Source organism: Salvelinus namaycush, chromosome 4 (genome assembly GCF_016432855.1).
Source record: "Salvelinus namaycush isolate Seneca chromosome 4, SaNama_1.0, whole genome shotgun sequence".
In the NCBI taxonomy this organism is placed as follows: domain Eukaryota; kingdom Metazoa; phylum Chordata; class Actinopteri; order Salmoniformes; family Salmonidae; genus Salvelinus; species Salvelinus namaycush.
In genome coordinates, this window is record NC_052310.1 from 77,688,660 (window position 1) to 77,760,748 (window position 72,089).

Genomic DNA, 72,089 nt, shown 5'->3' on the forward strand with positions numbered 1-72,089 from the left:
GGTGTCCTGGCTAAATTCACAATCTGGCCTTCATACCATCATGGCCACTTAATCATCCCCAGTTTCCCGTTGGTTCATTCATCCCCTTCCTCTCCCCTGTAACTATTCCCCAGATCGTTTCTGTAAGAATGTGTTCTTAGTCAACTTACCTGGTAAAATAAGGTTTAAATAAAAATAAATAATTGTACTTTTATAAAATGGTAGGAAGGGAGAGATGGTGGAGTGGGGGTAAAGGAGGGAGAGAGGGGGAAAGAGAATAACTAGAAGAGGGATAAGACCAGGCGTGAGCTGGGGTGAGGCCAGCGGAGGCAAAGTTTAATTGAATGATCTTGTTGATGCCAAACTGGATACGGTGTCACTCATAATGGCCCTTAACCCTGCATGGCATAATCAGTCATTACTTTGTGTAAACTACCTGGTGTAGCACCACCTCCTCCCTCAGGTGGGCAAGCTAATCTCCTCCTGAGCTGATAAAATAGACTTTCTCTCCTCCTATTAGCCAACCTGTTTCTCTGACAGCTGTGGACCAGCCAGTCTCAGCATGTTTGACATCTGTCAGACAGAAAGGGGCACTGGAAGGGTAGAGGAGTAGATGGGTAGAGAGGCCTCCAAATTTAAAGGGGCTTTTAGTGAATGGGGAGGACACTGTCTGTATGGATGGCTGCTTGGCTGGTGGGGGGATTAGCAGAGAGCAGGTAGCCTTTAGCCTGTTTGCTCCTAGAGAGCAAGAAGCTAGTTCTTCCAAGAAGAGGCTGAACATAACACATTTGTCTCATTGGATATGACTCACCCTGTCTCTCTCTTCACTCCTTCACAGCCCCACTATTACTGTTGTTCTCTCCTTCAATTTAAATGGAAATGCTACAACAGAAAATCCCTGTATTAATGGTAGACACCCCCAAGCCCCTCTTTCTTTACCAAAGGAGGCAGAATACCTCCAAGCAAGCAGTTGAGGTGGGCTTGCCTTGCGTGTGAGGGAGGCAATCCATCCTCCTTACAGCCATTCATATGGATAGTGGCTCCATGTTGAGTTTTAAAAGGATAGCTGGGCCAGTGACCTAAATTATTGATGGCCCCCCTGCAGCCCCATGGCTGTGTTCCAACCATTGTGACAAGACTGTTTGGATATTGTGCAATTGCTTTGCAGCTTGAAGTTAATAAGATCAAACACACCTCATATAGCAACCCGCTCTGGAGACAAGAAGGGCTGGGGGGGGGGGGGGTAGAGGGGGGGGGGGGGGGGGCAGGGAGGGAGGGAGGGATTGAGGGGATTGGGAAAGGGGAGGAGGAGGATTGAGAGGGGAATGAGAAAAAAGGGCAAAATTGACAGCAAAGGAAGAGAGGGAGAAAGAGGATGGGGGTTTGGCTTTGTGTGTCTATAGGGCTGACAAGTGTCTAGCTGGGCTCTCATGATCTAAACCTCCAAACCTCACAACAACAGCAGCAGCCTATTAGCCTAACCCACCATAGCCATCAGCCGCCCTGGGAACACTGCAACTACCCACACTGCCTTTCCTCTGCTCCAGCTCCAACATTGATTAGACCAGTCAAACTGTTTCCTCTATGATGACGATGATAACCTGGCAACGTACTCTGATGACATCTGACAGTCCCAGGCCAACTCGGAAATTGCACCATATTCCCCATATATTCCACTAATTTGTCCAGAGTCCACATGGGACTATATATATATACTCTATATAGGGACTCTATAGGGAATATAGGGAACAAGGTGTCATGTTGGATGCACCCAAACCCATTTCCAAGGCCCATATTCTTCCTCTCTCTGTCTGTCTTTCTGTCACCTGTGAGCAACACGTTTATCAGGTTATTAGCCAGTCGTTTAATAATACAGGTGTCTGTGATTCAGCTGGAGGAAACTGGGTGCATGCCAACAGACAGACAAAGCCTTATCGGCTCCACTCCAGCCACCACGTATAAGATCTACAGAAAATACAGAACTGCCAATGGGGGAGGTGTTGCTGTTTATATTCAGAACCACATTCCTGTAAAGCTTAGAGAGGATCTCATGTTAAAAATTGTTGAAGTAATATGGCTACAGGTTCATCTGCCTCATCTAAAGCCCATTCTGGTGGGAAGCTGATATAGACCACCAGGTGCTAACAGTCAGTATCTGGATAACATGTGTGAAATGCTTGATATTGTATGTGATATCAACAGAGATGTGTATTTTCTGGATGATTGAAATATTGAATTGCTTTCATCAACCTTCCCACTCAAGAGAAAGCTTAAAACTGTAACTAGTTCCTGCAACCTGGTTCAGGTTATCAGTCAACCTACCAGGGTAGTTACAAACAGCACAGGAATGAAATCATCAACATGAATTGTTTACATCTTTACTAATGCTGTAGAAATGTGCTTTAAAGCAGTATCCAAATCCATTGAATGTAGTGATCACAATGTAGTAGCCATATCTTGGGAAAGCTTGGAAGGCTGGGTCAAAAGTTTAGAAGAGATCAAACAATACGTTTTGTAGTGATTATTATGTCAAGAATATTTGCTGGTCTGTGGTGTGTGATGAGGAGCAACCAAACGCTGCACTTGACACATTTATGAAATTGCTTATTGCAGTTACTAAAAAGCATGCACCCATTAAGAAAATGGCTGTAAAAACTGTTAAATCCCGCTAGATTGATGAGGAATTGAAAAATGGTATGGTTGAGGGGGATGAGGCAAAAGGTATGGCAAATAAGTCTGGCAGCACAACCGATTGGCAAACATACGGAAAATTGAGAAATCATGTGACTAAACTAAATAAAATAAAAAATAAACTATACTATGAAACAAAAAGAAATGTGTATGTCGTGTGTACAGTACTAATGCATGCGATTTTTCTGTTTACTATTTTGCATGTTTGTTTGACATATTTCACGTGGAAGTGTTATGGAGCGTATAGAACGCCCCTGGTTTGGAACCTAGTTCCAGCATGTCAGCATCCCCGTCAGAACACAGCGAGGTAAACATGGCACCTCTGACATGGTGAATGGGGCCCTGTTAAGACATGGAGGTGTTCCATTCACACACACACACACACACACACACACACACACACACACACACACACACACACACACACACACACACACACACAAACACACAAAAACAGCCCCATAAATAAACAGCCAGAGGTGTATCTTATTAGCCCACACTAGGTACTAGGAAACAGTGTGTCTCTTTCAACAGAGGGTACCAGGGTATGTGCGAGGGGGGCATCAGACCCACCACTAAGCCCAAACCTCCCACGCTGCTCAAGGTCACCCCACAACTACAAACGTCCGTATTTCCACTACCACACACACAGAAGAACACACAGACACAAATGAGCACACCCCAAACACGCACGCATGCGCACACGCCTCCCAACCGTGGTGGATGACACAAAATGGCCTCAGTCTGCACCTCCCAACCGTGGTGGATGACACAAAATGGCCTCAGTCTGCACCTCCCAACCGTGGTGGATGACACAACATGGCCTCAGTCTGCACCTCCCAACCGTGGTGGATGACACAAAATGGTCTCAGTCTGCACTAGAGCTCCTCTGACAATAATGAGATACTCTGACAGTAACTCCATTGTAGAGGAAAGGTACACAACAGGAAAAGTACTATAGGTCAAATTGTGCAATGTCTGAGTGTACTAGGAACAACTATTTACTGTCTGGGTGCACTAGGAAAAACTAGTTACTGTCTGAGAGCACTATGAACAACTATTTACTGTCTGAGAGCACTATGAACAACTATTTACTGTCTGAGAGCACTATGAACAACTAGTTACTGTCTGAGTGCACTATGAACAACTAGTTACTGTCTGAGAGCACTATGAACAAGTATTTACTGTCTGAGAGCACTACGAACAACTAGTTACTGTCTGAGAGCACTATGAACAACTAGTTACTGTCTGAGAGCACTATGAACAACTAGTTACTGTCTGAGTGAACTAGGAACAAGTATTTAATGTCTGAGAGCACTATGAACAACTATTTACTGTCTGAGAGCACTATGAACAACTAGTTACTGTCTGAGAGCACTATGAACAACTAGTTACTGTCTGAGAGCACTATGAACAACTAGTTACTGTCTGAGAGCGCTATGAACAACTAGTTACTGTCTGAGAGCACTACGAACAACTAGTTACTGTCTGAGAGCACTATGAACAACTAGTTACTGTCTGAGAGCACTATGAACAACTAGTTACTGTCTGAGAGCACTATGAACAACTATGTACTGTCTGAGAGCACTATGAACAACTATTTACTGTCTGAGAGCACTATGAACAACTAGTTACTGTCTGAGTGCACTAGGAACAACTATTTACTGTCTGAGTGCACTGGGAACAACTAGTTACTGTCTGGGTGCACTAGGAACAACTAGTTACTGTCTGAGAGCATAATGAACAACTATTTACTGTCTGAGAGCACTATGAACAACTATTTACTGTCTGAGAGCACTATGAACAACTATTTACTGTCTGAGAGCACTATGAACAACTAGTTACTGTCTTAGTGCACTATGAACAACTAGTTACTGTCTGAGTGAACTAGGAACAAGTATTTACTGTCTGAGAGCACTATGAACAACTAGTTACTGTCTGAGAGCACTATGAACAACTAGTTACTGTCTGAGAGCACTATGAACAACTATTTACTGTCCGAGAGCACTATGAACAACTAGTTACTGTCTGAGAGCAATATGAACAACTAGTTACTGTCTGAGAGCGCTATGAACAACTAGTTACTGTCTGAGAGCGCTATGAACAACTAGTTACTGTCTGAGAGCACTATGAACAACTAGTTACTGTTTGAGAGCACTATGAACAACTAGTTACTGTCTGAGAGCACTATGAACACCTAGTTACTGTCTGTGAGCACTATGAACAACTAGTTACTGTCTGAGAGCACTATGAACAACTAGTTACTGTCTGAGAGCACTATGAACAACTAGTTACTGTCTGGGTGCACTAGGAACAACTAGTTACTGTCTGGGTGCACTAGGAACAACTAGTTACTGTCTGAGAGCACTATGAACAACTAGTTACTGTCTGAGAGCGCTATGAACAACTAGTTACTGTCTGAGAGCACTATGAACAACTAGTTACTGTCTGAGAGCACTATGAACAACTAGTTACTGTCTGGGTGCACTAGGAACAACTAGTTACTGTCTGGGTGCACTAGGAACAACTAGTTACTGTCTGAGAGCACTATGAACAAGTATTTACTGTCTGAGAGCACTATGAACAACTAGTTACTGTCTGAGAGCACTATGAACAAGTATTTACTGTGGGTGCACTAGGAAAAACTAGTTTACTGTCTGAGTGAACTTGGAACAAGTATTTACTGTCTGACTGTACTATGAACAACTATTTACTGTCTGAGTACACTAAGAACAAGTATGTACTGTCTGGGTGCACTAGGAACAACTAGTTACTGTCTGAGAGCACTATGAACAAGTATTTACTGTGGGTGCACTAGGAAAAACTAGTTTACTGTCTGAGTGAACTTGGAACAAGTATTTACTGTCTGACTGTACTATGAACAACTATTTACTGTCTGAGTACACTAAGAACAAGTATGTACTATCTGTGTGCACTAGGAACAACTATTTACTGTCTGTGTGCACTAGGAACAACTAGTTACTGTCTGAGTGCACTAGGAACAACTATTTACTGTCTGAGTTCACTATGAACAAGTATTTACTGTCTGAGAGCACTAGGAACAGCTATTTACTGTCTGAGAGCACTATGAACAACTAGTTACTGTCTGAGAGCACTATGAACAACGAATTACTGTCTGAGAGCACTATGAACAACTAGTTACTGTCTGAGAGCACTATGAACAACTAGTTACTGTCTGAGAGCACTATGAACAACTATTTACTGTCTGAGAGCACTATGAACAACTAATTACTGTCTGAGAGCACTATGAACAACTAGTTACTGTCTGAGAGCACTATGAACAACTAGTTACTGTCTGAGAGCACTATGAACAACTATTTACTGTCTGAGAGCACTATGAACAACTAGTTACTGTCTGAGTGCACTAGGAACAACTATTTACTGTCTGAGTGCACTGGGAACAACTAGTTACTGTCTGGGTGCACTAGGAACAACTAGTTACTGTCTGAGAGCATATATGAACAACTATTTACTGTCTGAGAGCACTATGAACAACTATTTACTGTCTGAGAGCACTATGAACAACTATTTACTGTCTGAGAGCACTATGAACAACTAGTTAATGTCTTAGTGCACTATGAACAACTAGTTACTGTCTGAGTGAACTAGGAACAAGAATTTACTGTCTGAGAGCACTATGAACAACTAGTTACTGTCTGAGAGCAATATGAACAACTAGTTACTGTCTGAGTGCACTAGGAACAACTAGTTACTGTCTGAGAGCACTGTGAACAACTAGTTACTGTCTGAGAGCACTATGAACAACTATTTACCTTCTGAGAGCACTATGAACAACTAGTTACTGTCTTAGTGCACTAGGAACAACTATTTACTGTCTGGGTGCACTAGGAACAACTATTTACTGTCTGAGAGCACTATGAACAACTAATTACTGTCTGAGAGCACTATGAAAAACTATTTACTGTCTGAGAGCACTATGAACAACTAGTTACTGTCTGAGAGCACTATGCACAACTAGTTACTGTCTGGGTGCACTAGGAACAACTAGTTACTGTCTGGGTGCACTAGGAACAACTATTTACTGTCTGAGAGCACTATGAACAACTAGTTACTGTCTGAGAGCACTATGCACAACTAGTTACTGTCTGGGTGCACTAGGAACAACTAGTTACTGTCTGAGTGCACTAGGAACAACTAGTTACTGTCTGGGTGCACTAGGAACAACTATTTACTGTCTGAGAGCACTATGAACAACTAGTTACTGTCTGAGAGCACTATGAACAACTAGTTACTGTTTGAGAGCACTATGAACAACTAGTTACTGTCTGAGAGCACTATGAACAACGAATTACTGTCTGAGAGCACTATGAACAACTAGTTACTGTCTGAGAGCACTATGAACAACTAGTTACTGTCTGAGAGCACTATGAACAACTAATTACTGTCTGAGAGCACTATGAACAACTAGTTACTGTCTGAGAGCACTATGAACAACTAGTTACTGTCTGAGAGCACTGTGAACAACTAGTTACTGTCTGAGAGCACTATGAACAACGAATTACTGTCTGAGAGCACTATGAACAACTAGTTACTGTCTGAGAGCACTATGAACAACTATGTACTGTCTGAGAGCACTATGAACAACTATTTACTGTCTGAGAGCACTATGAACAACTAGTTACTGTCTGAGTGCACTAGGAACAACTATTTACTGTCTGAGTGCACTGGGAACAACTAGTTACTGTCTGGGTGCACTAGGAACAACTAGTTACTGTCTGAGAGCATATATGAACAACTATTTACTGTCTGAGAGCACTATGAACAACTATTTACTGTCTGAGAGCACTATGAACAACTATTTACTGTCTGAGAGCACTATGAACAACTAGTTAATGTCTTAGTGCACTATGAACAACTAGTTACTGTCTGAGTGAACTAGGAACAAGAATTTACTGTCTGAGAGCACTATGAACAACTAGTTACTGTCTGAGAGCATTATGAACAACTAGTTACTGTCTGAGAGCAATATGAACAACTAGTTACTGTCTGAGTGCACTAGGAACAACTAGTTACTGTCTGAGAGCACTGTGAACAACTAGTTACTGTCTGAGAGCACTATGAACAACTATTTACCTTCTGAGAGCACTATGAACAACTAGTTACTGTCTTAGTGCACTAGGAACAACTATTTACTGTCTGGGTGCACTAGGAACAACTATTTACTGTCTGAGAGCACTATGAACAACTAGTTACTGTCTGGGTGCACTAGGAACAACTATTTACTGTCTGAGAGCACTATGAACAACTAATTACTGTCTGAGAGCACTATGAAAAACTATTTACTGTCTGAGAGCACTATGAACAACTAGTTACTGTCTGAGAGCACTATGCACAACTAGTTACTGTCTGGGTGCACTAGGAACAACTAGTTACTGTCTGGGTGCACTAGGAACAACTATTTACTGTCTGAGAGCACTATGAACAACTAGTTACTGTCTGAGAGCACTATGCACAACTAGTTACTGTCTGGGTGCACTAGGAACAACTAGTTACTGTCTGAGTGCACTAGGAACAACTAGTTACTGTCTGGGTGCACTAGGAACAACTATTTACTGTCTGAGAGCACTATGAACAACTAGTTACTGTCTGAGAGCACTATGAACAACTAGTTACTGTCTGAGAGCACTATGAACAACTATTTACTGTCTGAGAGCACTATGAACACCTAGTTACTGTCTGAGAGCACTATGAACACCTAGTTACTGTCTGAGTGCGCTATGAACAACTATTTACTGTCTGAGAGCACTATGAACAACTAGTTACTGTCTGAGTGCGCTATGAAAAGGGTATTTACTGTCTGAGTGCACTAGGAACAACTATTTACTGTCTGAGTGCACTAGGAACAACTATTTACTGTCTGAGAGCACTAGGAACAACTATTTACTGTCTGAGTGCAAAAAGAACAACTATTTACTGTCTGAGAGTAACTAAATGTGTAAACAACGATTTACTATCTTACTTATTGGAATTGCTAGACAGCTAAACTAGCACTTTGTGCATTTCATGTGGAGAGAACGACAGATCATTACTTTATTATGTTCTTTTGATGTGCAAAGATTCCATATTCTACATTTCATATTCTTTTCATATTTTCACATTTACATTCAAAAGACGATCTTATAAAGTTAGACAAAGTTTTGGTAAAATATATACTTTATTTCTTCATACAAAGAAATCGTATGAATGTTTAGCATTTCATTATTTAAAACATTTCTTCCAATTTGCTCTTTCACTGTGTAAAATTCATTTGATGTACATGATACCACAAAATACTTGATGTACATGTTCTTTTTCATTTTTAAACATACAGAATCTGCTAAACCTCTAAATATTAACCATTTTATATGCAGACGGGGTGGGAAAGACAAACAACACTAGCATTATATTTTGTAGATCTGTAAAAGGGTTGAATAAAACTCAACCAGAACGGATGAGGCAGCATGGGTCGTGACCATTAGTGCAAGCTTTTGAGATAGCGTTTCATTTCGGACCGATCCTATTTCCTATAAAGTGCACTACTTTTGACCAGAGCCCTGTAGGCCTTGGTCAAAAGTAGTGCACTAAATAAGGAATAGAGTGCCATTTGGGATGCAACTCTACTCTCTTAGTAACATGAATAACACCATAATTCCAATGCATTAGAGGGACTGTAAATGTAACAGAGGGCAACTGCCCCAGTCTCCTTTACTCCAACCGTTACAGGGAGAAAGATTGACATTACTCAGATTCAGAATTTCCTGCTCTATACAAAGGCCATTTTAAATGCTTTCAACAAACATTGCACTATAAGGAGAGAAGGGCAGGTTGAGGCGTTGTCCATATAGGCATGATAATTGAAAACAGGTGTACATTGCTTGTTGGTAAAAGCCACTATGTGAATAAGGGAGCAGTAAAATGCTGGGACAAGCCCTCGTCTCCACTAATACCATCCACTGGTTGGAGATAAACATCAACCTTCAGAACTGCTTCCACACTGTTGAATTGAGATGGAGGTTGGGTATTTGAATTAGACTGGGTGGTTTAGAGGCGCAACATTTTCTTAAAACTTGAAAAAAGTACCATAATGTCACTTCTTTTTTTATATACTTCTCAATGGCCAATAGTCAGTGACAGACACTTTCAACTTTGCATTTGATTGGAGGGAATTTGATGTGTAGTATGTAGGGGAAAGGATGTGCATATTCACTCTTGGTCCCTCCACACTCAGACGTTTTAGGCTTACCACCCAAATGGTCTCCTATTCCCTATGGGCCCTGGTCACACTGTAGGGACTAGGGTGCATATTCAGCAGTCTTACAATCCAAAGAGGATAGGATGGCTTTGAAGTAGCCCCTACCTGCGAGAGTGTGGGCCAGCATAAATAGACTGTTTCTCATATGAAGAAAGTTTTCATATCATCTGTATCAGACATCCTACCTCAACTCATGCCAAGCATTCTCACTGCACCATGAAGACAATGGGTGTCCCAAATGGCACCCTATTCCCTTTATATTTCACTACTTTTGACCAGGGGTCACAAGGCTCTGGTCTAAATTAGTGCACTATATAGGGTAGTGTGCCATTTGGGATGCATTCAAGGACTATACTACAGTCCTCCCCTGATCCAGTGTGTCCTCCCCTCTCAGTCTCTTCAACAAATCAAATGTCACTCAGAACAAATTTGATTGTGTATGACCTTTGAACCCTGGCTCTGAGCCAACAGTGTCTTATAATGGGAGCAAGAGTATAGCGGAGAGGAGACCTGAATCAATGGGCCTCATTTACGTTATTCCATTAGCATCATGTCAACATGGAGCCATATCAATGTGATGCGGTCAGAAATAGGATTTAGACCTTTCGTGGATGGGCCATTCATTAGAACAGGCTATAGGAGAACTAGAAGAGGAAGGCCACACTTTAAGCATGGCTGACACAATGAGCAGCAGTTAGGCCTATTGATCCACCTGTTATTAAGTGAAAGGGACATGAGATTAGCTGGTTAGGCCAATGACAGGGCAGGAGATCAGCTGGTTAGGCCATTGGGATGGTAGGATAATGGGTTGTGGATGGGGGTAACCGGTAATAACTGAAATGACCTAATTTCAATGAAACACAGTGTTTGAATGGATGGAACAGAAACCGATAAGAGTAGATAAGGAGTAATGTGGGGGGAGGGTCTGATGATGGCTTTTGAGGAAGGGTCTGATGATGGCTTTTGAGGAAGGGTCTGATGATGGCTATTGAGGAAGGGTCTGATGATGGCTATTGAGGAAGGGTCTGATGATGGCTATTGAGGACAGGTCTGATGATGGCTATTGAGGACGGGTCTGATGATGGCTTTTGAGGACGGGTCTGATGATGGTTATTGAGGAAGGATCTGATGATGGCTTTTGAGGACGGGTCTGATGATGGCTTTTGAGGACGGGTCTGATGAAGGCTATTGAGGAAGGGTTTGATGATGACTATTGAGGAAGGGTTTGATGATGACTATTGAGGAAGGGTTTGATGTTGACTATTGAGGAAGGGTTTGATGATGACTATTGAGGAAGGGTTTGATGATGGCTATTGAGGAAGGGTTTGATGATGGCTATTGAGGAAGGGTTTGATGATGGCTATTGAGGAAGGGTTTGATGATGGCTATTGAGGAAGGGTTTGATGATGGCTATTGAGGAAGGGTTTGATGATGACTATTGAGGAAGGGTTTGATGATGGCTATTGAGGAAGGGTTTGATGATGGCTATTGATGAAGGGTCTGATGATGGCTATTGAGGAAGGGTTTGATGATGGCTATTGAGGAAGGGTTTGATGATGGCTATTGAGGAAGGGTTTGATGATGGCTATTGAGGAAGGGTTTGATGATGACTATTGAGGAAGGGTTTGATGATGGCTATTGAGGAAGGGTTTGATGATGGCTATTGATGAAGGGTCTGATGATGGCTATTGAGGAAGGGTTTGATGATGGCTATTGAGGAAGGGTTTGATGATGGCTATTGAGGAAGGGTTTGATGATGACTATTGAGGAAGGGTTTGATGATGGCTATTGAGGAAGGGTTTGATGATGGCTATTGATGAAGGGTCTGATGATGGCTATTGAGGAAGGGTTTGATGATGGCTATTGATTATGAATGTTTAAATCAGAATGCACATGAATGGAGTATGTATTACTGTTCAGTCAACACTCTATACCCATAAAACGGGGCCTTAATCAATATCCCTCTATTCTTACTTAAAATATACTGTTGACATGAGGGACCATTAAGTGAGGAGTAAAGAAAAAAACATAAAAGGTGAATGTAAAAAATATAAATCAAAGTGTGGGCCAGATATTATGCATGTACATATATGGTTAGGCAGCTTAGTGAATTAATTGCTTAGAAATAAAAAATAAATTATTATAAAATAGATTTCTGTACATTTTACACACACACATGTACATATATATGCATATACATATATACATACATATATATATACATACATATATATATATATTTGTATATATATATATAGCAACATCTCCCATGTCTTATTTGCCATTCATTGAATTACAGAGAATAAAATAAACAATGTGTTCTCCCAAATTCACATCCATCAATCCCAACCAAAGTTATGTCCCGTCATCTGGTAGAACTTCATGTTGAAAGGCCTGTAGAAGTCCCGTAGCCTCTGCACCACCTCTGGGTGGATGTTGGGGTGGGTCCGCCCTTTGGTTTTGCCCAGGCAGTGGGGCTTGCTGCTGCCCTCAGCCTTCTTGAGGCAGGGGAAGCCCTTGGTCTGGTTGAAGTAGAAGTGTTTGTCTGTGATGATCCTCTTGAGTCCCAGGAAGTCCTGCACCCGTCCCAGCTCTCCGGCCGGGTCGCTGATCAGACGCTCCCCGCTCACGAACAGAATCTGGTCCATGGGGAAGTACTGCAGCCAGTTGTCCAGGTGCTTGGCATAGATACCGATCTGGATGGCGCTCCAGGATGTGTCGATGAGCCCCGTTGTCCTGTTTTTGAAGGTCAGGCTCTCGAAGGTGGGAATGTCTGGGTTCTTGGACAGCGTCTGTGTGTAGTCAGAGATGGCCCTGGTTATGGGGTCCCTCACCACCACGATCAGCTTGGTGTCCCGGGACATGACGGAGATCCGGGCTGGGGCCTCTCTGGTCACAAAGTAGCTGGGGGTCTTCTCCATGGTGATCTGGCCCTCCAGGGTCTTGGGCATCAGCTCCCTGAAGAGAAGGAGGACAGGGTTAAAAAAAAATCTATGACTCATGACTATTACAACTATGAAATATTACATTTTTAAACCAATCAGAGTGAGAGTGAGTGAGAGTGAGAGTGAGAGTGAGAGTGAGAGAGAGAGAGAGAGAGAGAGAGAGAGAGAGAGAGAGAGAGAGAGAGAGAGAGAGAGAGAGAGAGAGAGAGAGAGAGAGAGAGAATAATCTTGCATATAGTCATCAACCAGATGGAGACCAGTGTTCTACAATCAATGAGCCAGTCAGTCAGAGAAGGCCACTTCTTACCTGAGCAATAGCAAACAGAGAAGTGCCCGGTCTCATCCCTCTGTCTATCTATCTGTCTGGCTGTGCCAACTACCCTAATGGTCCACTGAGGCTGGGCTAGGTCGAAATCCACCCTGCCTCTTCAAACCATTAATAGGCAGCAAAGCTTAATCTGCCTTTCACTGACTCAGCTAGAGCCCTCTGTGGCATGCCCATAGTGGAGTGCTGCTTCAACAACAAGCCCTGGAGCTGTCTGAAAGGAGATTTGACTTGTTTCAGACCAGCCAATGTTTCTATCAGGGCCCGGGCCAGCCAGGGTAGCTGTTATAGGGGGAGTGAGATAGACATGTAAAACCTATGAAGTAAAACCTATAAGAACACCACATTTTGAATGAAAAGTGAATGTGCTCTCCACTGCGGTTTCATGTTTCAGAAATGGTAGCCAATCATAGAGAGTGGATTATGGTGAGGCGATAAGAGGGGCTTTGATGGACACCGGGTTACGGATCCCATTTTCCTCACTGGTGGAGAACCCCTGGAGCCTCTGGCAGAAAACCCTGTATGTCTCTGATTTCTACATGTGATCACATGTGTTTCTGATACCCGCTAGCTGGAGGTGAGGTGATCCTGCTATAAACCGGAGATTACAGGAACTAGTACACATGCTTATACATGCTCATTAACACAAACACACACATGCACAAACACACACACACACACACACACACACACACACACACACACACACACACACACACACACACACAGCCTTGATACAACCCTGCAGGACACACAGCCTTGATACAACCCTGCAGGACACACAGCCTTTATACAACCCTGCAGGACACACAGCCTTGATTACAACCCTGCAGGACACACAGCCTTGCTATGACCCTGCAGGACACACAGCCTTGATACAACCCTGCAGGACACACAGCCTTGATTACAACCCTGCAGGACATACAGCCTTTATACAACCCTGCAGGACACACAGCCGTGATACAACCCTGCAGGACACACAGCCTTGATATGACCCTGCAGGACACACAGCCTTGATTACAACCCTGCAGGACACACAGCCTTTATACAACCCTGCAGGACACACAGCCTTGATACATCCCTGCAGGACACACAGCCTTGGTACAACCCTGCAGGACACACAGCCTTGATATGACCCTGCAGGACACACAGCCTTGATACGACCATGCAGGACACACAGCCTTGATATGACCCTGCAGGACACACAGCCTTGATACAACCCTGCAGGACACACAGCCTTTATACAACTCTGCAGGACACACAGCCTTGATATGACCATGCAGGACACACAGCCTTGATATGACCATGCAGGACACACAGCCTTGATACAACCCTGCAGGACACACAGCCTTGATATGACCCTGCAGGACACACAGCCTTGATACAACACTGCAGGACACACAGCCTTGATACAACCCTGCAGGACACACAGCCTTTATACAACCCTGCAGGACACACAGCCTTTATACAACCCTGCAGGAAACACAGCCTTGATACAACCCTGCAGGACACACAGCCTTGATACAACCCTGCAGGACACACAGCCTTTATACAACCCTGCAGGACACACAACCTTTATACAACCCTGCAGGACACACAGCCTTGATTACAACCCTTCAGGACACACATCCTATATACAACCCTGCAGGACACAGCCTTGATTACAACCCTGCAGGACACACAGCCTTGATATGACCCTGCAGGACACACAGCCTTGATATGACCCTGCAGGACACACAACCTTGATACAAACCTGCAGGACACACAGCCTTGATATGACCCTGCAGGACACACAGCCTTGTTTACAACCCTGCAGGACACACAGCCTTGATACAACCCTGCAGGACACACAGCCTTTATACAACCCTGCAGGACACACAGCCTTGATTACAACCCTGCAGGACATACAGCCTTTATACAACACTGCAGGAAACACAGCCTTGATACAACCTTGCAGGACACACAGCCTTGATATGACCCTGCAGGACACACAGCCTTGATTACAACTCTGCAGGACATACAGCCTTTATACAACCCTGCAGGACACACAGCCTTGATATGACCCTGCAGGACACACAGCCTTGATTACAACTCTGCAGGACATACAGCCTTTATACAACCCTGCAGGACACACAGCCTTGATACAACCCTGCAGGACACACAGCCTTGATACAATCCTGCAGGACACATACGCATAAATGCACAATAGAAGCATGATATTATCTTGTTTGAACACCGATCAAGTGCAGCAGTGTGCAGTAACAGCAGCAAATTTTTCTGCTGCAAGAAAAGGTCAACAAGTGAGTCAGAACACCAATGGAAATACAACCCATAATTATCTGTTTATTTTTCCCCCCTCCCCCTATTTACTGTTCATGTCTGGTTGTTGTTGGTTTTTGTCATAGTTTTTTTTTTTTTCATTTGCATTGGCAATGTAAACACGTTTCCCATGCCATTGGATCCCTTTGAATTGAAATCAGATAACCCATGCAGGCAGGCTGTCAGGGTGCATACACTGACAGAGATAAGGGTTCCTGTTAGCCTATTGTCACCTGAGTATCAGACTGTGTTGTTGTGCAGGGGCAGAGTTACACAGCATTATAAAAGGCCCTGAACTGTGTAATCACACTCTGAGTGTTTACACACCCGGGCTGCTGTTAACTTCTTATGGCTGCAGGGGCAGTTCTGAGTAGCTTGGATGAAAGGTGCACAGAGGTGCCCATAGTAAACTGCCTGCTCCTCAGTTCCAGTTGCTAATATATGCATATTATTATTCGTATTGGATAGAAAACACTCTGAAGTTTCTAAAACTGTTTGAATTATGTCTGTGAATATAACATAACTCATATGGCAGGCAAAAACCTGAGAAGTTCCACTTCCTGTTTGGATTATTTCTGAGGTGGCAGATTTTCAACCAAGCTCTCATTGAAATTACAGCGAGATATTGATGAGTTTTCACTTCCTACGGCTTCCACTAGATGTCAACAGTCAATAGAACTTTGTCTGATGACTCTAATGTGAAGGGGAGCCGAAGGAGACAGGAATTAGTCACCACTGCCACGAGCTGACCATGCTTTCACCATGCGCTTTCACATGAGGAGGACCTCCGTTCCACCGCTCATCTGAAGTCAATCTAATTCTCCGGTTGGAACGTTATTCAAGATGTATGTTAACTTCTTGTCAATATGGGGGCGCTGTTTCCACTTTGGAAAAAATCGTGCCCAAATTAAACTGCCTCGTACTCTATTCTAGATCGTACAATATGCATATTATTATTACTATTGGATAGAAAACACTCTCAAGTTTCTAAAACTGTTTGAATTATATCTGTGAGTAAAACAGAAATCATTTAGCAGCAAACTTCCAGATAGGAAGTGAAAAATCTGAAAACGATGCTCTGTTCCAGGGCCTGCCTATTGAATTGCCTTATATTTATGGATATGCATCCACTGCATACGCCTTCCACTAGATGTCAACAGGCAGTGGAAGGTGGAATAGGGTGTCTAGCTTGATCTGAGGTCGAACAAGAGCTCTTGGAATGACGTGGCCAGAATTTCCTTTCTCTACCTAGGCGCAGGAAGCACCTCCATATTGTCTTATGATAAGCGTTCGGTATACACGGCTAATAATCTCCGGCTTTGTTTTTATTTGATACATATTAGAAAAACATCATAAAGTAGGTTTTTTCAACCGAGTTTCATCAGTTTATTCAACGTTTAATGGGACTTTTGGAGTTTTCCGTTCTCTGCGTCGAGAGAAATTGGGAACGTCATCAACATTGGCTAGCCTTGTGGAGCGAATTCGACAGGAGAGAAGGACATTCTAAAACCAAACAACGATTTATTCTTGACCAAGGACTCCTTGTACAAGATTCTGATGGAAGGTCAGCAAAAGTAAGAACAATTTATGATGTTATTTCGTATTTCTGTGGAAAATGTTGAGTCCTATTATCCGCGTTTTGGCGGGCGCTGTCTCGCTATAATGTAAGCTGTTTGTTATGGTAAAGCTATTTTTAAAAATCTAACACGGCGGTTGCATTAAGAACCAGTGTATCTTTCATTTGCTGTCCAACATGTATTTTTTTGTAAAGTTTATGATGAGTTCTTTGGTCAGATTAGGTGAGTGTCCAAACTAGCTCCGGACATTCTGGTGAATCGATGCTACATATTCACATTGTATAACCACGGTTTGCAGCTCTAAATATGCACATTTTCGAACAAAACATAAGTGTATTGTATAACCTGATGTTATAAGACTGTCATCTGATGAAGTTGGTCAAGGTTAGTGATTAATTTTATATCTTTTGCTGGTTTTTGCGAATGCTATCTATGCGGTGAATAAATGCGGTTGTGTGTTTGGCTATTGTGGTAAGCTAATATAATGCTATATTGTGTTTTCGCTGTAAAACACTTAAAAAAATCAGAAATATTGGCTGGATTCACAAGATGTTTATCTTTCATTTGCTGTACACCATGTATTTTTCATAAATGTTTTATGATGAGTATTTAGGTATTTCACGTTGCTCTCTGTAATTATTCTGGCTGCTTTGGTGATATTTTTGATGGTAGCTGCAATGTAAAACTATGATTTATACCTCAAATATGCACATTTTCGAACAAAACATACATTTATTGTATAACATGTTATAAGACTGTCATCTGATGAAGTTGTTTCTTGGTTAGTGACTAATTATATCTCTATTTGGTCGGTTTTGTGATAGCTACCTATGCGGTAGAAAAATTGGGAAAATATGAGTCTTTTGCTATTGTGGTTAGCTAATAGAAATACATATTGTGTTTTCGCTGTAAAACATTTTAAAAATCGGAAACGATGGCTGGATTCACAAGATGTTTATCTTTCATTTGCTGTATTGGACTTGTGATTTCATGAAAATGATATTATATGATATTCCTGTCGCGTTAGGCTAGGCTATGCTAGTCAGCAATTTTGATGAGGAGGATCCCGGATCCGGGAGAGAGAAGCGGTAGTTAATTAACAACATTCTAAAGATTGATTCAGTACATCGTTTGACATGTTTCTACTGACTGTTACGGAACTTTTGGACATTTCGTCACGTTATAGTGGACGCGCTTTGTGACTTTGGAATTGTTTACCAAACACGCTAACCAAAGCTAATTGGACATAAATAACGGATATTATCGAACAAAAAAGCATTTATTGTGGACCTGGGATTCCTAGGACTGCATTCTGATCACCAAAGGTAAGGAAACATTTATCATGTATTTTCTGGTTTCTGTTGACTCCAAAATAGCGGCTAATTTTATAATATTTCTGAGCGCCGTCTCAGATTATTGCATGGGTTGCTTTTTCCGTAAAGTTGTTTTGAAATCTGACACAGCGGTTGCATTAAGGAGAGGTATATCTATAATTCCATGTGTATAACTTGTATTGTCATCTACATTTATGATGAGTATTTCTGTTGAAACGATGTGGCTATGCAAAATCACTTGATGATTTTGGAACTAGTGAATGTAACGCGCCAATGTAAACTCTGATTTTTTTATATAAATATGAACTTTATCAAACAAAACATGCATGTATTGTGTAACATGAAGTCCTATGAGTGTCATCTGATGAAGATAATCAAAGGTTAGTGATTCATTTTATCTCTATTTCTGCTTTTTGTGACTGCTATATTTCGCTGGAAAAATGGCTGTGCTTATTGTGGTTTGGTGGTGACCTAACATAATCGTTTGTAGTGCTTTCGCTGAAAAGCATATTTGAAATCGGACACTTTGGTGGGATTAACAACAAGATTACCTTTAAAATGATATAAGACACATGTATGTTTGAGGAATTTTAATTATGAGATTTCTGTTGTTTGAATTTGGCGCCCTGCACTTTCACTGGCTGTTGCATCAACTGCTTCACTCAGTTGATCTACATGTGTGTTTGTGTGCGGAACAGGATTTTTGGAGCATTGGACACTTTTTGTTAACATGATATCCCCACCAGTCCCACTCCCTTTCACAAGGGGGCAACGTTTTCTTGGTATGTCTTTTCATTTGGCGAAAGCAAGGAATAATTGCTTTCCCTTGCTAGTAGTAGCTAGCTGGCAGCCTGGCTAGCTGGCTTTAGCCTGGCTAAAAACATAGCAAGCTAGCTAGTCTTTTTAGCTTCCCACATTCAGTCCATGTGAAATAATCAGATGTATAATTGTAAAACATATTCATGTACTTGCCGGCTTGAATATTCTCTCTCTAATTCTTTCTTTCTTTCTCTCTCTCGGAGGACCTGAGCCCTAGGACCATGCCTCAGGACTACCTGGCCTGATGACTCCTTGCTGTCCCCAGTCCACCTGGCCGTCCTGCTGCTCCAGTTTCAACTGTTCTGCCTGTGGCTATGGAACCCTGACCTGTTCACCGGACGTGCTACCTGTCCCAGACCTGGTGTTTTCATCTCTCTAGAGACAGCAGGAGCGGTAGAAATACTCTGAATGATCGGCTATGAAAAGCCAACTGACATTTACTCCTGAGGTGCTGACCTGTTGCACCCTCGATTACCACTATGATTATTATTATTTGACCCTGCTGGTCATCTATGAACATTTGAACATCTTGGCCATGTTCTGTTATAATCTCCATCCGGCACAGCCAGAAGAGGTCTTGGCCACCCCTCATAGCCTGGTTCCTCTCTAGGTTTCTTCATAGGTTCTGGCCTTTCTAGCCACCATGCTTCTACAACTGCATTGCTTGCTGTTTGGGGTTTAAGGCTGTGTTTCTGTCCAGCACGTTGAGTTATCAGCTGATGTAAGGGCTTTATAAATACATTTGATTGATATTCATTCCCATATCAGGTAAAAATAGAATATTGTGTTTTGGTCATGGAGAAAATAACACTTGGCTATCTAGCTGGCTACAGCAGGTTCTAATTCATGGACATGTACTTCTGGTTAAGACTACTGCACCTCATGGCTAATTGATGAACATATACTGCTGGCTAAGACTATTGCACCTCATGGCTAAAACTACTGCACCTCATTGCTAAAACTACTGCACCTCATGGCTAAAACTACTGCACCTCATTGCAAAAACAACTGCACCTCATTGCAAAAACAACTGCACCGCACGGCTAAAACTACTGCACCTCATGGCTAAAACTACTGCACCTCAAGGCTAAAACAACTGCCCCTCAAGGCTAAAACAACTGCACCTCATGGCTAAAACTACTGCACCTCATTGCGAAAACAACTGCACCTCATTGCAAAAACAGCTGCACCGCATGGCTAAAACTACTGCACCTCATGGCTAAAACTACTGCACCTCAAGGCTAAAACAACTGCCCCTCAAGGCTAAAACAACTGCCCCTCAAGGCTAAAACTACTGCACCTCAAGGCTAAAACAACTGCCCCTCAAGGCTAAAACAACTGCACCTCATGGCTAAAACTACTGCACCTCATTGCGAAAACTACTACACCTCATTGCTAAAACTACTGCACCTCATTGTGAAAACTACTACACCTCATTGCTAAAACTACTGCACCTCATGGCTAAAACTACTGCACCTCATTGCTAAAACTACTACACCTCATTGCTAAAACTAATGCACCTCATGGCTAAAACTACTGCACCTCATCACCTCATGGCTAAAACGATTGCACCTCATTGCAAAAACAACTGCACCTCATTGCTGAAACTACTGCACCTCATTGCTAAAAGTTCTACACCTCATTGCTAAAATTACTGCACCTTATGGCCAATTAATGGACATGTACTTCTGGCTAAAACTACTATACCTCATTGCTAAAACTACTGCACCTCATGGCTAATTAATGGACATGTACTTCTGGCTAAAACTACTTCACCTCATTGCTAAAACTGCTGCACCTCATTGCTAGAACTACTGCACCTCATTGCTAGAACTACTGCACCTCATTGCTGAAACTACTGCACCTCATTGCTGAAACTACTGCACCTCATTGCTAGAACTACTGCACCTCATTGCTAGAACTACTGCACCTCATGGCTAATTCATGGACATGTACTTCTGGCTAAGACAACTGCACCTCATGGCTAATTCGTGGACATGAACTACTGGCTAAGACTACTGCACCTCATGGCTAATTCATGGACATGTACTACTGGTTAAGACTACTGCACCTCATGGCTAATTCATGGACATGTACTACTGGTTAAGACTACTGCACCTCATGGCTAATTCATGGACATGTACTTCCGGCTAAAACTACTGCAGCTCATTGCTAAAACTACTGCACCTCATTGCTAAAACTGCTGCACCTCATTGCTAAAACTACTGCACCTCATTGCTAAAACTACTGCACCTCATTGCTAGAACTACTGCACCTCATTGCTAGAACTACTGCACCTCATTGCTAGAACTACTGCACCTCATTGCTAGAACTATTGCACCTCATTGCTAGAACTACTGCACCTCATTGCTAGAACTACTGCACCTCATTGCTAGAACTACTGCACCTCATTGCTAAAACTACTGCACCTCATTGCTAGAACTACTGCACCTCATTGCTAGAATTACTGCACCTCATTGCTAGAACTACTGCACCTCATTGCTAGAACTACTGCACCTCATGGCTAATTCATGGACATGAACTACTGGCTGGTCCCTTCAATGAACTACTAGACATGGTGTATAGTGGAAATTCCCTTTCTTAGAGACAGTGCAAGAGAGAGAAGGGGGTGTTGGAGAGAGAGAGCAAAAGAGAGACCTCCTTCCAAATGTATGACCATATTAGAGACACATATTTCCCTCAGATTACACAGACCCACAAAGAATTTGAAAACAAATCAAATGGTGATAAACTCCCATATCTATTGAGTGAACTACCACAGTGTTCCATCACAGCAGCAATATGTGTGACCTGTTGCCACAAGACAAGGGCAACCAGTGAAGAACAAACAGTATTGTAAATACAACCCATATTTATGTTTATTTATTTTGTACTCTAACAATTTGCATATCATTACAAAACTGTCTGTAGATATAATGTGACATTTGCAATGTCTATTCTTTTGGAACTTCTGTGAGTGTAATGTTTACTGTTAATTTTTATTGTTTATTTCACTTTTGTTTATTATCTACTTCACTTGCTTTGGCAATGTTAACATTTGTTTCCCATGCCAATATAGCCCTTGAATTGAAATTGAATTGAGAGAGGGGGCGTTAGAGAGAGGGGGGGGGGGTAGAGAGAGTGATGAAATAAAAGAGACGAAGCCCAGGGGGGTGTGAGGTAACTCGTGAAATGGCAGATATGTGTAGTAGTTTCAACAGAGTATTTCAAGAGCCAGCCATTGATCTAATTCTGAATATAAACTGGGTGGTTCGAGCCTTGAATGCTGATTGGCTGACAGCCGTGTTATATTAGACCATATACCATGGGTATGACAAAACATTTTTTTTTACTGCTCTAATTACATTGGTAACCCGTTTATAATAGCAGTAAGGCACCTCAGGGGTTTGTGGTATATGGCCAATATACCACGGCTAAGGGATGTATCCAGGCCCTCCGCGTTGCTTAGTGCTTAATTAAGAACAGCTCTTAGCCATGGTATATTGGCCATGTACCACACCCCCCCGGGCCTTATTGCTTAATCATATGAGATTGATTGCTGACATATCAGAAGAGAAGAGGGAAGAGAACCAAGGCTCCTTCCAAAAGCTCATTAACTGCCTATTGAAATCGAAAGAGATAGGGGGATGCACTGAATCTCTCTCTGCAAGAGCATGACCGATCTCCCCTAAGTAAGCAGAACCATTATTAGATTGAGAAGAGAGAAGTACAGGCCAGACTGATTATATATATATATACACACACAGGTGAGCCCTTACACATACGCACACGCGCACGCAAACACACTCCAATCCACTATTTCCTCAAGAGCGTTGATCCCACTTAAAGTGTTTATACAGCCTTCTAGAATGTCTTCAAGGAATATAAACCAAAGTCAGCCGTCAAATACAAAGCATTAGTCACTAATTCTCTGTATGATGGTGATACAGCCGGCAACCTTTTTGTCTTATGTAGTGCTAACATGCTGCATAAAGTGCCGAAAACCAAAACAACTCAGAAGAACAGCTCTCATTCTAATGATAATGGGGCCTGGCGATATGAAGGGATAGGAAGAGATATATAGGGATAGGGAGGGATAAGGGAGGGATAGGGAAGGATAAGGGAGGGATAGGGAAGGATAGGAAGGGATAGGGAAGGATATGAAGGGATAGGAAGGGATAGGGAGGGATATGGGAGTAACATGGGAAGGATAGGGAGGGATATGAAAGGGATAGGGAGGGATCCTCCCGATTCCTGCTTACAATCAAAAATTAAAGCAGGAAGCACCCGTGACTAGATCAATAAAAAAGTGGTCAGATGAAGCAGATGCTAAGCTACAGGACTGTTTTGCTAGCACAGAGTGGAATATGTTGCGGGATTCCTCTGATGGCATTGAGGAGTGCACCACATCAGTCATTGGCTTCATCAATAAGTGCATCGATGACGTCGTCTCCACAGTGACCGTACGCACATACCCCAACCAGAAGCCATTGGTTACAGGCAGCATCAGGACTGAGCTAAAGGCTAGAGCTGCGGCTTTCAAGGAGCGGGACTCTAACCCGGAAGCTTATTAGAAATCCCGCTATGCCCTCTGACAGACCATAAAACAGGCAAAGCGTCAATACAGGACTAAGATTGAATTGTACTACACAGGCTCTGACGCTCGTCGGATGTGGCAGGGCTTGCAAACCATTACTGACTACAAAGGGAAGCACAGCCGAGAGCTGCGCAGTGACACGAGCCTACCAGATGAGCTAAACTACTTCTATGCTCGCTTCGAGGCAAACAACACTGAAACATGCATGAGAACACCAGCTGTTCTGGAAGACTGTGTGATCACGCTCTCCGCAGCCGATGTGAGTAAGACCTTTAAACAGGTCAACATTCACACGGCAGCAGGGCCAGACGGATTACCAGGACGTGTACTGCGAGCATGCGCTGACCAACTGGCAAGTGTCTTCACTGACATTTTCAATCTCTCCCTGTCCGAGTCTGTAATACCAACATGTTTTAAGAAGACCACCATAGTGCCTGTGCCCAAGAACACTAAGGTAACCTGCCTAAATGACTACCAACCCGTAGCACTCACGTCATGAGGTGCTTTGAAAGGCTGGTCATGGCTCACATCAACACCATTATTGTCACGACTTCTGCCGAAGTCGTTGCCTCTCCTTGTTCGGGCGGTGCTCGGCGGTCGACGTCACCGGTCTTCTAGCCATCATCGATCCATTTTTCATTTTTCCATTGGTTTTGTCTTGTCTTCCCACACACCTGTTTTCAATCCCATCCAATACCTCTTGTGCATTTAACCCTCTGTTTCCCCTCATGTCTTTGTCAGAGATTGTTTTATGTCAGTGTTGTTTCTTGCTGTATAGGTGCGCGACGGGTCCTCGTACCCATGTTTATTTTATGTATGTACATTTTCGTGTTTGGAGCATGTTAAGTGGACAGATATTAAAAGACTCCATTTACACTCCGTTTGACTCTCCTGCGCCTGACTTCCCTGCCACCTATACACACGACTCTGACAGAATCTCTGACCAAAATATGAAGTCAGCAGGAGGAGACACTTCGCTCATGGAGGTAGAGAAACGCGTCATGGAACAAGCGGAGGAGATTGACAGTCTGAGCGCCGCCATGGATCGCATTGTCCAGAATATGGACCGCTGGGAGAGACAGGGAGTTTTTCCAGCGCCTCCACCACCACAACCGGGATTTCCTTTGAATGCTTTTTCTCCTCCTGAACCTAACAAAATCCATTTATCCCTACCCATGGGATACAATGGAGACTCTGCCAGCTGCCAGGGTTTTCTCCTAAAACTGAACTTGTATCTGGCCACGGTCTCTCCAGTACCATCGGACCGTGAGAAGAGCTGCGCCCTCGTCTCATGCCTCACCGGGAAAGCCCTGGAGTGGGCCAGCGCTGTGTGTAGAGAGGAGGATGCGGCGTTGGATCATTTTGAGGAGTTCATCCGCCATTTCCGGATGGTATTCGACCACCCATCCGAAGGCAGAGCGGCGGGTGAGCTCCTCTATCATCTGAGGCAGGAGACGAGGAGTGCACAGGAGTTTGCTTTGGAGTTTAGGACCTTGGCTGCCGGCGCTGGATGGAGCGACAGGGCCCTGATCGACCATTACCGTTGTAGTCTACGCGAAGACGTCCGTCGGGAGCTGGCCTGTAGAGACACCACCCTCAACTTCGACCAGCTGGTGGACATGTCCATCAGGCTGGACAACATGCTGGCTACTCGTGGACGTCTAGATCGGGGTCTGGTTGTTCCATCCTCCCGCACCCTCTCTCCCGAACCTATGGAATTGGGAGGGATGGTGCGCAGGGAGACCGGAGGGGGTTCCCGCTCGAGCACCATCTATGGTCGCAGAGATCACACTGCTGGTCGGTGCCGGGTTGGTTCCTCTGGGAATAGAGAAGGCAGGCAGGGCACTCTGGCATCACCCCAGGTGAGTAGGCACCATTCTCATCCAGAGCCCTCTGCTGCGCTAATGTTTGTCTCTGTCACTTTTCCGGATTTTTCCCTGCATTCCCAGTATAAGGCGCTAGTAGATTCAGGCGCGGCTGGGAATTTCATTAATAAAAATAAGCTCATAGTTTAGGGATCCCTATTGTTTCTGTGGATATGCCTTTCCCTATTCATGCTTTAGATAGTCGACCAATAGGGTCAGGGTTTATCAGGGAGGTCACCGCACCTTTGTATATGATAACGCAGGAGGGTCACAAGGAGAAGATTAGTCTTTTCCTTATTGATTCCCCTGTGTATTCTGTGGTGCTAGGCCTACCCTGGTTAACTTGTCATAACCCCACTGTTTCTTGGCCACAGAGGGCTCTCACGGGGTGGTCGCGAGAGTGCTCAGGTAGGTGTTTAGGGGTTTCCGTTGGTGCTACTACGGTGGAAAGTCCAGACCAGGTCTCCACCGTGCGCATTCCCCCAGAATATGCCGATTTGGCTCTCGCCTTCTGTAAAAAGAAGGCGACTCAATTACCACCCCATCGACGGGGGGATTGTGCGATAGATCTCCTGGTAGACGCTGCATATCCCAGGAGTCACGTGTATCCCCTGTCGCAAGCGGAGACGGTGGCTATGGATACATATGTCTCTGAATCCCTGCGTCAGGGGTTCATTCAGCCATCCATTTCACCCGTCTCTTCGAGTTTCTTTTTTGTGAAGAAGAAAGATGGCGGTTTACGCCCGTGCATTGATTATCGAGGTCTCAATAAAATCACGGTGAAATATAGTTACCCGTTACCTCTGATAAATACAGTTATTGAGTCAATGCACGGGGCACGCTTCTTCACAAATTTGGATCTCAGGAGTGCGTACAATCTGGGGCGTATTGGGAAGGGTGATAAGTGGAAGACGGCATTTAGCACCACCTCAGGTCATTATGAGTACCTTGTCATGCCATATGGGTTGATGAATGCTCCATCAGTCTTCCAATCATTTGTAGATGAGATCTTCAGGGACCTGCACGGGCAGGGTGTAGTGGTGTATATCGATGATATTCTGATATACTCCGCTACACGCACCGAGCATGTGTCCCTGGTGCGCAGGGTGCTTGGTCGCCTGTTGGAGCATGATCTATATGTCAAGGCTGAGAAATGCTTGTTCTTCCAACAATCCATCTCCTTCCTAGGGCATCGGATTTCCACTTCAGGAGTGGAAATGGAGAGCGACCGCATTACAGCCGTGCGTAATTGGCCGACTCTAACCACGGTAAAGGAGGTGCAGCGTTTTTTAGGGTTTGCCAATTACTACCGGAGGTTTATCTGGGGTTTTGGTCAGGTTGCTGCTCCCATTACCTCACTGCTAAAGGGGGGCCCGGTGCGCTTACAGTGGTCGGCTGAGGCGAACAGGGCTTTTGGACACCTGAAGACTCTGTTTACCTCGGTGCCTGTGTTGGCTCATCCGGATCCCTCTTTGCCATTCATAGTGGAGGTGGACGCATCCGAAGCTGGGATAGGAGCAGTGCTCTCTCAGCGTTCGGGTGTGCCACTGAAGCTTCGCCCCTGTGCTTTCTTTTCGAAGAAGCTCAGCCCGGCGGAGCGAAACTATGATGTGGGGGACCGGGAGCTGTTAGCTGTCGTAAAAGCTTTGAAGGCGTGGAGGCATTGGCTTGAGGGGGCTAAACACCCTTTTCTCATCTGGACTGACCACCGCAATCTGGAGTACATCCGGCAGGCGAAGAGACTGAATCCTCGCCAGGCAAGGTGGGCCATGTTTTTCACTCGTTTTGTGTTTACTCTTACTTACAGACCAGGCTCCCAGAACGTCAAGGCAGACGCATTGTCTCGGCTGTATGACACAGAGGAGCGGTCCATGGATCCCACTCCCATACTCCCAGCTTCGTGTTTGGTGGCGCCAGTAGTGTGGGAGCTGGACGCGGACATTGAGCGGGCGTCACGTGCAGAGCCCTCTCCTCCTGAGTGTCCAGCTGGTCGTCTGTACGTTCCGTCTGCTGTCCGCGACCGATTGATCTATTGGGCTCACACGTCACCCTCCTCTGGTCATCCTGGGATAGGTCGGACGATGCGCTGTCTTGATGGGAGGTACTGGTGGCCCACTTTAGCTAAGGACGTGAGGATTTATGTTTCCTCCTGCTCGGTGTGCGCCCAGTGCAAGGCTCCTAGACACCTGCCCAGAGGTAAGCTTCAACCTTTACCCATTCCTCAACGGCCATGGTCGCACCTGTCGGTGGATTTTTTGACTGATCTTCCACCTTTACAGGGTTACACCACGATCCTGGTCGTTGTGGATCGGTTTTCGAAGTCCTGTCGTCTCCTCCCTTTGCCCGGTCTCCCTACGGCCTTACAAACTGCAGAGGCCCTGTTTACACACGTTTTTCGGCACTATGGGGTGCCTGAGGATATAGTGTCTGATCGGGGTCCCCAGTTCACATCAAGGGTCTGGAAGGCGTTCATGGAACGTCTGGGGATCTCGGTTAGTCTTACCTCAGGTTTTCACCCCGAGAGTAATGGGCAGGTGGAGAGAGTTAACCAGGATGTGGGCGGGTTTCTGTGGTCCTATTGCCAGGACCGGGACCGGTGTGTGGGTCTTGTCTTCCCACACACCTGTTTTCGATCACAATCCATTACCTCTTGTGTATTTAACCCTCTGTTTCCCCTCATGTCTTTGTCAGAGATTGTTTTATGTCAGTGTTGTTTCTTGCTGTATAGGTGCGCGACGGGTCCTCGTACCCATGTTTATTTTATGTATGTACATTTTCGTGTTTGGAGCACGTTAAGTGGACAGATATTAAAAGACTCCATTTACACTCCGTTTGACTCTCCTGCGCCTGACTTCCCTGCCACCTATACACACGACTCTGACAATTATCCCAGAAACCCTAGACCCACTCCAATTTGCATACTGCCCCAACAGATCCACAGATAATGCAATCTCTATTACACTCAACACTGCCCTTTCCCACCTGGACAAAAGGAACACCTATGTGAGAATGTTATTCATATTGACTACAGCTCAGCGTTCAACACCATAGTGCCCTCAAAGCTCATCAATAAGCTAAGGACCCTGAGACTTAACACCTCCCTCTTAAACTGGATCCTGGACTTCCTGACGGGCTGCCCCAAGGTGGTAAGGGTAGGTAACAACACATGCGCCACGCTGATGCTCAACACAGGGGCCCCTCAGGGGTGCTTGCTCAGTCCCCTCCTGTACTCCCTGTTTACTCCTGACTGCACGGCCAGGCACAACTCCAACAGCATCATTAAATTTTCCGATGAAAAAACAGTGGTAGGCCTGATCACCAACAACAACGAGACAGCCTATAGGGAGGAGGACAGAGACCTGACCGTGTGGTGCCAGGATAACAACCTCTCCCTCAACGTGACCAAGACAAAGGAGATGATTGTGGACTACAAGAAAAAAAGAACCGAGCACGCCCCGCTTCTCATCGACGGGGCTGCAGTTGAGCAGGTTGAGAGCTTCAAGTTCCTTGGTGTCCACATCACCAACAAACTAACATGGTCCAAGCACACCAAGACAGTCGTGAAGAGGGCACGACAAAACCTATTCCCCCTCAGGATACTGAAAAGATTTGGCATGGGTCCTCAGATCCTCAAAAGGTTCTACAGCTGCACCATCGATAGCATCCTGATTGGTTGCATCACTGCCTGGTATGGCAACTGCTCGGCCTCCGATCGCAATGCACTACAGAGGGTAGTGCGAACGGTCCAGTACGTCATTGGGCCAAGCTTCCTGCCATCCAGGACCTCTATACCAGGCGGTGTCAGAGGAAGGCCCTAAAAATTGTCAAAGACTCCAGCCACCCTAGTCATAGATGGTTCTCTTTGCTAATGCACCGCAAGCGGTACCGGAGCGCCAAAACAATAGCAAGTCAATAGTCTCGCTATTGTTGTTTTACTGCTGCTCTTTAATTACTTCATACTTTTATCTCTTATTCTTGTCCGTATTTTTTTTAACTGCATTGTTGGTTGGGTGCTTGTAAGTAAGCATTTCACTGTAAGGTCTACACCTGTTGTTTTCGGCACATATGTCTAATAAAATTTGATTTGATTTGCTATGAAGAGATAGGGAGGGATATGAAGGGATAGGGAATGATAGGGAGGGATAGGAATGGATAGGGAGGATAGGAATAGATAGGTAGAGGTAGAATGGGAAGGCAGAATGAGGTAGAATGTGCATGCTGATAGATTATGCTGATCTAGGGAATCCCTTGTGAATCAATTGTTGGAGGTTGGGATGGCTGGAGGGATGGAGGGATGGAGAAGGTAAAAGGAGGGTAGAGTTGGACAGAGAGAGTAGGAAGACAAGACCTGACAAATCCACCACAAGAGTAGAAGAGAAGGCCCCTCAATAAAAACATCCCCCTCTGACTTGACCCACTCATCTCTGAGAAGAGTGGCAAAGAAGCAGAAAGTGAGGGAATAGAATAGAAGAGAAGAGGAGGAGGGATATCAGTTCAGTGGGAAGAGTAGCTCTTGCGGGGAACAATGCCTATTATGCTCAATTTGATTTATGAGGTAGTTCTGTCAGCAAACCGGCAATTGTGTGACAACGAGTCCCTCTTTTTCCCTGCTTTCCTTTCAAAACGAGGGCATTGTCCTTTGGCGGTGGGGTGAACAGGGCAGTGGCCAGGCCATGGGGGCGGGGGTGGAGGGTGGAGGGGGCTGGGTGCCTATTGAGGACTGAGTGGAAGCACTTCTCGACCACTCTTAGCTTTGAGTGAGAGGAGCTTTTAGAGAGCTCTGGAGTGGAACGTGTGCCTAGAGGTTCCCCCTGGAACACTCGGCTGCCCCCTAGGTTCCAGGAGCTCTAGGAGGGTTCCACTGTCTCTCTCTGCTCTGTCTCACATGGAGGAAATGTCTTTACACTAAACAACTAACATCTATCCATGCTTTAGTATGATATATGTTACCAATCAAATTGTACTATTATTTTTCTATTCTCTCTCTCTCAGATGAACACGAGAAGAGAGATGTAGATACAACGTCGTCTGCTAAAATACAAAGACTTGTCTTTCTTTTGCGCTATAAGATAGGCATCTTCAGCCCCACTTGTTCGTTGACTGGACACAAAGTTTGGAGAATGTTGTGAATTATACCTATTTAACCCCTGTTCTAGACAACTCGCTGACAATTAAGTCTGGGCTCAAAGTAGTCTATTAAGTATTCTATTGGTGCCCCTCTCTCTGTTCTGAATTTAGAAGAATTCTTCTGCATTGTTCGACTCTGAGGACACATTAAAGTTGGCTGTTTTCCTAAACACCATTTATCACGGCATGGATGATGAAGGGTCCATTCAACAAAGGAAAGTATATTATATTTTACCGTTTTTTTGTAAGAACTAATTTGAACAAATGCAGCAGCTTGAAGCCTCTATAGGGGGCTGAAATAAAGCTACTACAGTCTGTTTGTAATGGCACAGCTTGTCTGTCTGTGAAATGGGATTGAAATGAGTAGAAAGAGTTTATGTAACACACACATACAGTGGATGCCACTGACTGAGCAGACAGGCAGGCAAGCTCAACTCTCCTGGATCACTACATACATATTTTCAAAGCAGTGTTGAGACACACACAGAAGCCAGATGTTTTGAAATATACCCCGATGAACCTGGAGTCTGACATTATATTTAAACGCAGAGCAAGGGTGCGGCTATAAATTCAAAATAATTAGAGGAGATAAGAGGATAGGAGAGGACAGGAGAGGAGGACATAAGAGGAGAGGAAATAAGAGGACAGGAGAGGAGAGAAGGAGATAAGAGGAGAGGATAGGAGGGGAGGAGCTAAGTGGAGAAGAGAGGATGAGGAGATCAGACGAGAGGAGGAGATATGAGGAGAGGAGGGGAGAGAAGAGGAGGAGATAAGAGGACAGGAGACGAGAAGACAGAAGACGAGTGGAGGAGAGGAGGTGAGGAGAGAAGAGGAGGAGATAAGAGGATAGGAAAGGTAAGAAGATAAGAGGAGAGGAGAGGAGGTGAGGACAGGAGAGGAGGGAAGGAGATAAGAGAAGAGGAGCAAAGAGGAGATAAGAGGAGAGGATGGTAGGTTCCTGTACATGGCCATTTAGTGTTTCCTGGCATCATTTCCAGTTTGAAGAGATCCAATGATCTCCTCTTAACCTAAGGGGCAGGAGATTGCATGCATGGATTGCCTGTGTTCGCGCTTACGTCTGTGCTTTCTCTTGATTGTGTGTGTAGTCTCTATTTGTTAGTGAGTAAATGACTGTCTGGCTGCCTGACTGGCTGGCTGGCTGGCTGGCTGACTGCCTGGCTGACTGGCTGACTGTGTGATGAACCCTATTTGATACTAAAGCACCATTAAGCCTTGAGAAGGAGCCCCTCTTCAGACTGTCAGGATGCTTTCCATCCAGGCCTGGAGCTACACATTAATAGACCTCGCTGAATAAATGGTGTCACTGGATCCCTGTAAGATGTCGGATTGGATGGTGGAACAGGCACAAACAATCACACCACATACAGACACAAGCCCCTGGAAGAGGCTGTCTGAGCGGTCTACTGAAGAGGAGAGATGAATAATGTAGACAGGCGTAGCCTCACAGATACACTGACACACTGACCTGGCTGGCTGGCAGAGCCCAGCCTCTTTCAAACCTCTACCGCATACCAGGTGTCAGACACTCAGAACATCGTAGGACAGAATTGACCTTCGGCTCCAACGTTAACAAACAATGAACTTAAACAGCCCCATACATCACTGAAATCACAGGGAGAAATATGCCAACAAAGGGCATTCTTATCTAAGCATGTTTACTCGTAATGTCTATCTGGTTTAAATTCAGGCTATGGACCCGCCAGAGAAGAGTAAATCAAGAGAAAGCAACCGACACATACAGAGTAAAGGGATTGTATCTCAGGCAGAGTCAAAAAGACACACCAACACTGTATTACTGTACCCACCAGCTTTATATACTGGCTTGCACTACAAATGGTACACTATTCCTTATATAGTGCACTACTTTGGACTAGAGCCCTATGGGCCCTGGTTAAAATAGTGCACTTTATAGGGAATAGGGTGCTATTTGGAATGTATCCACAACACAATAGTCTCAGTTTTTCCATGAAAACACTTAACTGAGGATAGAGTGCTCCAGAAGCCTTTCTCACAACCACAGTAGTTCCTTTGTGATGGGTTACCATCCCCACAGCATGACACACACAAATCACTCAATTCTATAACTCACCATTTGCTACACGGTCTGTTGCGGGTATATTTTTGCTAATCAGCACCTCTGGAAGGAAAAATAACAGGAAGAAAGTGCCATTGTTCTAATCTGAGGGAGATACAGGCCTGAGGCCATGCAGGGTGAGTGACATCACTGAGTGTTAATAAAAGGACTGTGGTAAGGAGAGGCAGCTCTCCATGTGGTATAAATAAAACAGTGAGGATGGTGGGGGAGTAGCAAGGTGGGGGAGTGGGGGAAAACGGTGGGTGATGGGGGAGTAGCGGGGTGGGGGAGTAGGGGAGTGGGGGAACATCAGATGGGGAAGCAGGGGAATGGGGAGTAGAGGAATGGGGGAGTAGCGCAGTGGGCGAGTGGGGGAATGGGGGAGTAGGGGAATGGTGGGGGATTAGGGGAATAGGGTGGTGGGGGAGTAGGGGAGTGGGGGAGTGGTGGGTGAATAGGGTGGTGGGGGAGTAGGGGAGTGGTGGAGTGGTGAAGTAGGGGAGAGGTGGAGTAGGGGAGTGGTGGAGGAATAGGGTGGTGGGGGAGTAGGGGAGTGGGGGAATAGGGTGGTGTGGGAGTATGGGATTGGTGGAGTGGGGGAGTGGTGGGGGAATAGGGTGGTGGGAGAGTGGGGGAGTGGTGGAGTAATCGGGTAGTGTGGAAGTAGGGGAGTGGTGGGGGAATAGGGTGGTGGCGGAGTGTGGGGGAGTAGGGGAGTGTGGAATTAGGGGAGTGGTGGAATGGGGGAGTGCGGAATACTCTTGTTGAAGCAACATTGGCAGTGATTACAGCCTCGAGTCTTCTTGGGTATGACGCCACAAGCTTGGCACACCTGTATTTGGGGAGTTTCTCTCATTCTTCTCTGTAGATCCTCTCAAGATCTGTTAGGTTGGATGGGGAGTGTTGCTGCACAGCTATTTTCAGGTCTCTCCAGAGATGTTCCATCGGGTTCAAGTCCGGGCTCTGGCTGGGCCACTCAAGGACATTCAGAGACTTGTCCCGAAGCCAATCCTGCATTGTCTTGGCTGTGTGCTTAGGGTCATTGTCCTGTTGGAAGGTGAACCTTCGCCCCAGTCTGAGGTCCTGAGAGCTCTGGAGAAGGTTTTCATCTCTCTGTACTTTGCTCTGTCCATCTTTGCATCAATCTTGATTAGTCTCCCAGTCCCTGCCGCTGAAAAACATCCCCACACCATGATGCTGCCACCACCATGCTTCACCGTAGGGATGGTGCAAGATTTCCTCCGGAAGTGAAGCTTGGAGGACTCTGAGTTCTTGGGGACCTTCAATGCTGGAGAAATGTTTTGGTACCCTTCCCCAGATCTGTGCCTTGACACAATCCTGTCTCAACTCAAATAAAAACGTATAACACATGCACCAAATACAACAGGTGTAGACCTTACTATGAAATGGTAGTACAGGCCTTTAACTTCTTTGATATAGGGGCAGCATTTTCACTTTTGGATGAATTGCGTGCCCATAGTGAACTGCCTCCTACTCTGTCCCAGATACTAATATATGCATATTATTATTACTATTGGATATAAAACATTCTGAAGTTTCTAAAACTGTTTGAATGATGTCTGTGAGTATAACAGAACTCATATGGCAGGCAAAAACCAGAGAAAAAATCCAAACAGGAAGTGAGAATTCTGAGACTGGTCATTGTTAAACTCATCGCCTATTCAATTCCCTGTAATATATGGATCTGTTTGCACTTCCTACGCCTTCCACTAGATGTCAACAGTCTGTAGAACGCTGAATGAAGCTTATGCTGTGTTGTGGGACCGGATGGCAGGTGTTTGAGTCAGTGGTCTTGCAGATTGCAAGTTCTTGGTCACGCGCATTCCTCATGATATCGCCATGCGTTCCATTACTTATAGAGACTGAAAAGAATTCCCCGGTTGGAACCTTATTGGATATATATGATAACAACATCCTGAAGATTGATTCTCTACTAAGTTTGACCAGTTTATTCGACTTGTAATATAACTTTTTTAAGTTTTCGTCCGACATGGCGCCAATGTAAACCGAGATTTGTGGATATAAATATGCACATTATCGAACAAAACATAAATGTATTGTGTAACATGATATCCTATGAGTGTCATCTGATGAAGATCATCAAAGGTTAGTGATTAATTTTATCTGTATTTCTTCTTTTTGTGACTACTATCTTTTGCTGGGAAAATGGCTGTGTTTTTCTGTGGCTATGTACTGAGCTATCATAATTGTTTGGTGTGCTTTCCCAGTAAATCCTTTTTGAAATCAGACATGTTGGCTGGATTCACAACATGTGTAGCTTTAATTTGGTGTCTTTCATGTGTGATTTCATGAAAGATAGATTTTTATAGTAATATATTTGAATTTGGCGCGCTACATTTTTTCTGGATTTTAGCCAAGTGGGACGCTACTGTCCCACCTATCCCAGAGAAGTTAACCAACAATGCAGTTCAAGAAGAGTTAAGAAAATATTTGCAAATTAAATTAAAATAAAGTAACACAATACAAATAACGATGCTATATACAGGGTACCTGCATAGATAATAAAGAGTGAGTAGCAGCAGTGTAAAAACTAAAGGGGGGGGGCGTGTCAATGTAAATAGTCGTGGATGAACAGAGAATACAGGAGGGGACTAAGCACGCACCCCTGAGGGGCACCAGTGCTAAGGATCAGCGTGGCAGATGTGTTGTTGCCTACCCTCACCACCTGGGGGAGGCCCGTCAGGAAGTCCAGGATCCAGTTGCAGAGGGAGATGTTTAGTACCAGGTTCCTTAGCTTAGTGATGAGCTACGTGGGCACTATGGTGTTGAACGCTGATCTGTAGTCAATGAATAACATTCTCATATAGGTGTTCCTTTTGTCCAGGTGGAAAAGGGCAGTGTGGAGTGCGATTGAGATTGCGTCATCTGTGGATCTGTTGGGGAGGTAAGCGAATTGGAGTGGGTCTAGGGTTTCCGGGATGATGGTGTTGATGTGAGCCATGATCAGCCTTTCAAAGCACTTCATGACTACCGACGTGATTGCTACGGGCGGTAATCATTTAGGCAGGTTACCATCGCTTCCTCGGGCACAGGGACTATGGTGGTCTGCTTGAAACATGTAGGTATTACAGAATTGGTCAGGGAGAGGTTGAAAATGTCAGTGAAGACACTTGCCAGTTGGTCAGCGCGTGCTTTGAGTACACTTCCTGGTAATCTTTCTCGGAGCTCTACAGGCTACTCCTTCGACCTTGTGGCTTGGTTTTTGTTCTGACATGCACTGTCAACTGTGGGACTTTGGATAGACAGGTGTGTGCCTTTCCAAATCATGTACAATACATTTAATTTATCACAGGTGGACTCCAATCAAGTTGTAGAAACATCTCAAGGATGTTCAATGGAAAGAGGATGTACCTGAGCTCATTTTCGAGTCATATAGCAAAGGGTCTGAATACTTGTGTAAATAAGGTATTTCTGTTTTTTTAACTGTTTTTGCTTTTTCATTATGGGGTATTGTGTGTAGATTGTTGAAGATGTTTATTTATTTAATCCATTTTAGAATAAGGCTGTAATGTATCAATGTGGAAAAAGTCAAGTGGTCTGAATACTTCCTGAAGGCAGAGTAATTCCTTCTCGCAACTATCTAGCCTCCCGGGTGGCGCAGTGGTCTAGGGCACTGCATCGCAGTGCTATCTGCGCCACCAGAGTCTCTGGGTTCACGCCCAGGCCCAGGCTCTGTCGCAGCCGGCCGCAACCGGGAGGTCCGTGGGGCGACGCACAATTGGCATAGCGTCGTCCGGGTTAGGGAGGGTTTGGCCGGTAGGGATATCCTTGTCTCAGTATGTAAATGTAATAAAATGTATGCACTCTACTGTAAGTCGCTCTGGATAAGAGCGTCTGCTAAATGACTAAAAAAAATAAAAAAAATAAAAAAATCTACACGCTCTCCTCCTTTCACCTTTTCCCTCTCACACTCCCTCATCAGCTGTCTGTGACCAGGCAAAAAAAAAATCTAAGCCAAATCTTCATTTCATGACCACTAAGTGCTACACACAGCCTTCATCGTTGTCAAGTCATAGTCAACATAACTACTTGCACTAATGTGTTAGTAAACCCCCTATGATCATGCAGCCCAATTTACAGTCAGAAAGCAGTTCAGCAGGAAATTAAATTAATAAAACCAAAAGCTTACCTTGACTTGGAAGAGTTCCAGTGTTGGATAGCCATAGCCAGCTTGATAACATCCCTCTCTGTGAGTAGGCTGCATTTGCTAGCTATGTGAAAGTAAAAAATAAAATAATATACAACCAAATCACTCTCTCTGGTCTAGATACAGCCCTGGCTCTCTGGTCTGGATACAGCCCTGGCTCTCTGGTCTGGAAACAGCTCTGGCTCTCTGGTCTGGAAACAGCCCTGGCTCTCTGGTCTGGATACAGCCCTGGCTCTCTGGTCTGGATACAGCCCTGGCTCTCTGGTCTGGAAACAGCCCTGGCTCTCTGGTCTGGATAGAACCCTGACTCGCTGGTCTATATAGAGCCATGACACTCAGCCATGATGAACAAAATATGAAACAGACTATAGAGGAATATACATGTCACCATCCCCATTACATACATACATACATACATACAGACAGACAGACAGACAGACAGACAGACAGACAGACAGACAGACAGACAGACAGACAGACAGACAGACAGACAGACAGACAGACTCACTCACTCACTCACTCACTCACTCACTCACTCACTCACTCACTCACTCACTCACTCACTCACTCACTCACTCACTCACTCACTCACTCACTCACTCACTCACTCACTCACTCACTCACTCACTCACTCACTCACTCTCACTCACTCACTACCGGTCAAAAGTTTTAGAACACCTACTCAATCTAGGGTTTTTCTATATTTTTACATTGTAGAATAATAGTGAACACATCAAAACTATAAAATAGCACATATAGAATCCTGTAGTAATCAAAAAAGTGTCAAGATATATACAAATCAAGATATATTTTATATTTGAGATTATTCAAATAGCTACCCGTTGCCTTGATGACAGCTTTGCACACTCCTGGCATTCTCTCAACCAGCTTCATGAGTTAGTCACCTGGAATGCATTTCAATTAACAGGTGTGCATTGTTAACTAGTTAATTTGTGGAATTTCTTTCCTTCTTAATGCGTTTGTTTTGTGAAAAGATAGGGGTGGTATACAGAATACAGCCCTATTTGGTAAAATACCAAGTCCATGTTATGGCAAGAACAGCTCAAATAAGCAAAGAGAAACGACTGTCCATCATTACTTCTTCTTCAGGCTAGAGTCTATTTTTCTCAATTTCCATCTGACTGACGTGCCCAAAGTAAATTGCCTGTTGCTCAGGCCCTGAAGCCAAGATATGCATATAATTTGTACCATTGGAAAGAAAACACTCTGAAGTTTGTAGAAATGTTAAAATAATGTAGGAGACTATAACACAATAGATATGGTAGGAGAAAATCCAAAGAAAAACCAACCAGAATAATATTTTTTGAGAGCACATGCTCTTCCAATGGAACGTCTAGGGAAATAATAAAATCTAGCTCCCAGTATGCAATTCCTATGGCTTCCACTGGGTGTCAGTAGTCTTTGTTCAAGGTTTCAGGCTTGTTTATTCCAAAAAGAGAAAGAAATATGAGTTTTACTACAGGGACACAGACTTGGAAATTTGTATACGCGTTCGCAATGAAGATTACGCGCACCTGCTAATATCTCTTTCCTATTGAACATACTTCTTTCCGTATTAAATATCATAGTTTAATTACATTTTAGGGTACTGAGGATTAAATAGAAACATATTTAGGGGTACATTTTCTGATTCCTATCTTGACATGTTGAACGAGTGGATTTCTCAAATCGATGGCGCCAACTAAACAGACTTTTTGGGATATAAAGAAGGATTTTATCTAATAAAACGCCACTACATGTTATAGCTGGGACCGTTTGGATGACAAATCAGAGGAAGATTTTCAAAAAGTAAGTGAATACTAAATCGCTATTTGTGAATTTATGAAACCTGTGCCGGTGTGAAAATATTTTGATGTGGGGCGCCATCCTCAAAACAATCTCATGGCATGCTTTCACTGTAAAGCCTACAGTAAATCAGACAGTGCAGTTAGATTAACAAAAATGTAAGTTTTTAACCAATATAAGACACTTGTATGTACCTAAATGTTTAATATCCATCATTTTTATGATTATTTATTTGAATTGCGCGCCCTCCAGTTTCACCGGAAGTTATCCCGCTAGCAGGACGCCTAGCCTTAATTAATGAATGTCAGTCAATACGGACAATTTCAAGAATTGTGAAAGTTTTTTCAAGTGCAGTTGCAAAAACCATCAAGCGCTATAATGAAACTGGTTCTCATGATGTCCACAAAAGGAATGAAAGACGAGGACTTATCTCTGCTGCAGAGGATAAGTTCATTAGAGTTACCAGTCTCAGAAATTGCAGCCCAAATAAATGCTTCACAGAGTTCAAGTAACAGATACATCTCAACATTAACTATTCAGAGGAGACTTTGTGAATCAGGCCCTCATGGATGAAATGCTGCAAGGAAACCCCTACTAAAGGACACCAATAAGAAGAAGAGACTTTCTTGGGCCAAGAAACACAAGCAATGTACATTAGACCAGTGGAAATGTGTCCTTTGGTCTGGAGTCCAAATTTGAGATATTTTAGTTCCAACCGCCGTGTCTTTGTGAGATGAACGGATGATCTCTGCATGTGTATTTTCACCGTAAAGCATGGAGGAGGAGGTGTGATGGTGATTTACTGGTGACACTGTATGTGATTTATTTAGATTTCAAGGCACACTTAACCAGCATGGCTACCACAGCATTCTGCAGTGATACGCCATCCCATGTGGTTTGGGCTTAGTGGGACTAACATTTGTTTTTCAACAGGACAATGACCCAAAACACACCTCCAGGCTGTGTAAGGGCTATTTTACCAAGAAGGAGAGTGATGGTGTGCTGCATCAGATGACCTGGCCTCCACAATCACCCGACCTCAACCAAATTAAGATGGTTTGGGATGAGTTGGACCGCAGAGTGAAGGAAAAGCAACCAACAAGTGCTCAGCATATGTGTCATCAAGGCAAAGTGTGGCTATTTGAAGAATCTCAAGTATAACATATATTTTGATTTGTTTAACACTTTTTTCATTACAAAATGATTCCATATGTGTTATTTCATAGTTTTGATATGTTCACTATTATTCTACAATGTAGAAAATAGTAAAAATAAAGAAAAACCCTTGAATGAGTAGGTGTTTAAAAAAATGTACCGGTAGTGTACACACACACGTATATATACACACACACTACTTTGCATCGTGTTTGAATTGGCTGACATCCATAACTGCCTGAGTACTTTTTAAAGGCAGGTGAGCTACAAAACGAGGGGATTTCCTCCTTGTCAGTCAGTGTACAGGGATCCATATTAATGTGTGTGTGTGTGTGTGTGTGTGTGTGTGTGTGTGTGTGTGTGTGTGTGTGTGTGTGTGTGTGTGTGTGTGTGTGTGTGTCTGTGTCTGTGTGTTCACCATGACATGTCTCTCCTCCATTACTCCCAGACAGTACAGCTGTGGTGTGGGTTAATGGTGTAGAAATTCCTCAAGACAAGCTGTCTCTCTGGGTAACATATAATTAGTGTTGTGTGGCAATAGTAACACAAGTGACAATTAAACTGCTCATTTGTGAGGAGAATAATGACAGCAGTGTTGTTATGCTCTTGGATCCTCAGGCAGTTCTAAAGCTCAGTCTTGGATGATAGCCTAGATAATGTCTGCTATGATATCTCAGTGCATCCCGAAGACAAGATAAATTGCAGTTAAGTATAGTGAGCTGGTCGGGGCACACGTTGTTAACCAACTGCTGCAAGTTCCAGTTATCGGCCAGCGTTGATGTCCAATATGGAGCGAGATTTCAGGGTTTCATTATTTCATTTGTATGTCGGATAACCGTCGACAGCACGATGACAAATGTTTTCTTTTCGCCCTCCGCTGTCTCTAGCGAGGGCCTCATGGTTCGCAGCGAAACATGATCTGCTCACACTCCATGCCAGAAAGACAAAAAAAATCTGAGATTTGAAAAAGACATTTGAGAAATGGGTCCTGCCAACAAAATATGTGAACCTTGGCCAGAACACTTTAGAGTTTGTTTTCACAAGACTTTTCAACTGTTATACAGTATTTCTTCACTGTCTTTTTACCTCACGTACGTCTTGCTGTGTTTTCTGTGCTCAGTTCCACAGGATAACCAGAACCTGTTTTCTCACTATATGATAGTTTATTTTTTCTCTCACAGTTATTTAGGAAACTCAAACTATTCCAGACAAAGTTAGTCCAGTCCTGTGTCTCAGGGGTCTTCAACCTTTCCTTGCCCAGTGACCCCCTTGCAGGCAAACCGGCAACCCAGGGACATTAGAAAAAAAGAAAAGGCCCACACACTGGGGAGCCAGAACCAGCCAATAACAATTAGTTTCTGCCCAAAAATAGGCTTTATTACAGACAGAAGTACTCCTCACATGCATCAGCTGTCTGGGTGGCTGGTCTCAGACGATCCTGCAGGTGAAGAAGCCGGATGTGGAGGTCCTGGGCTGGCATGGTTACATGTGGTCTGCGCTTGTGAAGCTGGTTGGATGTACTGCCAAATTCTCTAACGCTGGAGGCGGCTTATGGGAGAGAAATTAATATTAAATTCTCTGGCAACAGCTCTGGTGGACATTCTTACAGTCAGCATGCCAATTGCACACTCCCTCAAAACTTGAGACATCTATGGCATTGTGTTGTGTGACCAAAACTTGATTATTTTAGAGTGGCCTTTTATTGTCCCCAGCACAAGGGGCACCTGTTTAATCAGCTTCTTGATATGCCACACCTGTCAGGTGGTCCCGTGTGGCTCAGTTGGTAAATCATGGTGCTTGCAATAGCAGGGTTGTGGGTTCAATTCCAATGGGGAACAAGTCAGTCGTTCTCGATAAGTGTCTGCTAAATTAATTAAATGTAAAATGATCTTGGCAAAGGAAACGCTCACTAAAGTGGATGTAAAAGAGAAATAAGCTTTTTGTGTGTATGGAAATTTTCTGGCATCTTATTTTAGCTCATGAAACATGTGACCAACACTTTACATGTTGCGTTCATATTTTTGTTTAGTGTACACTACTGGTCAAAAGTTTTAGAACACCTACTCATTCAAGAGTTTTTCTTTATTTGTACTATTTTCTACATTGCAGAATAATAGTGAAGACATCAAAACGATGAAATAACACATATGGAATCATGTAGTAACCAAAAAAGTGTTAAACAAATACAAATATTTTTTATTTTTGAGATTATTTGAGATTATTTGAATAGTCACCCTTTGCCTTGATGACAACTTTGCACACTCTTGGCATGCTCTCAACCAGCTTCACCTGGAATGCTTTTCCAACAGTCTTGAACGAGTTCCCACATATGCTGAGCACTTGTTGGCTGCTTTTCCTTCACGCTGCGGTCCGACTCATCCCAAACCATCTCAATTTGGTTGAGGTCGGGGGATTGTGGAGGCTAGGTCATCTGATGCAGCACTCCATGACTCTCCTTCTTGGTAAAAATATGTCCTGCGCCTGACTCCGTCCCACCTGCTGCACATCGACCCTTGACAATTACAGCATGTTGGATGATTGTCATTCATATTCCATTCCCCCAGTTCAATGTAACACCGATAGGTTTAGTCTACTACATGATACTCAAATGTTCCCTGTACCCATCATGAGGGTGCTACAACCTAACCTATGAATGAAAATGTACAACGTAGGTGCACAGGTCGAGAGAATTTTCAATAACTCTTTTCATAATCTTGTCTGCATCTAGCTGATCAAGGGTGTAATCATTAATCCAACAGTTGCAAATGTGAGTTTCTATAGGACAAATTCAGGTATGTTTATCCCTGTTTCATTCCGTTTGCTAAGAAACGTTTTTCAACAGAATCGGTTTTCAATATGGTCCAAGTTTAAACTATTTTTCTGAACTTTTTATGTTAGATGTTCCGTTTGGAAAACTGCTATAGCTAGCTTTACAACTTTGCAGGGGAATAATGCTAACATCACCCAGTGCTATAGCGTAGCTTTACAACTGCGCAGGGAAAGAATGCTAACTACACCCAGCGCTATAGTGTAGCTTTACAACTGTGCAGGGAAAGAATGCTAACTCCACCCATTGCTGTGATCAGGAAATAAAAGAAAGCAGAAGATAGAGACAATATGAGAGAGAGAGAGAGAGAGAGAGAGAGAGAGAGAGAGAGAGAGAGAGAGAGAGAGAGAGAGAGAGAGAGAGAGAGAGAGAGAGAGAGAGAGAGAAACCCCTGGGTTTGATTGGCTGGGTTGCCTTGGAGCTGAACTGTTCTCCTCTGAGGCCCATTCACTATCGAGAGAGAGACAGCAACACAATTCGCCCCAACCAAATCATGAGAAAACAAAAAGATAATTACTTGACACATTGGAAAGAATTTAGAAAAAAACAGAGCAAACTAGAATGCTCTTTGGCCCTAAACAGAGAGTACCCAGTGGCAGAATACCTGACCACTGTGACTGACCCAAACTTAAGGAAAGCTTTGACTATGTACAGACTCAGTGAGCATAGCCTTGTTATTGAGAAAGGCCGCCATAAAATGTGGAAACTAAGCTGCACATCCTAAACTCCTGCCAAATATTTGACAATGTTAGAGACACATATTTCCCTCAGATTACACAGACCCACAAAGAATTTGAAAACAAATCAAATTTTGATAAACTCCCATATCGATTGGATGAAATACAACAGTGTGCCATCACAGCAGCAAGATGTGTGACCTGTTGCCACAAGACAAGGGCAACCAGTGAAGAACAAACACCATTGTAAATAAAAACCTATATTTATTTGTATTAATTTTCCCTTTTGTACTTTAAATATGTGCACATGATTACAACACTGCATATAGACATAATGACATTTGAAATGTCTCTAATATTTGCTATTTTTGTGAGTGTAGTGTTTACTGTTAATTTTTTATTGTTTATTTCACTTTTGTTTATTATCTATTTCACTTGCTTTGGCAATGTAAATATATGTTTCCCATGCCAATAAAGCCCCTTGAATTGAATTGAGAGAGACCAAGAGAGAGAGAGAAATCACGCAGAGCTCCTAAAGAGGTGTGCTCTTTTATGGCCGAGGGTAAATAGAACACATCCTAGTCCCTGCTACTTAACTCTCACTTTCCCTCTCACAGCCCCAGCCCCTACCCCATCCTCATTCCCTGCCAATACTCAACCACACCCTAATGGTTACCTCTGGGACTTAATACCTGGGACAAGTCGAGGTTTACAGGTTTACTGTCATCTCCTTCCTCTCCTCCTCCACGCCCACCCCTTTCTCACCTACCACTCTCGTCTCTTCATATCCGGGGGAGCAAAGCCAACAGAACACTGACTGACCATGGTGTTGGAAGGAAAGCTGTGTAAGAAAGAGGCTAATGAATAACAAAGCATATAGGAAAGCTTATGTGTTTTTCTCTCTAACTCCAAGCCCCTGGGCTCTGTTTAATGTGCCAAACAGTGTTTATTTAGCAGCAATGAATGACCATTAACTCAGGAGGGAGGTCTGATATTGCTCTGACATGTGTTCCCACATCCAAAGAATCACCTCGTTAAATACTGCCCAATTCACCAACACCACAGAGGGAGGGTCTGTTCAAAGAGAGAGAGGGGGGAAGAACATCACTACCTCAGAAGACCATAGCTTATCATCTTCTTCTTCTTCGATTATTTATTCTTCTCCCTTTTCATCCTTGCCTCCCTCATCTAGCTTTGACTCCAGTCCCGGGGGGAATACATAAATCATTTCTCAAGAAACAGACAGACAAACAAGTGTCTGCTCTCCTCATCCAGAGTGAATGAATGAGCGCAAACAATAGCCAGAGTTTTTAAAACGTTATTTGCTGTGTGTGTGTTTGAGTGCGTGCGTGCATGCGACACTGAGTTCCTGTCAGGCTCAGTGTCCTTTATCCATAGTTCCAGCAGGAGGTTCCTGCCTGTGGCGGCCATCTTCTTCCCAATGTTGTGGTCAGTCCTCAATAGGCTCTCACATGGGCCACCAGGCCACCGCAGTGCTGCACTAGCTAGCTGCCACTCCCCTCTCCCCAGGTCACCCCTTTCACAATTAGCCGGTGGTAATTTGGGGATGAAAGCTCAAAGCTGCCTTCCTCCAGCATCCAGCCCCCTCCTCCACGCCTATTCTAGCCTCCATTCAGTAGGGCCATGCCGGCTTAGGCAGGGGGAGCGAGGGCCTCTTCTCCCCTTCTGTGCTGACCAAAGGGCTCTCTGGGTCATTGAGGCCTGCAGGGAGACCCGCCCAGGATCGGGCGGACAGAGCACAACATGTGACACTATTCTTATTTGCCAATAGACGGAGTGCACAGCTGGAGAATGGAGAAAGGAGATTCTGAAAAGAGAGGATGGGTTATTTTGGGGTGGAGGGGAGAATGGGGGGGGGGGGGGGCAGTCAGGGTTGAGGTTTGAAGCCTGACCACAAAGAAAATAATCCGCTCTCATTTGGGACCACTGGGGAAGTTTACCCAACACTGAGGAATGGTTTCGAGCTACTTGTTTTTATGTTTGCGGCTCTTGCTCTTTGAGGAGAGGATGTCAACCTGCTGTCAGCGGTACGGTTGGCTGGTCGGCCATGTTGGCCCCTGAGGAGGGGAGCTGTGGAGGGAGGGAAGGCCAGGATGTAGGATACAGGAAGCCATCAGAGCGTCAAAGTATCAGACCGTCGCAGAGTAAACATTCCTCTCTAGCTCTAACTACAACGTAATAGCAGCCGTTTCCAGTTTGCGGTTTCAAGGAATATTTCAGCTACCTCATCAGACAAATCCCTTACAGTGAATACATTTCCTGTCTCACAGATGGAAAGTCAGGTTCCTTAATTCAGCAGGTTAGTTTGTATATCGACATAACAAATCATGTTTTCCTGTGTTGATGGTGGATACTCAGCGGGTTAGTCTGTAAATCAACGTAACTAACCATATTTCCCAGGGTGAACTGGGGGAGTGAAAAGGTTTGGAATACCCAATGGGACCAGTAAGGTCCAGCAGCCCTGTAGGGTCCAGCAGCCCTGTAGGGTTCAGCAGCATTTTCCTGCTCTGCAGATGGTCAAGCACATAGAGCCTGTCAGTCAGCAGCAGCCATACTGGCTTCCAGTCAAAGGCCCTTAACCCATCTAACCCTTCTACACGCTTCACCTACAATCAGGCCAGACTAATCAATACACACTACTCCCTAAGGACCCAGGGACAAGGCTTTGTGTCATCTGTGTGTGTTTGGTGTCTATCTGTGTGTGTTGACCATTCTTTTGACTGGAGAAGAAAATTATAGTGTTTCACAGCTGCGTCTCAAAGCCTTTCCTCGTCACAGGAGAAGACTTAAAAACTGGTTGACTGACTCCATCATTCTCCATTTGAGAATGTTTCTATTCTTTTGGACAACACTCACATTCCTTCCAGACTTTCGTGTTCGATCATATTAGTTTAAACTTTGCCAGCATGGCATTAAAACCAGGTGGCCTTTCTGCCATTCTGCCTGCCAGAGAGAAAATGGAGAGGTCTTTCTGCCATTCTGCCTGCCAGTGAGGAGGAAGAGGTCTTTCTGCCATTCCGCCTGCCAGTGAGAGGAGGGAGAGGTCTTTCTGCCATTCTGCCTGCCCGTGAAGAAGGAGAGGTCTTTCTGCCAATCTGCCTACCAGAGAGAAAAGATAGAGGTCTTTCTACCATTCTGCCTGACAAATAGAAAAGGGAGAGGTCTTTCTGCCATTCTGGCTGCCAGAGAGAAAACGGAGAAGGATTTCTGCCATTCTGCCTGCCAGAGGGAAAAGGGAGAGTTATTCCTGCCATTCTGCCTGCCAGAGAGAAAAGGGAGTGGTCTTTCTGCCATTCTGCCTGCCAGAGTGAAAAGGGAGAGGTCTTTCTGCCATGCTGCCTGCCAGAGAGAAAACGGAGAAGGATTTCTGCCATTCTGCCTGCCAGAGGGAAAAGGGAGAGGTATTCCTGCCATTCTGCCTGCCAGAGAGAAAAGGGAGAGGTATTTCTGCCATTCTGCCTGCCAGAGCGAAAAGGGAGAGGTCTTTCTGCCATGCTGCCTGCCAAAGAGAAAAGGGAGAGGTATTCCTGCCATTCTGCTTGCCAGAGAGAAAAGGGAGAGGTCTTTCTTCCATTCTGCCTGCCAGAGAGAAAATGGAGAGGTCTTTCTGCCATTCTGCCAGCCAGTGAGGAGGAAGAGGTCTTTCTTTTATTCTGCCTGCCAAAGAGAAAAGGGAGAGGTATTCCTGCCATTCTGCTTGCCAGAGAGAAAAGGGAGAGGTCTTTCTGCCATTCTGCCTGCCAGTGAGGAGGAAGAGGTCTTTCTTTATTTCTACCTGCCAAAGAGAAAAGGGAGAGGTATTCCTGCCATTCTGCTTGCCAGAGAGAAAAGGGAGATGTCTTTCTGCCAATCTGCCTGCCAGTGAGAAAAGGGAGAGGTCCCTCTGCCATTCTGCCTGCCAGAGAGAAAAGGGAGAGGTCTTTCTGCCATTCTGCCTGCCAGAGCAAAAATAGAGAGGTCTTTCTGCCATTCTGCCTGCCAGAGCGAAAAGGGAGAGGTCTTTCTGCCATGCTGCCTGCCAAAGAGAAAAGGGAGAGGTATTCCTGCCATTCTGCTTGCCTGAGAGAAAAGGGAGAGGTCTTTCTTCCATTCTGCCTGCCAGAGAGAAAATGGAGAGGTCTTTCTGCCATTCTGCCAGCCAGTGAGGAGGCAGAGGTCTTTCTTTTATTCTGCCTGCCAAAGAGAAAAGGGAGAGGTCCCTCTGCCATTCTGCCTGCCAGAGAGAAAAGGGAGAGGTCTTTCTTCCATTCTGCCTGCCAGAGAGAAAAGGGAGAGGTATTCCTGCCATTCTGCCTGCCAGAGATAAAAGGGAGAGGTATTACTGCCATTCTGCCTGCCAAATAGAAAAGGGAGAGGTATTCCTGCCATTCTGCCTGCCAGTGAGAAAAGGGAGAGGTCTTTCTGCCATTCTGCCTGCCAGAGAGAAAAGGGAGAGGTCCCTCTGCCATTCTGCCTGCCAGAGAGAAAAGGGAGAGGTTCCTCTGCCATTCTGCCTGCCAGAGAGAAAAGGGAGAGGTCTTTCTTCCATTCTGCCTGCCAGAGAGAAAAGGGAGAGGTCTTTCTGCCATTCTGCCTGCCAAATAGAAAAGGGAGAGGTATTCCTGTCATTCTGCCTGTCAGAGAGAAAAGGGAGAGGTATTCCTGCCATTCTGCCTGTCAGAGAGAAAAGGGAGAGGTATTCCTGCCATTCTGCCTGTCAGAGAGAAAAGGGAGAGGGCTTCCTGCCATTCTGCCTGCCAGAGAGAAAAGGGAGAGGTCTTTCTGCCATTCTGCCTGCCAGAGAGAAAAGGGAGAGGTATTCCTGCCATTCTGCCTGCCAGAGAGAAAAGGGAGAGGTCTTTCTGCCATTCTGCCTGCCAGAGAGGGTAGGGAGAAGTCTTTCTGCCATTCTGCCTGCCAGAGAGAGTAGGGAGAGGTCTTTCTGCCATTCTGCCTGCCAGAGAGAGTAGGGAGAAATCTTTCTGCCATTTTCCCTGCCAGAGAGAGTAGGGAGAAGTCTTTCTGCCATTCTGCCTGCCAGAGAGAGTAGGGAGATATCTTTCTGCCATTCTGCCTGCCAGCGAGAGTAGGGAGAAGTCTTTCTGCCATTCTGCCTGCCAGAGAGAGTAGGGAGAAGTCTTTCTGCCATTCTGCCTGCCAGCGAGAGTAGGGAGAAGTCTTTCTGCCATTCTGCCTGCCAGAGAGAGTAGGGAGAGGTCAGTGGAGAGGACAGTGTGTGTTGGGTCACCTACATGTAAACAGGAGTGCTCCTGTGGTGAAGAGATAAAGAAGAGACATCCAACCAGAACTGTCCTTGATACGGACATGAGCCCCTGTCTGGTCTCTGGAAGCAGGGGGCAGGACGGCCCATAGATAACTATCAACTCACCGACTTCCGCAACCATCTCCAGTTTGATAGCATAACTGGGTTCTTCCACTATAAAGGCCCCTTTAGAAGAATGCTCCACTTGTCCCTTTGTTGTGGTGAAGTTTCAAAGCAGGCCCTAACTAGCTAACCAAAGCTAGCTGCCATTAAGTGTTTACTTCTTTGGTTCTTTATCACGGGGTGGAGGGAAACAAAGGTTCAACGGCCCAAAAAGACACCCCACTCAGGGATGGCGCCCTTTCAGTCCAACTAGTCCTTCAACAGAAGACTGAAGCATAACCTTTGATCAACCACTGCAAACAAAACAGCAGCCAGATTAACTTGGCATGGCTGAGAAAGCCTATCCACGTTTCAATGATCGATTATGAGTTATTTCTGAGTTATGTATATTTATTTAATACATCACATGAATGGATTGTAATCTCCATATGGGAATGGCATTACTACAACACTCCTTCTGAGGCCTCCAACTGCTTTTAAATGCAAGTAAAACTTAGTGCAAACTCGTCAATCGATTGCTGCCCGCACCCTCCCGCCCGACTAGCATCACTACTCTGGACGGTTCTGACTTAGAATATGTGGACAACTACAAATACCTAGGTGTCTGGTTAGACTGTAAACTCTCCTTCCAGACTCACATTAAGCATATCCAATCCAAAATTAAATCTAGAATGGGCTTCCTACTTCGCAACAAAGCCTCCTTCACTCATGCTGCCAAACACCCTCGTAAAAATGACCATCCTACCGATCCTTGACTTCAGCGTTGTTATTTACAAATAAGCCTCCAACACTCTACTCAGCAAACTGTATGCAGTCTATCACAGTGCCATCCGTTTTGTCACCAAAGCCCCATATACTACCCACCACTGCGACCTGTATGCTCTCGTTGGCTGGCCTTCGCCACAAATTCGTCGCCAAACCCACTGGCTCCAGGTCAATTATAAGTCTTTGCTAGGTAAAGCCCCGCCTTATCTCAGCTCACTGGTCATCATAGCAACACCCATCCGTAGCACACGCTCCAGCAGGTATATTTCACTCGTCATCCCCAAAGCCAACACTTCCTCTGGCTGCCTTTCCTTCCAGTTCTCTGCTGCCATTGACTGGAACGAATTGCAAAAATCTTATATCTCCATCTCTAACTTTAAGCATCAGCTGTCAGAGCAGCTTACCGATCACTGTACCTGTACACAGCCAATCTGTAAATAGCACACCCAACTACCTCATCCCCATACTGTTTTTTATCATCTTGCTCTTTTGCACCCCAGTATCTCTACTTGCACATCATCATCTGCACATCTATCACTCCAGTGTTAATGCTAAATTGTAATTCGCCTCCATGGCCTATTTATTGCCTTACCTCCCTACTCTTCTACATTTGCACACACTGTACATAGATTTTTCTATTGTGTTATTGACTGTACATTTGTTTATGTGTAACTCTGTGTTGTTGTTTTTGTCGCACTGCTTTGCTTTATCTTGGCCAGGTTGCAGTTGTAAATGAGAATTTATTCTCAACTGGCCTACCTGGTTAAATAAAATAAAAAAATAACTTACATATAATGGTGAACTAAGGGCCATTTTGTAATGCAGGGCCATTATATAGATGTTTACACCACCTCAGCTCTCCACGGTGGTGTCATTGTTCTGAGTATACAGGTTCCAGAAAGGTTCAAACAGCCCTCATTCCCTAATGTATAATAAGAAACGTGACAGTTTACAAGTATCATAAGGACACTCATTAACCACAGACAGTAACGGTCAAAAAAGGAACGTTGCACATTCCCCAAGAGCTCCAAATCAGGGAAGAATCCATTTTTTTTTCAAGACAAAGTTTGAATGCCAGAAACTCAATATAAACTTTTGTTCAGACTAAGCTCAACTATTCTCTTTCTTATAGGCAGAGGCTGGGGATATTATGCAGAAGTACAGATTGATCTTTCCTCAGTTATTCACACAAGAGTGACAGATTCCATATCTAGAGCTTGAAAGTTAGAAGGAGCCTTGTGGCTATAAGTGTTCAGAACTACTTGTTAAATCATAAAAACACTTTTTGGGAGGAGCCGTGAAAGAGCACAGTACAGCACTGCATAGAGCTGACAGGCAGCTAAGATGAAAGCCCACGACACGTTAGCAAACCACAGAACCAGTAATTATAAATCAAAGCCCCTTTATGATCAATACATCTGTATGGAATGTGAACACGGAAAGAGAAGCACCACATACCACCAACTGTCATAATCAACTTGACAAATGTAGACTAAGTTGTATATAAAATATACATGTCATTTGGATGAGGAAACAAAAACTTTGCCATGACAGAAGAAACAGTAAAAAGGTAGGAAATAGAGAGTGAAAAGTGTGAAGAATGAATTGTGAGCAGCTAATGAAAACAGTCCAACTGAATGGACCTAACAGTACCTCTAGAACTAATAAATCTACATCCAGGTTCAGTTCCAGGAGGTAGAACCATAGAATTAGAATACTAATTGAATAGGATCTCTATGGGTAGAACACATAGGGATCCATGTTGTGTTCTAAAAAGTATAACACTGAGAAAATCTCTCTCTCTCTCTAGTTGGAGGTATTCCAAGGTTAAATTTAGGTGTCCATGGGCTCACAGAGACAAAGATGGTGCAAACTAGCCAGAGAAGAACAGTGGAAGGCAAATGAACATCATGGCATTACACATCCCTTTATAAATGACCCACACATCTCTTTCGTTAATCTTCTCCTTGAAGAAAAAAAGAAACCGGTGCCCAGATATAGACATCTGTGATTGCATGAGAGGAGTCACTACAGCATACTAAAAACATGAGATGCTTTCTGACAAACTGGGTTAGATCGAAAAGCTCAGCTTAACATTTCAGTCAGTTGAACAGAGTGTGTGTGTGTGTGTGTGTGTGTGTGTGTGTGTGTGTGTGTGTGTGTGTGTGTGTGTGTGTGTGTGTGTGTGTGTGTGTGTGTGTGTGTGTGTGTGTGTGTGTGTTTGTGTGTGGATGTGTTTAACTATTCTTGTGGGGACCAGAAGTCTCCACAAGAATAGTAAACTAACAAAAATTTGACCAACTGGGGACATTTTGTTAGTCCCCACGAGATCAAAAGCTATTTCTAGGGGTTTAGGTTTAAGGTTCAAATTTTTGGGGGGGGTTAGAATTATGTTAAGGGTTAGGAGCTAGGGTTAGGTTTAGGGTAAGAGTACGGGTTAGGGTTAGGAGCTAGGGTTAGTTTTAGGGTTAGGAGCTAGGGTTAGGTTTAGGGTTAAGGTTAGGTTTTTGGGTTAAGATTAGGGTAAGAGTACAGGTTAGGGTTAGAGGTTAGGGAAAATAGGATTTTGAATGGGACTGAATTGTGTGTCCCCACAAGGTTAGCTGAACAAGTGTGTGTATGTACTAAACAACAATTTGACCACAGATCTAACTGTGTTACCATTGTCCCATCAAATGATAAGCCTAAAGAGATAGAAACAGATAGGGGTTTATGGGCCCAGATAAACCACAGCCAGGAGCCCAGCCAAACCACATCCAGGAGCCCAGATAAAACACAGCCAGGAGCCCAGATAAAACACAGCCAGGAGCCCAGATAAAACACAGCCAGGAGCCCAGATAAAACACAGTCAGGAGCCCAGATAAAACACAGCCAGGAGCTCCGATAAAACACAGCCAGGAGCCCAGATAAAACACAGCCAGGAGCCCAGATAAAACACAGCCAGGAGCCCAGATAAAATACAGCCAGGAGCCCAGATAAAACACAGCCAGGAGCTCCGATAAAACACAGCCAGGAGCCCAGATAAAACACAGCCAGGAGCCCAGATAAAACAAAGCCAGGAGCCCAGATAAAACACAGCCAGGAGCTCCGATAAAACACAGCCAGGAGCCCAGATAAAACACAGCCAGGAGCCCAGATAAAACACAGCCAGGAGCCCAGATAAAACACAGCCAGGAGCCCAGATAAAACACAACCAGGAGCCCAGATAAAACACAGCCAGGAGCCCAGATAAAACACAGCCAGGAGCCCAGCCAAACCACATCCAGGAGCCCAGATAAAACACAGCCAGGAGCCCAGATAAAACACAGCCAGGAGCCCAGATAAAACACAGCCAGGAGCCCAGATAAAACACAGTCAGGAGCCCAGATAAAACACAGCCAGGAGCTCCGATAAAACACAGCCAGGAGCCCAGATAAAACACAGCCAGGAGCCCAGATAAAACACAGCCAGGAGCCCAGATAAAATACAGCCAGGAGCCCAGATAAAACACAGCCAGGAGCTCCGATAAAACACAGCCAGGAGCCCAGATAAAACACAGCCAGGAGACCAGATAAAACACAGCCAGGAGCTCCGATAAAACACAGCCAGGAGCCCAGATAAAACACAGCCAGGAGCCCAGATAAAACACAGCCAGGAGCCCAGATAAAACACAGCCAGGAGCCCAGATAAAACAGAGCCAGGAGCTCCGATAAAACACAGCCAGGAGCCCAGATAAAACACAGCCAGGAGCCCAGATAAAACACAGCCAGGAGCCCAGATAAAACACAGCCAGGAGCTCCGATAAAACACAGCCAGGAGCCCAGATAAAACACAGCCAGGAGCTCCGATAAAACACAGCCAGGAGCTCCGATAAAACACAGCCAGGGGCCCAGATAAAACACATTCAGGGCACCAGATAAAACACAGCCAGGGGCCCAGATAAAACACAGCCAGGAGCTCCGATAAAACACAGCCAGGAGCTCCGATAAAACACAGCCAGGAGCTCCGATAAAACACAGCCAGGGGCCCAGATAAAACACAGCCAGGGCACCAGATAAAACACAGCCAGGGGCCCAGATAAAACACAGCCAGGAGCCCAGATAAAACGTAGGTGCATTTGTGTTTATTTTATCTGTTGGTGCCCAGCCAGCGTCATATTTTCTCTGTAAACAGCAGTCAGAGAGAGGGTTGCAACCATAGAATTAGAATACTAGAATGGCCATGAACCTTCTTATGATGGGATAAAGGTCAGCCATTTTGGTCAGGGAGTTGGTCAACCATGGTTTGCCAGTCCTGTGATAAGATAGTGTAGAATTGATCTGCACTGTATGTTTGTGAGCTAGCTAGCCAGCCAGTTTTAGAGGAATGATTACATACATTTTTCAAATTAGCTGCCAATATGCCAACATTCCATTCAAACAATGCAGTCAAACCACAGCCGTACACTGGCCGAAATCAGTTGATGATAGGACTGAGACAACTTGTAAATGCAACAACTACTGATACTGTATCATAAAAGAAATCACACTTTCCAAGAAAACAAAATGTTGACATTTATGGTCTGTTTACATATATTTCAGAGGCTATTCATACAGAAAATGTGTATAAAACCTGTATAAACTGTATTTATAACTTCGTGACAATATTTTACGTTGACAATAATTCTATTACACAATGTCGAATATATCCCATGACTTTCTTTTATTTTCCTGCTTAAGAAAAGTCAGGATTATGTCTCTACTGCCATTCATTTCAATCAAACTGGTTTTGATTTCTCCCTGACCAATGTGGCTGCCAATTTCATTCCATTCTGGAACTTTGAGGGTTTATGACATTGCCCCTCTAATTTAGGGTGCGTTAGTAAATTCCCTCTAGTTATCTACCCTGACTTCAGAGCACTCTCGTACGAGTGTTCCGAGACCAGAATAACTGATGAATTTACGAACGCTCAACACCCGTTGAATATTACCAGTAAACGTCGGCAAAAAAGCGTCATTAAATTGTTGCCAGCAGCACAGTTAAAGTCGCCAACGCTCTGAATTTATGAACACCCAGAGCGCAGTCTGAGCGTACTCTGGCACTCCAGATTGAATTTACGAACACACCCGCAACACCAACCCAAAATAATACACCTTAGCCTTTTTCCACATTACCGTTATCACAAACTGTTCAATGTTCCCTATTAGCCGTGGATGTTCTTTCTAAAATGATGCAATTGTGACGAGGAGATTGGGTTATTGGACAATGTAAATAAAATGATACAACTAGCACCATTTGGATAACGTATTTCAGCCAAAGTGTGCACAGTTTAATAAAGCCTACTTGTAAGCTATGTCTATCAATGCAAATTCAAAAGCTCAAGTTGGATCCCACCATGAATAATAAATTGGGCGGCAGAAAGTATGTTTATTTTAAATCAAATCCATATAGCCCGTCACCCCCTCTAAACACCCAGATTTCTCATGCCGCTTTTTCTTTCATTTAGTTGCTTTACTTTAGTTTGGGCTCTCAACCACCTCGCATATTTAACAGCCCGGCTCTTCACACCACACTGCACCAAATCCGGTTATTCAGAGGGGCATGCAATCCAGAAGTGTTTTTATCAACTTGTCAGATAAGCTATTAGTTCTGCTCCGCGTCCAGGGAAAAGAGAGGAAGAAACTCTCCCTAAGCTATAACAATGTCCCCGGGGTTAAGGCGAGAAGGAAACCATCCACTATGCTCTCGGATTTTGCTGCAAAGACCTTCAAGTTTCTTTCGGCTATGTTTCACTTAAATAAACAATTCACACATTTCATCCATTAACTTAATTATTTTAAAGTGTTGCTTTGACTAATTTAATTAGGTAAGATGATTAGGCTACATAATATTCCACTCATATTGATTGGATATGAGTTGCAATTGCCGAGTCGTCGTTGACTATAGTGGCCTGTTTAAAAACACGTCTAAATTATATTACTAAACCCAGCGCCATCAACTGAGTAGGCCCTGGTTCTTTTGTAGGTCGAGTCAAGAGAATGCAACGCGAGGTAGAGTCCTCATTATTTCTGTTAGAAGTCACACTGGCTCTGCACGTTGTTTATAATGTTTAATTATGCATGAAGAATATAGGAGGGGAGGGACAGGGTGGGTCATGTATTTCCAAATATTGATCAAGAATAGCGCTCATACTGTTGGTGGGATTTTGTATTAATTTATTATTTAATTAATTCTGGCAAAAATGTTTTATTCTTTATACTACAGTAGCCTACTTAGCCTAGTATATTAGGCCTCCTCCCACTCATTGTCTGTTCAAATGTAAATGGCTGGTGTAAAGGTATAGCTACCATCTTAAAACACGTTTGAATAATTTTTGTTTGATTGATGTTCTCAGAGAAGCTCAGTGCTATTGTGTTGTAGAGTAATTACTGTTCCATTCGAGAGCATGTATTATGTAGTTCTATTGAAGGAGAGAGCTAGGACAAATCCGCTTAGTTTAGAATTTATTTAAGATTAACATAATTTCTTCAAACTCAAATAGGACTAACTAAAATAATAAGTACAGTCTGACATTGCATATTTATTTACATTGAAATGTGTAAATATAAAAATAAATAATAATAATTAAAGTAATCAAGCACATCTTACTTCAAATACATTAGGCCTATACTTTCTCGATCTTGAATTAATTACATTTCCACATCAGACCACAACTTGCACATTGCCTAACCTTTTCAGCGTTGTAGTATAAGAAACGCATGTATAACTAGCTTGTATTCATTCCAATTATTTATTTATATTCAAAGGTTAAACTCACCTCAACAGCGCTGAAAAGTAACCCGTTAACTTGCAATGTTGCACTGTGTCCAATAGAGACCACTGCACAACGTGGAAACCGCACAGCCCATAGCTTAGCCTATGTGACCGTGACGGTGCATTGATTCATTATTCAGGCATAGTCTAGCCTACTACCGGAACATGGTGAAAGATGAATACGAAAAATATGAATTTGTTCTCACTAATGCTATCCAATGACCCTACAGTTTTACTCAGGTTTGGATACTGGATGATCATATGTCCACGTTGATGCCAAGACTGCTTGGATTTTGGAAAGCACCCTACTAACAAATATACAGAACAAAACATCGATTGAAATAATAGTAAATAACTGTATCTTATAAAGATATTCTATCGGCCCAAATATGGTCACTGACATTATCCATAAACATTTATTTAGAATACATTTATGTGGCAAATAGAGATTAAGATATGATCAAGGCCTATTAGTGTGCATTATGGAGCTAACTGAATTGAGTTTTGGGACATATTTAGTTCTATTTGATACATTATTAATACAAATCGTATTGTAAAAACGCACAGACATAAATCGCCTGAATTATGCTATCGAATCCTTTACATGCATTGTTTAATTATATAATGATTATAACTTTGTAATAAATAGGATAATCAAACTTCTCCTGTGATTTAAATACATTGTCAACTATACCATTCTAAGTCGATATTCGAATGTTTTAATGCGAAGAAACCCTTCACAGTTTCAATCCAATATGTTGTTTGTGGAAGATATAGGCAACGAAACGAAAAGCAATAGGCTGCTATGGACAACTATTGGAAGCTGAGCTCTAATAACTGGATGGATAGCTATGACTGTCATGCCTATTCCCTCACCGTTTCTTGTATAGCGCTGGTTGAGCTATGGGAATCATTGATGTACGTCTGATAGCCTATCTTTAATGCACATCGAACGTGAGAGCATACAAGGTTGATTCATTTACCTGTACCACTCCAGTCCGTTCTCGTAGTTGCGGTCGAAGAAGTGCGGCTCGGCTCCCACCGCTCTGATGTCTGGATGCACGCGGAGGAACTCGAGCAGCGCGCGCGTCCCTCCTTTCTTTACCCCGATGATGATCGCCTGCGGCAGTTTCTTGCTCCCCAAGTCGTTGGAGAAACTTGACATCGCACCGGGTTCAGGAGCTCTCTGCCCCTCACCCCTCATCTCACCCCTGTCCTCAACACCTCTGTACGCGTCTATCTCTTTATTGAGCAGGTCTCTGGAGGAGGTCCGGACGGATGGTTCGTCGTAATCGGATTCTATATCCACCCAGGGTGGGAGTCTAGGGAGTAGTCTGGACACGAGGTCCGCTCTGGCGTTATTCTCGGTCCTTTTACCGACCACGGACCCCGTGCCAGTCTCCTTTCTCCGGTTATTGTCCACGACCAAACTTGGCATGGGGGCACAGTAGCCCACGCAGGAGTAAAGCATATATACCCAGAGTAAAAACATGATGCCGAGCAAAAATAATTTATTTTTAACCGGGCTGAATGAGAACGCATACAGATTGTGAGAAATCTAGCTATATTCCATAAGCCTTTAGGTTGCATACCATATTGCAGCAACACATATTGCCAAAACCACTCACTCTCGATTGTACCTCAAGTATCCTCGCCATTCACCTAAAATGAAAAAAAATAACAAACCAAGCAAATAATCTAAAGCGGATGATGTATCCACGAGTGCAAAGTCTTTGCATGCTATAATTGTTATTCACCAGAGCCACGGGAAATAATTCGGAAATTGATAGGAACGACTGGTGCGCTTCAGTGGTGCTACTCCAAGCCCCAGCCGTCTCTCTCCACAAGCACCCCCGTCGCCAAACCTTTCTTCAAACTGTAAATTTGAGGGCTTCCTCGGAGGACTAGACATTTACAGCGCGAGGGGGCGTACCGGTACTTTTGATTGACAATCACCATGGCCAATTGACGCAGGCAAGCTAATTAGCAAGCTAAACTGACCTATCACAGGAGATTGTGGGAGGGCGCTCGCGTGGGATCCTCGTTGAGATCATTAAGTAAGGGATAGTCAACGAGCGGCTAAGCGTTCTATGGAAAACAATGAACGACGTGGAACGGACCTTCCAAGGAGTTGCATTATTTTCCAGAGAACGCATTGAGCCCCGAGTTGATCATCCCTTTTATACCAGGGCTATAATTGAATACATTTGCTGCTAGAAATTAGTTAATTTGCCGGTAGAAATGTGTTCAACATTAACTGAAGTAGCTGGCAAGTTTACTAGATAACTACAGCAGTTGCCGTGGTAACCAAACCATCAGTCCTAGCTTGCTATTATGAACATCAAATTCAACAATGCCAATAATGTTTTCAATTCGACTTTTGCTTTCAAAAGCAGCTCAAACAAAACATGTAAAAAATAACTATAGCCATTAAATTCTACTATGCAAATATTATGTGCCTTATTTAATCAATTAGGCCCGAGGGGATGTGGTATATGTCCTGTATACCACGGCAAAGGGCTGGTATATTGGCCATATATCACAAACCCCCGAGGTGCCATATTGCTATTATAAACTGTTTACCAAATAAGTGTGTTGTCATACCCCTGGCATACGGTCTGATATGCCACGGCTGTCAGACAATCAGCATTCAGAGCTCGAACCACCCAGTTTATAAAGGGAAATAATGCACGGTCTAGAATGCCCTTCAAGCCATTCAGAAACAAGTATTCAACAATGCCATGGTATATTTAAGCAATAAGGCCCGAGGGGGTGTGTTATATAACCAATATATCAAGGCTAAGGACTGTTCTTAACCACGACAACGCAGAGTGCATGGATATAGCCCGTAGCCCTATACCACAAACGCCTGAGGTGCCTTATTGCGATTATAAACGGGTTGCCAACGTAATTAGAACAATAAAAGTAAATGTTTTGTCATACCTGCGGTATGTGGTCTGATATACCATGGCTTTCAGCCAAATCAGCATTCAGGGCTCGAATCACCCAGCTTATAATGTCTGTATACCACGGCTGTCAGACAATCAACATTCAGGGCTCGAACCACCCAGTTTATAAATGCTCTTATTGGATTTAGAGACATTATGGATTCTAATCACTAAGGACATTCTAAAGAGTTCAAATTATTTTTGCCGAGGCAGCTGTGAAGTCCACCAGCTGTGCTATTCCCTTTTTATCTTTGAGCATTATTTAATGTGTATATGAACACATTGGATTGGATAGGGTAGTCTGCTCTGGTTCTATGTCATATATCCTACAGGCCTACGGCAATACATGATTTATTATGCATAACGATGACCCATCTTGTCTTCTCAAACTCAATATCAACTGATATAATTGTTGCCGGCACAGATCTTCTGTATTGACAAACATATAGGCCATCGACTGTGCGAAGCACAGTATATAGGCTGCATATAAGTTAAATAGGCTGCATTATACGTTAAATATTTCCTTCCATATTTTCAAGGAGGAAAACAGTTCGATTATTGTGCTTGCAAGTCATTTTAGATGAAGAAAGTAGCGGTGGTTATCAAAGGAGAGTAAGCAGCCTTAGCCATTTGATTATTATTATTTATTTTTTACACTGAACGTAAGTAGCCATTAAATAAAAATGAATAATAATGGTTCATACCTTTATTATTGATAACAATACATTAATTATCAGCAGTTGCATGACAACAACGACAAGATTTTTTTATATGATTTATTATTATGATCGAAAACGACACAGTAATTCATTTTGAGTTATATAAGTGTTGTAAGAAAAACATTTTCTTCATTCGTTGAGGACTTTGGCCTATCCATTTGTTATTTGTTAATGTTAAACTACTTGTTTTATACCAACGGCAAATACCCCATGTTGGCCTAAATTCAAAGTAAATACTCAGAGAAATGTCGACTTTAAATGAAAACTGTGTGTGCTGGAACTTTCAATCCAGTTCACCAACAAGTCTCCAAACGTTATGCTCGCTCTGATAAGGTGGCTATTCATGATTAAATAAACGCATTTGTATACCTGTTGAGAACGTTTTCACTCTCACATGAATATGAATGTTATAATGTGTATGAAATATGTTTTATGTTTTTGGAGCAACATATGATTGCTCATTCATAAAGGTACATTTGTGTTTATTATTTCTTACTGCATTTGAACTCATACGGCTACCTCATGAACTGGTGAACATGTTCTTCTTAAATAAATTAGACAAACGTTTGGTAAATAAATCAAGTCTTTTTTCGTAAATTGTCAAGGCAACTGTTGTAGCCTAGTAGCCTGCAGACCTCTGCCAGCGCCTGCTCAACATCTACAAACTGATGCATGGTACATGAAAACTAAACCCATTTTCCGAGGACAAAAAACGATTCTATTTTAGCATGATCGTTGTTAACAATATTTTCAAACCATCAAAAAGGACAAAACATCAACAAGATCTTAGCATGCCTAAATAACAGCAATGTTTTAACACAACTTTGCAAGGCTGACGTAACTCAATGACAACCCTAACATTGTTTAATTTAACTTCAAAGGACATCTAACTTCACATGAATTAGGGGTCCTAGCACCGAAGTTACTGGACAAAAATACTGCTATTGTAGGAGTTATTTTACTTGTTACTATTAAAATGAATAACTGATAAACCAAATGATAAAACAACGACTGCCAAAAAAGATTAGCCTACTTGAGCCTGAACATTTAACAAAGACACTTCACATTTCAAAGATATCAGTAATGTTAATGCTATATAATTTACAGGCCTCCATAAAAAGACCGTTCCGGATACAATTCAAATCCTTATGAGTCACTGAAATCTTTGCATTACATTGTGTTTTTGTATCTGAGCTTGAATATCTCACAAGTTCTAAATACATTTCGTACAAGATCAAGTAAATTGGCCACGATCTGTTAAAAGGGCACACATTTACTTTTAAAGTATGCTACATTACCGAGGGATCGGAGGTAAATCCACGACCCCAAGAGTAGACTAGTTTACATGACTGGCCAGGCACAGTAAGGCCGCGCGGGGAGACTCGGCCAGATGTTACCGTCAAGAATCAACTCAGTCCTCCTTCGGGAGCCGGGCTCATTCGGGAGTCGGGATACACATCGAGTGTACAAAACATTAAGCACACCTTCAGGACAGCCTCAAGTAGTTGGGGCATGCACTCTACAAGGTGTCGAAAGCGTTCCACGGGGATGCAGACCAATGCTGGCTTCAATGTTTCCCACAGTTGTGTCAAGTTGCTGGATGTCCTTTGGTTGGTGTACCATTCTTGATACACACCGGAAACTTTTGAGCATGAAAAACACCGCAGGGTTGCAGTTCTTGACTCACAAACCGGTGTACCTGGCACCTACTACCATACCCTGTTCAAAGGCACTTAAGTATTTTGTCTTGCACATTCACCCTTAATGCCACATATACACAATCCATGTCTCAATTGTCTGGAAGATTATAACTCGTTCTTTAACGTATCTCCTCCCCTTCATCTACACTAATTGAAGTGGATTTAACAAGTGACATCAATAAGGGATCATAGCTTCCACCTGGATTCCCCAGGTCAGCCTGTCATGGAAAGAACAGGTGTTCAAGATGTTTTGTACACTGAGAAAATCATCTGTTAATGGTAGCCTGTAGCAACAAAATCTCACTCAATTCGTGCAAATATGTACAACAAATATTTCAGCAGATTTTGTGCATTTCTGTGTGACTTTTTGTGCTAATTAATTTGTAGGAGAATACCCCCCAAAATGTTTATTTTTATTTGTATTTAACCTTTATTTAACTAGGCAAGTCAGTTTAGAACAACTTCTTATTTACAATGACGGCCTACCCCGGCCAAATCCAGAGGACGCTGGACCAATTGTGTGTCACCCTATGGGACTCCCAATCACGGCCGGATGTGATACAGCCTGGATTCGAACCAGGGACTGTAGTGACACTTCTTGCACAGAGATCCAATGCCTTAGACCACTGCACCATTCACAGTGAGAAAAAATGTTGGGGGCAAACTTCCAGAACAACATTTTAGAGTTATTAGAGCAACGCATTTCGGGAAATGGGGTTCTACGCTGCCTTTTTTTGTGTCCCACAGTTATTTATATATAAAAAAAACATTCTAACTCAATATTGTTATCTAGGCAAGTCAGTTAAGAACAAATTCTTATGGACAATGACGGCCTACCAAAAGGCAAGTCTTTGTCCTTGTCTTTGAAAGAAATGCACATTTCTTCCATTAAAATAATATCAAATTGACCAGAAATACAACGTAGACATTGTTAATGTTGTTTTTCTATGGAATATCTACATAGGCGTACAGAGGCCCATTATCAGCAATCATCACTCCTGTGTTCCAATTGCATGTTGTGTTAGCTAATCAAAGTTTATAATTTTAAAAGGCTAATTGATCATTAGAAAATCCTTTTGCAATTATGTTAGCACAGCTGAAAATGGCCAGAAACAAAGATATTTCTTCTGAAACTCATCTGTCTATTCTTGTTCTGAGAAATGAAGACTATTCCATGCAAGAAATTGCCAAGAAACTGATGATCTCGTACAACGCTGTGTGCTACTCCCTTCACAGAACAGCGCAAACTGGCTCTAACCAGAATAGAAAGAGGAGTGGGAGGCCCCGGTGCACAACTGAGCAGGAGGACAAGTACATTAGAGTGTCTAGTTTGAGAAACAGTCCTCAACTGGCAGCTACATTAAATAGTACCAGCAAAACACCAGTCTCAATGTCAACAGTGAAGAGGCGACTCTGGGATGCTGGCCTTCTAGCACATTCGGATGGCCGAATGGTAAAGAAAATCTAGCCGCTCGAGAGCACCCTTACCTGCCGATCTATAAATTATTTCTCCGTAATCTAGCATGGGTAGGATGGTCATCTGAATCAGGGTTAGTTTGGCAGCTGGGGTGAAAGAGGAGTGATTACAATAGAGGAAACCAAGACTAGATTTAACTTTAGCCTGCAGCTTTGATATGTGCTGAGAGAAGGACAGTGTATCGTCTAGCCATACTCCCAAGTACTTGTATGAGGTGACTACCTCAAGCTCTAAACACTCAGAGGTAGTAATCACACCTGTAGGGAGAGGGGCATTCTTCTTACCAAACCACATGACCTGTGTTTTGGAGGTGTTCAGAACATGTATTCATTATCTTTAACTGGTTGAATGTTTGTAGTTTGCACATTTCAGTAATGATTAACATGCATAAATAGTGTTCAATCTCTGCTTGATTTAGCGTTTGGTATATTTGGCATTTTTATACATATTCTGTATTTGTAACGCTCTGGGTGTCGGGGGGTGTGAAGTCAAGCGCAGGAACAACAGACAGTTCAATTTTGGTGCTTTTAACTTCTTGGGGATATAGGGGGTGCTGTTTCGACTTAGCGAAAATTGGTCTCCAAATTAAACTGCCTAGTACTCAATTCTTGCTCGTACAATATGCATATTATTGTTATTATTGGATAGAAAACACTCTCTAGTTTCTAAAACAGTTGGAATTATGTCTCTGAGTGAAACAGAACTCATTCTACAGCACTTTTCCTGCCAGGGAGTGAGATTTCAGAAATCTTGGCCCCTGCTCCCAGGTCAGTTCATAAGTCCCTGTGAATGCTATGATGCTACAAACACTGCCTACGCCTTCCTCTAGATGTCAGTAAGCGGGGAGATTTTGAATGGAGTGGATTGCGCAATCTGGGCTCTATAAATAGACCCTGGAGCGGAAAGACCGTCCTTTTCAACAGTGCGCTCGACGCAGAGTGGTCGTCGGACTGGCCTCCTTCCAAGCTTTGGTTTAGCCACTTATATATCGCCGGTCATGTTTTTACTCGTTATAGGTCTTAAAAACATCATAAGGTAGTTAATTTAAACCGTTTTATAGCAATTTATATCCGTTTAGTGCGATTTTGAGGCATTTCTTTGTGACGCACTTTGAAGAGCTGGTCACGTTTCCAGTACATGCCGAACGTTAGTGGCCATTTCGACAGGACAAGAGGACATCTTTCGACCAAAAGACGATTAGACCGGAGAAAGGATACATTGCCCAAGATTCTGATGGAAGATCAGCTCATAGTAAGAACTATTTATGATGATAAATCGTTATTCTGTTGAAAAATGTCAAACGCATATATCGCCATTTTTTTTGTGTAGCTTCGCTTTGGCGAACCCTGTATTGCACAGTAAGGATAATTTTAGAAATGTAATTCAGCGATTGCATTAAGAACTAATTTGTCTTTCGATAACTGTTCACCCTGTATTTTTTAGTAAAGTTTATGATTAGTTATTCATTAGACTAGATCACTGTCAAAGATGGCGCCCGACATTTTCGGCCTAGTTTGGCTACTATTCTCATTGTATAACCACGTTTTTTTGTGGCTAAATATGCACATTTTCGAACAAACTCTATATGTATGTTGTAATATGATGTTACAGGAGTGTCATCGGAAGAATTCTGAGAAGGTTAGTGAAAAAATTAATATATTTTGGCGATGATAACGTTATCGCTCTCTTTGGCTTGAATCAATGCTCGGGTAACGTTTGCACATGTGGTATGCTAATATAACGATTTATTGTGTTTTCGCTGTAAAACACTTAGAGAATCTGAAATATTGTCTGATTTCACAAGATCTGTGTCTTTCCATTGCTATGCGCTGTGTATTTTTAAGAAATGTTTTATGATGAGTAAATTGGTAATACACGTTGCTCTCTGTAGTAATTCTAGTCGCTTTGGTGAGATTTGTGATGGTGGCTGCAATGGCAAACTATGATTTATACCTGAAATATGCACATTTTTCTAACAAAACCTATGCTATACAATAAATATGTTATCAGACTGGCATCTGATGAAGTTTTTTCTTGGTTAGTGGCTATTTATAACTTTATTTGGTCGAATTTGTGATAGCACCTGATGGAGTAAGAAACTGATGGAGTTAGAAAAGTGGTGTCTTTTGCTAACGTGGTTAGCTAATAGATTTACATATTTTGTCTTCCCTGTAAAACATTTTAAAAATCAGAAATGATGGCTTTATTCACAAGATCTGTATCTTTCATTTGGTGTCTTGGACTTGTGATTTAATGATATTTAGATGCTACTATTTAATTGTGACGCTATGCTAGCGATGCTAATCAGTGGGGGGTGGGTGGGGGGTGCTCCCCAAGTGGGACGCAAGCGTCCCGCGACCCCAGAGAGGTTAATGCACAACTGGCAAACCACGTCCACACGAATAAACACTGGGTGCAACAAACAAAATGTCCCCAACACGGAGGACAAAAACCCCAGTCCAAAATACAATTTATGAACGAAACCAACCAACGTTCATCTACTCCCGAATCCAACATACAGCTGAACAATCCCGCACAAAGAACCGTACGGGCTGGCTGACTAATAAAGCCCCACTAATTATAAATCACCTCAACACAGGTGTACCAAATAAACACATAAGGAGGGGGAGGAAAAAGAGTCAGTGGCAGCTAGTAGGCCGGTGACGACGACCGCCGAGCCCCGCCCGAACGGGAAGGGGAGTCACCCTCGGTCGGAGTCGTGACAGTACCCCCCCTCTGACGCGCGGCTCCCGCAGCGCGCCGACACCGGCCTCGAGGTCGACCCGGAGGGCGAGGCGCAGGGCGATCCGGATGGAGGCGATGGAAATCCCTCAACATTGACGGATCCAAAATGTCCCCCACCGGTACCCAGCACCTCTCCTCCGGACCGTACCCCTCCCAGTCCACGAGGTACTGCAGGCCCCTCACCCGGCGTCTCGAGTCCAGGATGGCCCGTATCGTATAAGCCGGGGACCCCTCGATGTCCAGAGGGGGAGGAGGGACCTCCGGCACCTCACCGTCCTGCAGGGGACCAGCTACCACCGGCCTGAGGAGAGACACATGAAACGAAGGGTTAATACGATAATAGGAAGGGAGTTGTAATCGATAACACACCTCGTTTATTCTCCTCAGGACTTTGAAGGGCCCTACACACTGCGGACCCAGCTTCCGGCAGGGCAAGCGGAGGGGCAGGTTTCGGGTCGAGAGCCAGACCCTGTCCCCCGGTACAAACACGGGGGCCTCACTGCGGTGGCGGTCAGCGCTCCTCTTCTGCCTTCTCCCAGCTTGTTGAAGGGACTCCTGGACGGCCCTCCAGGTCTCCTTAGAGCGCTGTACCCATTCCTCCACCGCAGGAGCCTCGGTCTGGCTCGAATGCCATGGTGCCAGGACCGGCTGGTACCCCAACACGCACTGAAAGGGGGATACGTTAGTAGAGGAGTGGCGTAGTGAGTTCTGGGCCATCTCGGCCCAAGGAATGTATCTCGCCCACTCCCCTGGCCGGTCCTGGCAATACGACCGCAGAAACCTACCCACCTCCTGGTTCACTCTCTCCACCTGCCCATTACTCTCGGGGTGATACCCGGAAGTCAGGCTGACCGAGACCCCCAGACGCTCCATGAACGCCCTCCATACTCGGGACGTGAACTGGGGGCCCCGATCAGAAACGATGTCCTCCGGCACCCCGTAGTGCCGGAAGACGTGGGTGAATAAGGCCTCCGCAGTCTGTAGGGCTGTAGGGATACCGGGCAACGGGAGGAGACGGCAGGACTTAGAAAACCGATCCACAATCACCAGAACCGTAGTGTTTCCCTGAGATAGGGGAAGATCGGTCAGGAAATCTACGGACAGATGAGACCATGGCCGTTGTGGAACGGGGAGGGGTTGCAACTTCCCTCTAGGAAGGTGCCTAGGAGCCTTACTCTGGGCGCATACCGAACAGGAGGAGACATAAAACCTAACGTCCCGAGCTAAGGTAGGCCACCAATACCTCCCCCGAAGGCTCCCCACTGTCCTCGCCACCCCAGGGTGTCCCGAGGAGGGTAGGACGTGAGCCCACCGAATCAGTTGGTCCCGAACACCAAGCGGCACGTACTTCCGCCCCGCCGGACACTGAGGAGGCGCGGGTTCCGCCCGTAGCGCCCGCTCGATGTCCGAGTCCACCTCCCATACCACTGGCGCTATCAGCCTCGAGGCGGGAAGGATAGGAGTGGGTTCGGTGGACCTATCCTCCGTGTCGTAAAGGCGGGACAGTGCGTCAGCCTTTACGTTTTGGGAGCCTGGTCTATAGGATAAGGTAAACCGGAACCGGGTGAAGAACATGGCCCACCTTGCCTGACGTGGGTTCAGTCTCCTAGCTGCCCGAATATACTCCAGATTCTGGTGGTCGGTCCAGATGAGAAAGGGGTGCTTAGCCCCCTCAAGCCAGTGTCTCCACACCTTCAGAGCCCTGACCACCGCTAACAACTCCCGGTCCCCCACATCATAGTTACGCTCCGCTGGGCTGAGCTTCCTAGAGAAGAAAGCGCAGGGGCGGAGTTTTGGTGGCGTACCCGAGCGCTGTGATAGCACGGCACCCACCCCAGCCTCGGACGCGTCCACCTCCACTATGAATGCTAAAGAGGGGTCCGGATGCGCCAACACGGGCGCATCCGTGAACAGAACCTTCAACCTGTTGAAAGCTCTGTCCGCCGCTGCTGACCACCGCAACCGCACCGGGCCCCCCTTTAGCAGTGAGGTAATGGGAGCCGCTACCTGGCCAAAACCCCGGATAAATCTCCGGTAGTAGTTGGCAAAACCCAAAAACCGCTGCACCTCCTTTACCGTGGTCGGAGTCGGCCAATTACGCACGGCCTTAATGCGGTCACTCTCCACCACCACCCCCGAGGTGGAAATGCGATACCCCAGGAAGGAGACGGCTCGTTTGGAGAACACACACTTCTCAGCCTTGACGTATAGGTCATGCTCCAGCAGTCTGCCAAGCACCTTGCGTACCAGAGATACATGCGCGGCGTGAGTAGCTGAGTAGATCAGAATGTCATCGATATACACAACCACCCCCTGCACGTGCAGGTCCCTGAGAATCTCGTCTACAAAGGATTGAAAAACGGCTGGAGCATTCTTTAACCCATACGGCATGACGCAGTACTCATAGTGGCCCGATGTGGTACTAAATGCGGTTTTCCACTCGTCTCCTTTCCGAATACGCACCAGACTGTACGCGCTCCTGAGGTCCAGTTTTGTAAAGAACTGCGCTCCGTGAAATGATTCCACCGCCGAAGCGATGAGAGGTAGTGGGTAACTAAACCCCACTGTGATGGCATTTAGACCTCTATAATCAATACACGGACGCAAACCTCCCCCCTTTTTCTTCACAAAAAAGAAACTCGAGGAGACGGGTGAGATGGAGGGCCGAATGTACCCCTGTCCCAGAGACTCCGTGACATATGTCTCCATAGCCAACGTCTCCTCTTGGGACAAGGGGTACACGTGACTCTTGGGAAGCGCAGCGTTTACCTGGAGATCTATCGCACAATCCCTTCCCGGTCGATGGGGTGGTAATTTCGTCGCTTTCTTTTTACAGAAAGCGATTGCCAAATCGGCATACTCGGGGGGAATGCACACCGGGGAAACCTGGTCTGGACTCTCCACCGACGTAGCACCGATGGAAACTCCCAGACACCTTCCAGAACACTCCTCTGACCACCCCTGGAGAACCCCCTGTCTCCACGAAATACTGGGATTGTGCCGGGCCAGCCAGGGAATTCCCAGCACCACTGGAAACGCAGGCGAATCAATAATATAGAGACTGATCCGTTCCCTATGATTCCCCTGCGTCACCATGTCCAGTGGAACTGTGGCCTCCCTGACCACCCCTGACCCTAATGGCCGGCTATCTAGGGAGTGCACGGGAAAGGGAGAATCTATCGGCACAAGCGGAATTCCCAACTTACGGGCGAGTCCGCGATCCATAAAGTTCCCAGCTGCACCTGAATCGACTAGCGCCCTATGCTGGGAAGAGGGAAAAAATTTAAGGAAAAAAATCAAGACAAACATGTGACCAACAGGGGGTTCTGGGTGAGTCTGGTGCTGACTCACCTGGGGTGATCGAGAAGTGTTCCGCCTGCCATCTCGACTCCCAGACGGGACCCGATCGGCCGTGTGTCCTCTCCGACCACAGCTGGTGCAGGGGGGGGCCTCCTCCTCCGATACCCCTAGGCGCGGTCCCTCCCAACTCCATCGGGATGGGAGCCGGGGTGCTGGGTGGTGGAACGCACAGGACCCTCTCCGAACGCCCGCGGGTAGCCAGCAGATTGTCCAGTCGGATAGACATGTCAATTAGCTCATCAAGGGAAAGAGCGGTGTCCCGACACGCTAGCTCCCTGCGGACGTCCTCCCGGAGACTACACCGATAGTGGTCAATAAGGGCCCTGTCGTTCCACCCTGATCCCGCGGCCAAGGTCCGGAACTCCAGCGCGTAATCCTGTGCGCTCCTCTTCTCCTGCCTGAGGTGGAATAGTCTTTCACCCGCCGCTCGGCCCTCTGGGGGGTGGTCAAACACGGCACGAAAACGGCGGGTAAACTCTGGGTAGTGCTCCTTCGCTGAGTCTGGGCCATTCCAGACTGCGTTTGCCCACTCCAGAGCACGACCCGTTAGGCAGGAGACGAGGACACTCACCCTCTCCGCTCCCGAGGGAGTGGGGCTAACGGTGGCCAGGTATAGTTCCAGTTGGAGTAAGAACCCCTGACACCCCGCCGCCGCTCCATCATAATCCCTCGGGAGCGTAAGACGGAGCGCGCTGGAGCCGGGGGATGGAGAGTCCTGAGGAGGGGAAACCGAAGGTGGAGAGAGGAACCCACTCCTCTCCCATCGGTCCATTCTCTCCATCATTTGGTCCATGGCTGATCCGATCCGATGGAGGACGGTGGTGTGGTGGAGAACCCGTTCCTCCATCAAGGGGAGAGGGTTGGCTGCTGCTCCTGCTGACTCCATTTCTGCGGTGCGGGATTCTGTAACGCTCTGGGTGTCGGGGGTGTGAAGTCAAGCGCAGGAACAACAGACAGTTCAATTTTGGTGCTTTTAATGCACAACTGGCAAACCACGTCCACACGAATAAACACTGGGTGCAACAAACAAAATGTCCCCAACACGGAGGACAAAAACCCCAGTCCAAAATACAATTTATGAACGAAACCAACCAACGTTCATCTACTCCCGAATCCAACATACAGCTGAACAATCCCGCACAAAGAACCGTAGGGGCTGGCTGACTAATAAAGCCCCACTAATTATAAATCACCTCAACACAGGTGTACCAAATAAACACATAAGGAGGGGGAGGAAAAAGAGTCAGTGGCAGCTAGTAGGCCGGTGACGACGACCGCCGAGCCCCGCCCGAACGGGAAGGGGAGTCACCCTCGGTCGGAGTCGTGACAGTATTTCCACTGAAGAAGCAATAATTAATCAACACTACTGTAAATAAATGTACACTACACCTTTTATAAAATGGAAATTGCTCTAGGTAAATAAATGGTGAGAAATGCTCAGTCTGAAGCCATTAGGCTATGGGTTTCACAGCCCTATAATAATTAACAAAAGGTTACATTACAAAAAAAAATGTTATTTAAGGTGGCGATGAACACCATCTTTCCCACTAGCTGGATATCTAGTTTGGAAAACAATAATCCACGTCTGAGTCGCTCTGAAGAGTCAGATTTGAACCAGTTCATCAGAGTTTAACATGTGTACAGTAGGATGTAGTACACAGACATTAACTTTCTAAAACACCATAGCTGCTCTTTGGCCCAAAGTTGGATCAACAAGTGTGGGTGTATCCTTCTTTTCTCTCCTCAAGCCCCCGTTTACCAACATATTCAGTTTGAACAGCTCGTCATAAACCCACTGCTTCATCGTGAAACACAAGATGAGGTATCAGTACTGTGTGTGTGTGTGTGTGTGTGTGTGTGTGTGTGTGTGTGTGTGTGTGTGTGTGTGTGTGTGTGTGTGTGGGGGGGTGTGTGTGTGGGTGTGTGTGTGAGTTTGAGAGAGAGAGGACCATAGGATCTAGTATCATCTAGTATCATGACTGTGTGTGTTGGAGAGGACCATAGGATCCAGCAGACAGAGGCGATCAGTGTGTGTGTGTGTGTGTGTGTGTGTGTGTGTACATTGTGTGTGTCCTACAGTTCAGTACCTGTGTCCAGAGTGGCCGTCCTGTCCATGACAGGGGGAAGGGCCCCCACCACGGCTCCCACCCAGGTATTGGTGATGCTGAGCCTCTTCAGGGGGGTGTAACAGCAGGTGTAGAGGAAGATGTTGAGGGCCCCCAAGGGCCCTTTAGAGTGTTCACAGCCAGGGTCACCACGATGATACCAGGGACCCCACAGGCTAAGGTAAAGCCCACCGCATGGAGAGGACTGAGGGAGACAGAGAGAAAGGATAGAGGGAGAGGGAAGGACAAAGTGAGGGAAGTACAGAAAGAGGGAGGGGGGGAGCGGGAGGGAGGCAGAGAAAGACACAATCTTAATACAACTTTCCCCACATTTGTATTTCACCAACAACAAATTCAGCAAGCAATAGCAATACTGAACACGGGGCTTAACGACAGAGAGAATACTGAACACCGGGCTTAACGACAGAGCGAATACCGATCACCGGGCTTAAAGACAGAGCGAAAACTTGAGTGGGTTTAGTCGCTGACGTGGTCTTCCTGTCTGGGTTGGCG

The 72,089-nt window shown here is 44.6% G+C and overlaps 1 protein-coding gene across 1 annotated transcript; it reads right to left on the reverse strand.

Moving 5' to 3' along the window:
• Nucleotides 1-8,847: 8,847 nt before the first annotated feature.
• LOC120046835 (heparan sulfate glucosamine 3-O-sulfotransferase 3B1-like) lies at nucleotides 8,848-58,393 on the reverse strand. Its single transcript, XM_038992382.1, has 2 exons — nucleotides 57,506-58,393; nucleotides 8,848-12,901 (listed from the first exon to the last, which is right to left on the reverse strand). Exons 1-2 carry the CDS (start codon nucleotides 58,012-58,014, stop codon nucleotides 12,283-12,285), a joined length of 1,128 nt encoding a protein of 375 aa, XP_038848310.1. The 5' UTR covers nucleotides 58,015-58,393; the 3' UTR covers nucleotides 8,848-12,282.
• Between the last annotated feature and the right edge of the window lie 13,696 nt (nucleotides 58,394-72,089).

What these genes read in the sequence shown, in the direction of transcription:
- LOC120046835 (XM_038992382.1), bottom strand. Translation starts at nt 58,014, where the DNA reads ATGTTTTTACTCTGGGTATATATGCTTTACTCCTGCGTGGGCTACTGT. An exon ending in AACGGACTGGAGTGGTACAG is followed by an intron (nt 12,902 to 57,505) that starts GTAAATGAATCA and finishes CCTTCTCTTCAG; the next exon opens with GGAGCTGATGCCCAAGACCC.